The 60948-nt window shown below is 43.7% G+C and overlaps 1 protein-coding gene across 1 annotated transcript; it reads left to right on the forward strand.

Annotated features, from left to right (window-relative positions):
* Positions 1-9881: 9881 nt before the first annotated feature.
* LOC309568074 (indolethylamine N-methyltransferase-like) lies at positions 9882-60384 on the forward strand (the record flags this gene model as incomplete). Its single annotated transcript, XM_082273644.1, has 3 exons — positions 9882-10032; positions 13381-13588; positions 59852-60384. 3 exons carry the CDS (start codon positions 9882-9884, stop codon positions 60273-60275), a joined length of 783 nt encoding a protein of 260 aa, XP_082129770.1. The 3' UTR covers positions 60276-60384.
* Between the last annotated feature and the right edge of the window lie 564 nt (positions 60385-60948).

The following is a 60948-nucleotide window of genomic DNA, read 5'->3' on the forward strand; positions in this document are numbered from 1 at the left end:
CAGCCCCCTGTCCCATCATTCTCCTTTTTTTCCTCATACCTTCCTGACTGGTGAAGAATAAGCAGTATGTCCATACCTCTGCCTCCAGGCAGCTTTCCGCCGGGTTCAGCCTCTCCTGTGCGCAGTCCCGGTTCTTGGGTCGCTCAAAGCACTAATAAGGCCGGGAACCCCCTTCTGTGGATCTTTGGGGGTACAAATTGCAGTGTTTCCTCATAGGAACGCATACTGCTACTGTCTCTTTAAAAATCTTTAAATGTTTGGCTTTGCAGGGTTTTGCACAAGGACCGTCTTCTTTTTTTTTTTTTTTTTCCCCCCCTCTTTTCAGCTTGGATTCCCCTTTAGGTTTCCCAGTACTTATTTGCGTGTTTGTTTGTGTTCGTTTTCATTGTCATCTTCCCCTTCTCTTTCCCTCTTTTTCTTTCCCTTCTTGCCTTTTGTCTTACCTTTTCAGCCTGTTCCTTTAAGTTTTCTATGAAAACATCCGATCCTGTGTACATGGCTCCCAGTCCTGGGATTCCCCCTGCAGCGCCATGCAAATCGAGGCCGCCCCTTGCTCCACAGAGTCTCGGCGTCTCTGCGGACCACCTCGTAGGGCGGGGAGTAGGGCCGTGCACGAGGAACGCTCTGCGCATGCGCGGGCGCATGCGCAGTGCGGTTGAGGCTCGGGCGCCATCTTGGATGTGGGAACCAGGTGTAATTTTGCCCTGAGTTCCCACAGAAGCTAAGGGGAGGGGTTTTGTGCTCTCTTAGGCTGCTCTGCCTATTAAAGGGCCATTCCACCTGCTGTCCACCCGAAAGACAGCATCTTTCCCTGCTCCTACCGACTTGTTAAAGCCCTTGGTAGGTAGCATTTTGTAATACTTTTTTTTTTTTTTTTTTTCCTCCGTCATCATTCCCATTTATTCAGTTGTTATTTGTCTTCAATAAAACTTTTTTTTTTTTTCTCCCATTCTTTTTTTTTTTGCCCTTTTCTTCTCCCTTTTTCTGTTTTCCTTCTTGCGTTTTTTTCTCACAGCCGGTCCTTCTGCAACGCCCTACGATGAGCCACTCATCACGTAACCAAGATCCTCACAATAGGTATGGGACCACCTTTCTGTAAGTATTGAAGTAAGAAGGAAAAGAGTGCTTGTATGGACTAACAAGTGTCCTTTGTTCCAGCCCAACACACTCCAAAAGATCCGGGAAGTCTTCGAGGCACCGCGACCATGACAGTCCAGATCGCAGATCAAGATCTTCCCACTATAGATCCTCAGAAAGATCTAGGTCAAGATACCGTCGCTCTCCTTCTCCGCCATCACATTCATCAAGGAAGAAGTGCTGGGCTTGTGGCGCAGTACCCTTACCTAGAAAACTAGTCTGCCAGGACTGTTTTCGGGACTACGCAGCCAACCGGGAGTTGGAAAACCAACAAGTGGTGGATCTGCTAAAGCAGACAATGAAAGATTCCCTTTCGGAGTTGACAACTCTAGTACCCGCACAGGCGGCTCCCTCTGCAGCTCAAGTTCCAGACAGGGATGATAGCGCTCCAGGCCCCTCTGGGCTAAACCCTTCACGCGCTGCGGCTCCATTACTTGGAGAGGCATCTTCAGGTCACCTTTCAGAAGAATCCATAGAGGAGTCGGACCCGTCAGGCTTTAACTATGCCTTAATCCCACCTTTTATTCAGGCAGTTAAAACAGCAATTGCCTGGGAGGATCCTGAAGAACCCACTCCTAAGTCAAAAACGTATTTTCCCTTCCTTAAGAGGAAACAAGTATTCTTTCCTCTTATGGGCGAGATAAGAGAAATTATCGAAGAGGAATGGAAGAAGACGGATAAAAAGTTTTCATTGGGCCGTCTTAATAAACTCTACCCTCTAGCCGAGGCTGAAGCGCAATCATTAAATTCCATGCCGGTGGTGGATGCTGCAGTCATTCGGCTCGCCAAAAACGTGACACTACCTATGGAAGATGCAGCTTCATTCAAAGATCCGCTAGATCGGAAAATAGATCTGGACCTAAAAAGGAGCTACCTGGCCTCGGGCGCAGCCTGTAAACCGGCTATTGCCCTTACATCTGTCTCCAATGCCATCAGGGCTTGGACGGAAAATGTTGAGACAGCGCTACGCCAAAATGTCCCTAGAGAAGACATTGTCAAGGCACTGGAGGAACTGAAAATTTCGGCCGATTTCATCGGAGAGGCCGCCATCGATACCATACGTTGTTCCGCACAATCAATGCTCCACACAGTAATGGCCAAAAGGGCCCTCTGGCTAAAACCATGGACAGCTGACCTTGCGTCCAAACAGAGTTGGTGTAAGATTCCGTTCGACGGCAAAACCCTCTTCGGAGAAAAAATGGACAAGGCTATTTCCAGGGTAACTGGAGGCAAGTCTGGTCTCCTGCCACAAGACAGGAAAGTCAAGAGAACAAGAGTCTATTCGTCTAGATTCCGGCCCTCAAATTCCAGAGATTTTAGGCAAACCAGACAGAACAGGGATAACAGAAGACCCTGGAGAGGCACCCAGGCCTCTTTTTTGAACACACGCAAAACCAAGGCTTTCACCGCTCCCCAGGAGGCAACGAAGCCTTTTTGACGCCAGAAGATCGCAACCCCTCCCAGTCGGAGCCAGGCTACAGGCTTTTCTCCCAATTTGGGCTTCGCGTTGTCAGGACCCCTGGGTTCTGTCAACAATCCATCAGGGTCACCGGTGGGTGTTTGCTCATCCTCCTCCTCATGCATCGTTTCAGGAGTCAAGAATACCAGCCTCGCCATCAAAAGCATTGGCATTATCCCAATTCCTGACAGATCTTCAGCTTCAAGGTGCAGCCATACCGGTTCCATTGGCGGAGCGTTACACCGGTTTCTATTCTCCACTCTTCTTAGTGCCAAAAAGGACGGGAGGTTGGAGGCCGGTGATAGACCTCAAGAGGCTCAACCGATATATAGAACTCGAGAGCTTCAAAATGGAATCCCTGCAAACTATCATTCAGGTCATTCAGCCAGGAGATTGGTTGATATCTCTCGATCTACAAGATGCTTACCTGCACATCCCAATCTTCCCAACTTATCAGAGATTTCTGAGGTTCGCTGTAGGCGAGATACACCTTCAGTTCAAGGCCCTGCCATTCGGGCTCTGCACGTCTCCGCGAGTGTTCACCAAGACCTTGATAACTGTCCTAGCCCCCCTCAGGGAGAGGGGGTTGAGAGTGTAGCACTATCTAGACGACATTCTCCTGTTGGCAAGCAATCCAGATCAACTCAGATCCCACAGGGAAATTCTCCTTCAGACTTTACAGGAGTTCGGCTGGCTCATAAATTTTCAAAAAAGCAACTTGTCTCCGACACAACAGATGGTTTACCTGGGAGCCATGTTCAATACCCAAGCGGGGACAGTGTCCTTACCCAGCCAGAAGATGGATATTATCATACGGAGGATGTTCACTGTAATTCAGAGTACTCATCTGACGGCCTCTCAGTGTCTGAGTCTAGTCGGCACAATGTCCTCTTGTATTCCCATGGTGCCATGGTCCCACTGGCACCTGAGGTTTTTCCAAACAGGTTTTCTGTCACAATGGAGGAAACAACACCTCTCCCAGAAAATCCAAGTGACCGCCTTAATGCGCAGAAGCTTGTTTTGGTGGACGAAGAAGGAAAATCTTGCCAACCCCCGTCACCTAGGCTCATTCAACTGGACCATCCTTACGTCCGATGCGAGTGGGCACGGATGGGGCGCCCATTGCGGGGAGGTCAAGCTTCAGGGAAGATGGTACCACTCAACCAAAGGGGTGGTATCCAATGTACTGGAACTAAGAGCGGCATTTCTAGCTCTGATTTCCTTGGCACCCCTCCTCCAAGGCCACAGAGTCCTCCTGAGATTAGACAACAAGACAGCAGTGGCATACCTGCTGAGACAAGGAGGTACTCGCAGCAGGACCCTCCTCCGAGAGGTCGAACCCATCATGCTGTGGGCAGAGAGGAACCTACGAGATCTCAGGGCCGTTTACATTCCGGGCCGGCTGAACACAGTGGCAGACGCTTTATCCAGGAGGTTCGCAGACAACAACGAGTGGTCCCTACATCCACAAGTTTTTCTCCAAATCACCAACCTCTGGTACCCTCCTCAAGTGGACATGTTTGCCACTCCGGACAACTCGAAACTGCCCAGATTCTACTCTCGTCTCCCCTGCTCTCAGTCGGAAGCAGTCGATGCCCTGACATGCCCGTGGAATTTCCTCCCCGCCCACTGATTCTGAAGTTTCTCCGGAGACTTCTCACAGAATCAGTACAAGTCCTGGCGATACTCCCTTTTTGGCCGAAGAGACCATGGTTCCCTCTAGCCATCCATCTCAGTGTGGAACCCCCCATCAGGATTCCACTTTTTCCCAACCTACTGTCCTAGCAGGGACTATATCATCCGAACCCGCAGAGATTAGATCTGCGGGTTTGGAAACTGAAAGGCAAAGGTTTCAGGCCTTAGGGTGTACTCCTGAAGTCAAGTTGCGCTAATGTGATCTATGGAGGTATAAAGTCCACAAAGTCCCAATATTGATGACAGATGGAAAATATCTTGGGTAAGATCCTGAACTCGACTCCCTTAAGAGTGTACGCTTACCAGATTGAGGTAAGAATAAAGCGGATATGCTTAATCTTGTCACTTTGATAGATGATCCAGGCCCGTGTGAGCAGTGAACTCGGAGGTCATTTGATCATGTAAAAAATACAAACAAACGCAATAGCGTAAAACCCAACAAAAAAATATAATATCACCTTGAGTGTGACTTAAAATGGAGATTGGGAAACGTGTAAAAAGCTGCCACCAAGATAGCAGAGTGAAACAAAAAAAAAAAAATTTTATAAAAATTTAAAAAATTTTTGGGGTGAATAACCCTAACAAAACAGATGCAGGATAAGGTGCAAAAAATATTCCAGTTGGAGTTGCCTCTTACCAGACAAAATTAACTTATAAGCCCAAGTGAAAGATAAAGTGTTGAAGATATGTGTTTGGACCATCACCAACTAGATCAGCCTCTTACCAAAAACAAGTTTAAAGCAAGTGTGTAGAAATCAATCCAAGTGACACAGGATGCAATATCAGATAAGCACCAGTAGGGGTCGCCTCTTACCAGATGTTACACTCAGTCAAGCTTGTATGGAAATCAATAATCGGGGTCCAAACATGAATTCTGGGATCCTCGCTTCAGCATTCACTATCCACCCGCCATAACTGTTTGCGTTCCAAAAGCTGCGTTCCAATGCGACACTCTCTGTCTTCCGAACGCACCCTCTCCGCCTTCCTAAGAATAGGAAGGCGGAGAGGGTGCGTTCGGAAGACAGAGAGTGTCGCATTGGAACGCAGCTTTTGGAACGCAAACAGTTATGGCGGGTGGATAGTGAATGCTGAAGCGAGGATCCCAGAATTCATGTTTGGACCCCGATTATTGATTTCCATACAAGCTTGACTGAGTGTAACATCTGGTAAGAGGCGACCCCTACTGGTGCTTATCTGGTATTGCATCCTGTGTCACTTGGATTGATTTCTACACACTTGCTTTAAACTTGTTTTTGGTAAGAGGCTGATCTAGTTGGTGATGGTCCAAACACATATCTTCAACACTTTATCTTTCACTTGGGCTTATAAGTTAATTTTGTCTGGTAAGAGGCAACTCCAACTGGAATATTTTTTGCACCTTATCCTGCATCTGTTTTGTTAGGGTTATTCACCCCAAAAATTTTTTAAATTTTTATAAAATTTTTTTTTTTTTGTTTCACTCTGCTATCTTGGTGGCAGCTTTTTACACGTTTCCCAATCTCCATTTTAAGTCACACTCAAGGTGATATTATATTTTTTTGTTGGGTTTTACGCTATTGCGTTTGTTTGTATTTTTTACATGATCAAATGACCTCCGAGTTCACTGCTCACACGGGCCTGGATCATCTATCAAAGTGACAAGATTAAGCATATCCGCTTTATTCTTACCTCAATCTGGTAAGCGTACACTCTTAACCGCTTGCCGACTGCGCACAGTATATTTACTGCGGCAGTCGGCCCCGGCCAGGCAGAGTGACGTAGGTCTACGTCGCTCGCCTGTCACCCTTCCAGAGCCAATAGCGGGCGGGCGCGCGCCCGCCGAGGCGCGCGACCGCCTCGGCTCGTTCACGGAGGAGTGCGGGAGTGTGACTGGCGGACCCGATGTCCGCCGGTCACACTACGATCGCCGGTACAGCGGGAGAAAGACAGAGCGGCTTGTGTAAACAAGCCACCTGTCAGTTCTCCCTGTGTAAAAGTGAAGATCAAACAGTTCTACTATGTAGAACTGTTGATCTTTGTTTTTACACTAGTAGACCTGTCCCACTACAGTTAGAATCACGCCCCTAGGACACACTTAACCCCTCCCTGTCCAATACTGTTAACCCCTTCCCTGCCAGTGTCATTTTTGCAGTAACAGTGCATATATATAGCACTGATTACTGCAGTAATGTCACTGGTACCCACAAAAGTGTCAAAAATGTCAGTCAAGGGTCCGATCTGTCCGCCGCAATGTCGCAGTACCGCAAAAAAAATCGCAGATCGCCGCCATTACTCGTTAAAAAAAAAAACACCAAAAATGACAAAAATCTTTCCCTTTGTTAGTAAACGCGATAACTTTTGCGCAAACCAATCAAAATACGCTTTTTGCGATTTTTTTTACCAAACATAGGTAGCGTAAAACAAATTGGCCGAAAATTTTAAAAAATTTTGATTTTTACATTTTTTTTTTGGGGGAATTTCATATAAAAAAAAGTGAAAAATATTGTTGTTTTTGCAAAAATTACGCTCTTTTTTTGTTTATAGCGCGTGATCAAAAAATCGCACAGGTGATCAAATACCACCAAAAGAAAGCTCTGTTTGTGGGAAAAAAAGGACGTGAAATTCGTTTAGGTACAGCGTCGCACGACCGCGCGATTGTCCGTTAAAGTCACGCAGTAAAAAATCGCAAAATAACCCCTGGTCTTTTAGCAGGAAAATCCTCCGGTGGTAAAGAGTCGAGTTCAGGATCTTACCCAAGATATTTTCCATCTGTCATCAATATTGGGACTTTGTGGACTTTATACCTCCATAGATCACATTAGCGCAACTTGATTTACATATATTCTTTAGGGTGTGGTCACACTTGAAGTTGCTGCTTGTTTGTTTTATTCCTTTAGCGCGGTTAATTCCCTAATTTACTGTACTCCTGAAGTCATCACGACACTTTTGAAAGCCAGGAAGCCCTCTACCAACGCGGTCTATTTCAAAGTGTGGAACAAATTCCTAGCGTTTGCCGCGGGGCAGGACTTCAACCCCGTCCTCCCCTCTACCTCTCAAGTCTTAGCCTTCTTACAGACAGGACTGGATTTAGGATTGGGACTAAGCTCCCTCAAAGTACAGGTAGCGGCAATCTCGGCTGCGACCAACAAGAGATGGGCCGAAGATCCTCTAGTGGTTACCTTTTTAAGAGGAGTGTTGAAAATTCGCCCTCCCGTTAGACGCTCTTTTCCACAGTGGGATCTCTCCCTGGTCCTGGAAGTTCTTTGTAACCCCCCATTTTCTCCAGTGGAACAGGCTTCTCTTTGGAACTTGTCATTACAAACTGCCTTCCTCTTGGCCATCACCTCCGGCAGACGAGTCTCCGAGCTACATGCCCTGGGAATAAGTGAGGATCACATCACCTTTTTTCCGGACAGGGTTGAACTTCGCCCTAGACAGGGGTTTATCCCCAAGGTCTCCTCCTCTTCCCATCTTCTAGAACCTTGGGCCCTTCCGGTTTTCCAAAACGCGGATGCAACTCAGCACGACCTAGACATCTCTAGAGTTCTTCGAGCCTATCTGGAAATCACAAGCTCATTCAGACAATCTGACAGTTTGTTTGTCATCCCCTTTGGGAAAAACAGGGGCAAAGAGTCCACCAAGAGGACTCTATCATCATGGATCATCAAACTCATCCAGAAAACCTATAAAGTCAAGGGGCTATCTCCACCTTCACAAGTAAGAGCTCATTCTACTAGGGCAGTCTCGGCTTCCTGGGCGGCAAGGGCCAACGTTTCCTTAGAGATGGTTTGCAGGGCCGCCTCATGGTCATCACGTCATACATTCTTCAAACATTATCGTATCGACCCAGGGTCGCTTACAACTGTAGAGTTCGGCAGAAGGACTATTCAGTCAGCCATGTCTTTGCCCAATTAAAGATTTGCATATTTAGCATTACCCACCCATTTGTCTTGCTAGTTATTTATCACTAGTATGCTGCCATGGAGGCACCAGGAAAACGGAAAATTGTTTCATACTTACCGTAATTTTCCCTTCCTGGTGCCCATCCATGGCAGCATATGCTCCCACCCCTGGTATTCTATATGACAGAGAATGATGGGACAGGGGGCTGGGCCTTTCTTTTATGCTACTCACTAGTCCTGAGGGAGGAGTAGAGGCGGGGTTCTATCACTAGTATGCTGCCATGGATGGGCACCAGGAAAGGAAAATTACGGTAAGTATGAAACAATTTTCCGTTTTTTTTCATTTTAGTTAGAACAAGGGAGGGTTATAACCCCATCTAATTTATTTATTTTTTGCTATCTATGTTCCATTGAGGATATTTCCCTTCACTTCCTGTCCCATAGCCAAACATCAAGGGAGAAGAAATCCCTTAAGGGAATTCCTTGGGGAACCCCAGGTCACCAGAACTAGTGTCCCTATTAGAAAATTCCCCCTCTATTACTTGACAACCCAAAATGGGGGTTTTTCTTTTACTTTCACTTTCAATGATAATGGTAAACAGGACAAATAGAGAGGGTAAATCTCTTTAAGGTCGGCACAGACTGCAATAAAAACTGCCAAGCATTCTAATCCATCTGCATTTTTTTTTTAAGTCAAAGTGTCAAAAATGTTTTTTTTCTTTTGCTTTTAAAGGTAAATGAAAGATCTTGATTCTTTTTGACCCCTGATCTCTTAATAAAGAGGACCTGTCATGCTTATTTCTATTACAAGGAATATTTACATTCCCTGTAATAGGAATAAAAGCGATAAAAAAAATAAATAAATAAAGGGACAATGCAAAAATAAAAAATAAAAAGTAAAATAGGAAAAAAAAAAATGTAGGTGCCCCATCCCTCCGTGCTCGCGCGCAGAAGGAAACACATATGTTAGTTGCACCAGCATATGTAAGCGCTGTTCACACCACGCATGTGAGGTATCGCCTCGATTGTTAGAGTGAGAGCAATCATTTTAGCACAGAGCTTCCTTTGTAACTCTAAACAGGTAACCTGTAAACATTTTGAAAGCATTGCCTATAGAGATTTTCAAGTGCCACAGTTTGTCAGCATTCCACGAGCGTGTGAAATTTTACAGCGTGACATGTTATTTATCTATTTACTCGGCATAACATCATTTTTCACATTATACAAAAAAAAATGGGATAAATTTACTGTTTTTATTTGTTTTTTTGAACTCATTAAAGTTTTTTTTTTTTTTTTTAAAAATTGCATTTGAAAGACCGCTGCGCAAATACAGTTTGATATAAAATATTGCAATGACTGCCATTTTATCCTCTGGTGTCTGTGCTAAAAAAAAAAAAAAATATATATATATATATATATATATAATGTTTGGGGGTTCTGAGTAATTTTCTAGCAAAAAATACGGGTTTTCACTTGTAAACAACTTGTGTGAGAAAAAGGCCCGGTCCTAAAATGGTTAAACATTTGCAAACTCGGGTGGCAATCAAAGCTCAGTCAGCTCTGTTACCATGGCTGCTTTGTAAATATACTTACAATTATATTGAATTAAAATATACCAACCTTCTTTCAACTGAATATAAATAGAACTCCAACATTAAAGTTTAGTTGAAAGCAGAAATCAATAAGGTGAAGTTCAGCATTGCAGGACAATGGATTCCACAACACATAAACTCTATCATGTACATGGAATGGATACCAGAAATCATCTGGATTCATATTTCTCTAATAAGGAGGACATGGTCTTCGCAGACGATTCTTTAAAATTTCCAATGGCGAATATTTACAATCAGCTCAGCAGCGGTATGTACACAATATATTGATATATTTAACAAAAAATACTAATTTTGGTAATAAATCTAAGCATATAACTCACAGTGGTGGGGGTTCCCATAGCTCTGTCTTCACAGTTTCCCATTGCTGGTAGCAGGAGAATGCTTTATTTCTGGCTCAAAAATCAAGCTATTTCTATAGAAAAAGTTATTCACGTCACTTTGAACTCTTCCACATTTTGTTGTGTTACAAGTTGCAATTTATATAGATTTTATTGAGATTTTATATATATGATGTATATTAAAATGAATGTATACATAATTGTATAAAATTAAATTCAATTTGTAATTAAATAATAACAATTAACACAAAAAATTGGGCTTCCTCTGGAGCAAACAATCGTCCTCTGATGTTGTATAATTGGTTGAATGAGGTCTACTTTTGGGTAATTAATGTTCCTGGTGTAAGCAAGTCCAGGATAAGGTTTTAGACAAGTACCAATCAAGGTTGGGTTCTAGAAATTATTTTTAAAAACTTCTCCAGTGGGCTTTTCAAAAATTTTAATTGTGAAAAGCTGTCTTGGGAGGCAAACAACAACTTCAAGATGAATCCTCTGTGCCATTTATTCCATCCAATGGCACAATGAAGGAATGGAGAACTCCAACGTGAGGTGGAGAGGTCAACAGTGGCAGGCTGATCTAAAAAATATATTTTAAAAGAGGATCATAAACTTATGGAAGAACCCTGGGACCATCATAAAAAAATTTCAAAGATTTCTGACTTTAAAAATATATTTTTTTTTTTACAGAATTCTGAGTTTGAAAGTCAGAATTCTGAGATTAAAAGTCAGAATTCTGAGATTACAAGTTTGGACCATGCTAAAATTTATTAACCACAATTCTGAGATTAAAAGTCAGAATTCTGAGATTAAAAGTCAGAATTCTGAGTTTAAAAAGTCAGAATTATGACTTTTAATCTCATGATTCTGATTTTCAAACTCAGAATTCTGTAAAAAAAAAAATATATATATATTTTCAAACTCAGAAATCTTTGACATTTTTTTATGATGGCCCCAGGGCTCTTCCATATAAACTGGTACCACATCATGATGAGACAATAACAAATGATAATGTATTTCCTATGACATTTTTTTTTTTTTAACAAATATAAATTTATTGAAACACCGAAAGCGATACAGTAGAACAGAACAGTAGTTACATTTAAATATAACTAAAACACAGGTGAACAAAATAAGGCCACAAATAGTTGTTAGAGCCATATGCAAAACTAGAGAGAAAAAAGGCCTATAGGCTTACAGCAAGTAAAGGCACAGAATTACCGTATCTATATGAGGCCCATTGTGAAACTAGTCATGTTTGACTTGGCTCTTGAACATAAGAAAGTAAAGTGCTGAACATCTCTCTCTGCCCACTGTACCTTCCCTTTTCCAGCAGTTAGAACAGGATGGGTAAGATGGGGGGGGGGGGGGGGACAGTAGAAAGTAGAAGGTAGAAGGTAGAGGGGGGGGAAGGGGGGGAGAAGAGAGGGACAGTAGAAAGTAGAAGGTAGAAGGTAGAAGGGGGGGTGGGGGGAAAGAAAAGAAGATTGTCGACGATGGAGTCCAAATTCTATGACTGTTTTTTTTTTTTTTTTTTTGGTGAAGGTGTCACTCCTAGTCATTATATTATCACTTTTTATGTATTTGCTTGCAAAAGGTTAATTTACAAACATTATCATACTTGTTTTTTAACTTTAAGGCCCAGTTTACACTTGTACGAGTTGTAGTGCAACTTTGCACCCCAAAGTCACATGACAAGTTGCACCCCATGTTTTTTCAATGAGTACCGTTCATATTTGTGTGATTTAAGCCTCGTGCATACAGGGCGTTTTTTCCGGCTGCTTTTAGGAAATAGAAGAGGGCAGAAAAACACTGCTAAACGCTAACGTAATTAAATGTGGCAAAATGTGCATTAGCACCAATGCAAAACGCTACTAAAAGCGTGTTTTTACAGCTGCTTTTTCCTGGTGTCAGTACTGGTTTTGCAGCTTTTTTTTTTTTTTTTTTTTAACGTCCTTAAAGTCACAGCGACATTAAAGTAGTTCCTGCACTACTTTGATCTGACTTTCATGCGACATGAGGGCCATAAACTTCAATGTAAACCTTAAAAGTCGCATGAAAGCCGCACCTGAATTTTATATATATATATATATATATATATATGTATGTGTGACTTTGTAGAGCACACACAGTCACATGGTCAAAGCCAAAGTCGCACTTGCCCAAAGTGGCATCAAAGTCCCATTAAGTCACACTGTAAAGTCACAATGGAAATTGCACAATTTTGAAAGTGTGAATGGAGCATAACAAAAGATCATAACAAATGTAGAGCAAAGTGACTGTGTCCCCAGACCTCTTTATACTCCCCTTACCTGCACTACATCTCAGCACCTTGCTCATCTGGCAAGGTAATGTGATATATATGGAAGATAATTTGACATATAACGGAAGATAATGTGACATATAATGGAAGATAATGTGACATGTAACAGAAGATAATGTGACATATAATGAAAGATAATGTGACATATAATGGAAGATAATTTGACATATAATGAAAGATAATGTGACATGTAACAGAAGATAATGTGACATATAATGAAAGATAATGTGACATATAATGGAAGATAATGTGACATGTAACGGAAGATAATGTGACATATAATGAAAGATAATGTGACATATAATGAAAGATAATGTGACATGTAACAGAAGATAATGTGACATATAATGAAAGATAATGTGACATGTATCAGAAGATAATGTGACATATAATGAAAGATAATGTGACATATAATGAAAGATAATGTGACATATAATGGAAGATAATGTGTGACATATAATGGAAGATAATGTGACATATAATGAAAGATAATGTGACATATAATGGAAGATAATGTGTGACATATAATGGAAGATAATGTGACATATAATGAAAGATAATGTGACATATAATGAAAGATAATGTGACATATAATGGAAGATAATGTGACATGTAACAGAAGATAATGTGACATATAATGAAAGATAATGTGACATATTATGGAAGATAATGTGACATATAATGAAAGATAATGTGACATATAATGAAAGATAATGTGACATGTAACGGAAGATAATGTGACACATATGGAAGATAATGTGACATATAATGGTGGCTGGGCTTAGCAGGGCATGACCATATCAAATATTGGTGGGGAACAAGTTTTTAAAGCGATATTCACCTAGCAGTGTCATTAAATGCCAATTGTTATGAAATCTCTTTATTGGCAGTAAAATGTTTTGGGAAAATAACATCTGAATCTGTATTATCCCTGCAGGTCATGTTAAGGGTACATTTATGATTGACATCAGCGTTGGTTCCATCATTCACCATCTTTATGCCTGCTCCGGTTTCTTCAAAAAAATAGTTGTATTAAAATTCCAAGAGAAATGTATCATGGAACTGACAAGATGGCTACATGACCGTACCGGAGCATATGATTGGTCGCATACATCAGCAGCTGCAGCTGAGTTAGAAGGAACGAGGTGGCTTGTCCCATAATCATTCCTCACTTTCTGATTTTTGCATTTTAGGTTGCAGAAGATTGTTTCTTTAAAAGACACTTTTATTGGTTTTGAGTAGATTTCATTTATTAAGTTGTTTAACCACTTCTGGACTGGAAGAATTTCCCACTTAATAAGCAGGCCATTTTTTGCGATTGGGCACTGCGTTACTTTAACTGATAATTGCGCGGTCGTGCGACGCTGTACCCAAATAAAATTGATGTCCTTTTTCCCCACAAACAGAGCTTTCTTTTGGTGGTATTTGATCACCTCTGCAATTTAAATTTTTTTGCGCTATAAACAAAAAAGAGCGACAATTCTGAAAAAGAAAAAAAAACAATATTTTTTACTTTTTGCTATATAACATTCCCAATGAAATAAAAAAATTAAAATTTCATAATTTTAGACCAATTTGTATTCTGCTACAAATTTTTGTTAAAAAAAAATTGCAATAAGCGTATTTTGATTGGTTTGCGCAAAAGTTATCGCGTCTACAAACTAGGGGAAAGATTTATGTTATTTTTATTTATTTTTTTACTAGTAATGATGGTGATCAGCGATTTTTAGCGGGACTGCGACATTGCGGCAGACAGACCAGACACCTAACTGACATTTTTGACACTTTTGCACTGTTACTGTACTAATGACACTGGCAGGGAAGGAGTTAACACCAGGTGTGATCAAAGGGTTAAATGTGCTTTCTAACTGTGTGGGGGATGGGCTTGCTGCATGAACACAGAGACCTGTGTTCCTAAATAGGAGGAACACAGGACCCCCGTGTTCATAACTGACAGAACAGCGGTCTGCCAGGTTTACAACGGCAGACCGCACTCAGGAAATGTAAGGTGAAAACAATCAAAACTCCTTTATTCTTCTTCGGTACAGCAGACAGACAGTACAATGCACATAACAGACGTGTCGGGTTGACGCGTTTCACGATAAAGATCGCTTACTCATAACCACACACTGTGGAACCGTGAAAGCCGACATACATTTGTAGGTAAACCAAAAAAGAGGGAGGTGACCAAAGAATGTAATTGCTTGCACCTTGAATTGATTGATTGATAAGAAACAGATGTAGGTTCAGAAAGTCCACAGTTCCACAGTGAAAGACAATTAGATACAAAACTCCTTCACCATGTAGGGGAATGGAGATATACATACGAACAATATAAAACCATATGTGTGACTGATACAAAGATATAAAGATATAAAACAATGGCTGAAAAAATAGGAACCAATAAATGAATGAATCATGCATGAGTAAATAGAAAACCTCATCATTGAATGCTTTAGACTCTGGTGGCGAGGACATAATAAATAAAAGACAAATATATGTAGAAAGTGGTCGTCCAATGTACGGAAAGGATCTCTCAAATGTAGTTAGTGGCTATGTAAAAAATCGTGTATATAAAAAAGATAGTTTATTGGAATAACATACCAGATGTTGCACTGAAATTAATCCGGAAAAAGAGAAGATAACTCCCATGCATATAAAGAATATTATGTGTGAAAAATGTGAAAATATAAGAAATTAAAAAAAAAAAAAATAAAAAAAAAAAAAAATAATAAAAAAAAAAAAATGTGAAAAAAGAAAAAAGACTTGTGAAAAGAAAAACCACATTTTTGACAATAGTTGAAGAGACATAAAATCAATATGAATAAAAATAGATGGTGATAGTGAAAGATGTGGCAGTAAATATACTACCGGATGTAGAATGTGAGAGAAATAATAAAAATAGGAAAATAATTATTCTTCTTCCAAAAAAGTGTGAAGAAGGGTGATAAGGTGAAAAAATATATAATAATGAATGTGATATGATAAAAAGTAACAATCCGTCAAGTGTGTAGCATAATCAATGAACATTAATCAATATATAAAGAAAACGCAAAACACGGGATGAAACTGAAAGTAATGTGCAACTAGTGTGCGTGATGGTGAGATGTAGTAAAAGTATAGGTTAACATATCAATAAAGACGACTCATATAGAAAATATAAAACATGAATTGTCATGCCACCAGAGGATAAGCACCGAAAAAAGCCTATAGGTTCCCATTTTTACAGATGTATCTAGACTGACACCAAAGTCGCCATGTATAAATTCACTAATTAAGTATATAAATGATTGATCGACCAAATACATGGTTCAAAGAAGACACTCAAAAACAGAAGCGCATGCATACAAAATATATAGAAAAACCATTTCATAGAAGCATATTCCATTTGTTTGAGTGTGCCCTAGGGGTTTTCTCTACCAAAGATACTGAAAAATTAGTCCCCATTTCTCCCGTCATGCCCATATTCCACCATCTCCCCAAGGTCCACAAAGGTTTAGACCCAATTTTGGGAAGACCTATTGTTTCAGGTATTGGGTCCCTCTGTGAGAGACTTGGGGAGTGGTTGGATGGGCAACTACAAGGTCTAGTACATAGTCTTCCAGGTTTCCTAAAAGACACCACACACCTATTAAATATCATGGAAGATTTTGTCTGGAAGGATCACTATGTATGGATCACCTGTGATGTCACTAGCCTCTATTCCTCAATACCCCATGATCTGGCTCTATTAGCTATAAAAACTATGTTGTTACATAACACAAACCTACCTGCTGATCTACAATTATATATTCTTGAAGTCCTTCAATTTTTGTTAACACACAATTACTTTACCTTTGATGGGGATTTCTACCTCCAAAGATGTGGGGCAGCGATGGGAGCCAAGTTCTCCCCCTCTCTCGCCAACCTATACATGGGTTGGTGGGAGAGACCCCACATCTTTGGAGGTGGAAATCCCTTCAGAGATCAGATCGCTCTGTTCTTTAGATACATTGACGATCTGATCTTTGTTTGCCACCATGATGTTGATTTGAATGCATTCTTGGAGTACCTCAACAACAATTCGGTTAATCTAAAATTCACGGGACACAGGAGCCCAGATAGAATTGAATTTTTAGATGTTACCTTGAGTCATTTGGGCGACAAAGTTGTCTCCAATTTATATAGGAAACCACTGTCAGGCAACAGCCTGTTACATGCGGAATCTAGCCACCCTATGCATACACTGAAAGGTATACCCATTGGGCAGTTTTTGAGATTGCGCAGAATATGCAGTAATATTGCGGATTTCAAAAAAGAATCACTTTCTTTACGATCTAGATTCCTTGCTAGAGGATATCCGCAATGGATGATCAACAGAGCATATGTCCTGGCCCTTAATAGAGATCGGACTGATCTCCTGGATAAACAACGATGTTCCAACACCAATAACACTCTAACTAAATTTATTAACCAAAAATCTAAAGCCAGCAATAAATATAGACATAACCGCACTCCACTTACCCACATGAAAAACTCTAAACCCATGCCCTCTATTACGTTGTCTCTCCCGTATAGTTTAGAATTCCACAAGGTCAAAACAATTATTCAGAAACATCTACCGCTTCTTAATACTGACGACATATGTGCTAACATTCTAAACGTGGGAGTCAATATAGTTGCCAAAAGAGCTGTTACCCTGGGCAACGTCTTATCACCTAGCCTTTATCTTTCTAAAAAACCTAAACAATCCCCTACTTGGCTATACTGTAGAGGCAATTACAAATGTGGCATGACTGATTGTGTCACTTGCCCCCACATCCTTCATGGAAACACCTTTAAGTCTTCGGTGAGTGAAAAGGCTTTTCATCTGGAAAAGTTTTTTAACTGTAACTCAGAATATGTCATATATCTTATAACCTGCAAGGCCTGTTTGATACAATATGTAGGTAGAACCACTCGCAGGCTTAAGGATAGGTTCAGGGAACATCTAAGTGACATTAGACTATCAAAATCAACCAATGTGGCACGCCACTTCAATCACAACCATGGAGGTGACTTGTCCCTAGTACAGGTTCAGGTCATAGAGCGCATCACTAAACCAATTAGAGGCGGGGATATTTTCCATATATTATGCAAAAAAGAGGTCTCTTGGATTTTTAGGCTTCAAACTCGCATTCCACAGGGATTGAATTTTGAGTGGGACATCACTCATTTTTATGAGTAAGTTTTCCTCTCCCCTCTTTTTTCTTTTCTTTTTTCATTTAATGCCATGCTCTACACATCCTTCCCCTTTTTTGTTTTTTTGGTTTTTGGTTTTCAGTTTTTGGTTTTTCAATTTTTAATTTTTATTAACTTTTATTATTTATATATATATATATATATATATATATATATATATATATATATTTGGCTTTTTGATTTTTTTGATTTTTTGGCTTTTTGATTTTTATTTAAATTTTTATGTATCTCGCTGGTTTTGGCTTTCAGCCACGAACCCCGTGGTCATTCATGGTTATATGTCAGGAGTCATTTGCTTCTGTTTTTTGATCGCCATCCGGTAATGGTTTGAAGGATTCTGCTATGTAGCTCCATATAGCTTTGAGATTTTTCTTTTTCTGTTTCTTCTCTTTACCTCACTTCCCTTTTTTCTAAATAATAAGGTCTGTTTTTAGGCCCTTAGTCTCATGTCAGGTCATGGCTATTTCCCTGTCTTGAGGCTCCATTTGAGGCTCGTTCCGAGCTTCTTCGAGCCCTTCTTTTCTTGATATATACTATGCACCAGTCACTTTATTTCTATTGTCATATTTTGCTACTATCAATATGCATTCATTTAAGGTCAACAAGCTGTCTGAGTGTCAACAATGGTTACTAGTTAAAATTAAAATTTCTATATTTTTCCAATGACTTTTTGATTAATAAAGTCACCATTGGAAGAGGGGGTCTTCCTTTTCCTTGACACCATGACCGCCATATCGCATATATTTCTCCATTCCAGTTCATATCTTATTATATTCACTACATATAGTGATTTTCTATGTTAAATCAATGTTTACTGGTTCTTCACTATATTTACATGTCCCATTACATTCACGGACACACTCAAACAAATGGAATATGCTTCTATGAAATGGTTTTTCTATATATTTTGTATGCATGCGCTTCTGTTTTTGAGTGTCTTCTTTGAACCATGTATTTGGTCGATCAATCATTTACATACTTAATTAGTGAATTTATACATGGCGACTTTGGTGTCAGTCTAGATACATCTGTAAAAATGGGAACCTATAGGCTTTTTTCGGTGCTTATCCTCTGGTGGCATGACAATTCATGTTTTATATTTTCTATATGAGTCGTCTTTATTGATATGTTAACCTATACTTTTACTACATCTCACCATCACGCACACTAGTTGCACATTACTTTCAGTTTCATCCCGTGTTTTGCGTTTTCTTTATATATTGATTAATGTTCATTGATTATGCTACACACTTGACGGATTGTTACTTTTTATCATATCACATTCATTATTATATATTTTTTCACCTTATCACCCTTCTTCACACTTTTTTGGAAGAAGAATAATTATTTTCCTATTTTTATTATTTCTCTCACATTCTACATCCGGTAGTATATTTACTGCCACATCTTTCACTATCACCATCTATTTTTATTCATATTGATTTTATGTCTCTTCAACTATTGTCAAAAATGTGGTTTTTCTTTTCACGAGTCTTTTTTCTTTTTTCACATTTTTTTATTTATTTTTTTTTTTAATTTTTTTTTTTTTTTTTAATTTCTTATATTTTCACATTTTTCACACATAATATTCTTTATATGCATGGGAGTTATCTTCTCTTTTTCAGGATTAATATCAGTGCAACATCTGGTATGTTATTCCAATAAACTATCTTTTTTATATACACGATTTTTTACATAGCCACTAACTACATTTGAGAGATCCTTTCCATACATTGGACGACCACTTTCTACATATATTTGTCTTTTATTTATTATGTCCTCGCCACCAGAGTCTAAAGCATTCAATTATGAGGTTTTCTATTTACTCATGCATGATTCATTCATTTATTGGTTCCTATTTTTTCAGCCATTGTTTTATATCTTTATATCTTTGTATCAGTCACACATATGGTTTTATATTGTTCGTATGTATATCTCCATTCCCCTACGTGGTGAAGGAGTTTTGTATCTAATTGTCTTTCACTGTGGAACTGTGGACTTGCTGAACCTACATCTGTTTCTTATCAATCAATCAATTCAAGGTGCAAGCAATTACATTCTTTGGTCACCTCCCTCTTTTTTGGTTTACCTACAAATGTATGTCGGCTTCCACGGTTCCACAGTGTGTGGTTATGAGTAAGCGATCTTTATCGTGAAACGCGTCAACCTGACACGTCTGTTATGTGCATTGTACTGTCTGTCTGCTGTACCGAAGAAGAATAAAGGAGTTTTGATTGTTTTCACCTTACATTTCCTGAGTGCGGTCTACTTTCTTGGATTTTCTATTGCTTGGACGGCGGATCTGACCAGCACCAGCCATTGAACTGACACCTGAGCGGCTCTGCTCTTTGTTGTTATTTACAACGGCAGACCGCCATTCCACGGGGAGCGATCACGGGTTCCCGGCGGCAATCGCGGCATCTGGACCCGCTGATTGGCTCTCTCTGTGGCCAATTGGCGCCCCCCTACTAGCGGTCCCAGGAAACGACGTACATGTGCGTCGTTTCACGGGACAGAGCAGACCGGCCGGCGGCTGGTCCGCAAGTGGTTAAATACAAACTTTTTTCATGTTTTTAGTCAGGTAACTTTGAAATATTGTATTTGAAAAGTTCAAATCTGTTTCCATCCATCCGATGGAGCTCTCAGCTCTTTATAATTGTTTTTATTCAAGCTCTCCTTATCTACTGTGCTGAAAAAGCAAATTCACATTGTTTAACCACTTCTGGGCTGGAAGGTTTTACCCCCTTAATGACCAGGCCATTTTTTTGCAATTCTGCACTGCGTTTTTTTAATGGACAATCGCGCGGTTGTGCGACACTGTGCCTAAAGAAATTGATGTCCTTTTTTTCCCTACAATTAGATCTCGCTTTTGGTGGTATTTATTCACCTGTGCAATTTTTTATTTTTTGTGCTATAAACAAAAAAAGAGCGACAATTCTGAAAAAAAAAAAGCAATATTTTTCACATTTTGCTATATAACATTCCCAATGAAATAAAAAAATTAAAAATCAATTTTTTTCATCATTTTAGGCCAATTTGTATTCTGCTGCATATTTTTGGTAAAAAAAACCCCCAATAAGTGTATTTTGATTGGTTTGCGCAAAAGTTATCACATCTACAAGTGACAGACAACAGAGGGTTGTAGTCAATGGAGAACATTCAGAACAAGGTCATGTTACCAGTGGGGTACCTCAGGGATCTGTACTGGGACCAATTTTGTTTAATATCTTCATAAGTGATATTGCAAAAGGCCTCGATGGTAAGGTTTGTCTTTTTGCTGATGACACAAAGATATGTAACAGGGTTGATGTTCCTGGAGGGAAACGCCAAATGGAAAAGGATTTAGGAAAACTAGAAGAATGGTCAGAACTCTGACAACTGAAATTTAATGTGGATAAGTGCAAGATAATGCACCTGGGGCGTAAAAACCCAAGGGCAGAATATAGAATATTTGACACAGTCCTGACCTCAGTATCTGAGGAAAGGGATTTAGGAGTAATTATTTCAGAAGACTTAAAGGTGGGAGGACAATGTAATAGAGCAGCACGAAATGCCAGCAGAATGCTTGGATGTATAGGGAGAGGTATAAGCAGTAGAAAGAGAGAAGTGCTTATGCCGCTGTACAGAACACTGGTGAGACTTCACTTGGAGTATTGTGCGCAGTACTGGAGGCCATATCTCCAGAAGGATATAGATACTCTAGAGAGAGTTCAGAGAAGAGCTACTAAACTAGTACATGGATTGCAGGAAAAAACTTACCAGGAAAGGTTAAAGGACCTTAACATGTATAGCTTGGAAGAAAGAAGAGACAGAGGGGATATGATAGAAACTTTAAAGCGTAGTTCCAGCCATTTACTCACCTGTCCAACGGTCCAGCGATGCGGCCGCCGGAAGCCTCGATCCTCTCCCTCGGCGCCGGCATCACTGCTGTGGGCACCCGGCTGTTACAGTTTGCGGCTTCACAGCCGGGTACCCACTGCGCATGCGCGAGTCGCGCTGCGCGCCGTGATTGGCCGGCAATCTTCTGGGACCTCTGACGTGTCCCAGAAGATTGCAGGGAGGGAGGGGAAGAGGAGAACTTCCGTTTAGGGCGCCGCGGCGCTCCGAGCAGAAGTGGGAGCGGGTACCTGTCAAAATAGGTACCCGCTCCCCCCCCCCAAAAAATGACATGCCAAATGTGGCATGTCGGGGGGTCAGGACTCCCTAAAGCGGAAGTTCCACTTTTGGGTGGAACTCCGCTTTAAATACATAAAGGGAATCAACTCGGTAAAGGAGGAGAGCATATTTAAAAGAAGAAAAACTACCACAAGAGGACACAGTTTTAAATTAGAGGGGCAAAGGTTTAAAAGTAATATGAGGAAGTATTACTTTACTGAGAGAGTAGTGGATGCATGGAATAACCTTCCTGCAGAAGTGGTAGCTGCAAATACAGTGAAGGAGTTTAAGCATGCCTGGGATAGGCATAAGGCTATCCTTCATATAAGATAGGGCCAGGGACTATTCATAGGATTCAGATATATTGGGCAGACTAGATGGGCCAAATGGTTCTTATCTGCCGACACATTCTATGTTTCTATGTTTCTATGTTACAAACTAGGGGAAAGATTTATGTCAGTTTTATTTATTTATTTATTTATTTACAAGTAATGGCGGCTATCAGTGATTTTTAGTGGGACTTCGGCATTGCAGCGGAAAGATCGGACCTCTAACTGACATTTTTTACTTTTTTGGGGGGACCAGTGACATTACTACAGTAATCAGTGCTAAAAATATGCACTGTTACTGTAATAATGACACTGGCAGGGAAGGGGTTAACCCAGGGGTGATCAAAGGGTTAAATGTATGCGTAGGGGGTGTTTTCTAACTGTGAGGGGGTGGGCTTGAGGAATCAACACAGAGACCTGTAATCCTAAATAGGAGGATCATAGGCGCTCTGTACTGATTCTTGAGAGAATAACAATCTGCAGTGTTTACAACAGCAGACCGCTGTTCTCTCTTTACAACCCCTTTATTTAACCACATTACCTATATATGTAAAAAAAATAAGGTGAATATATAAGCAGATAAAAAGGGAAAGATAATGATAATTTTCTATAACGAGATGTATTATATATATATATATATATATATATATTAAAACTGAATTGCAATGATAAGGGAAAAGATATCCCATCAGTTCAAGAAAGAGAAATAGGATTCCTTCAAAACAGTAAAGAGAATTTCTATGGGCATATATTCCATAAGGAGAAATTGCCAACATAATATTGGTTGCTATAAAGATAAAATATAAAATAGGAATGCCATTTACCCTGGTGGTCCAGTTTAGTACACATCCAAATCCTAAAGTTTTGTGTAACAATCCTGTAGGAATTTGTTTAATTCAGAAGAATCTTTAGATGGTCTGCTCCAATGCAAAGCTGCATGAGAAACAAAACAGAATAAGCAAAGAGGAGAAGGGTTTGAATCGCCATGTTGGAATCATCAAGAAATGGATAGGAGGCCAAAGAAAAAGAAATTCCATTACCGCATGTGTCTCCAAACGAACGTCATGTTCCCCGGTGGTCTAGTGGAATACTGACCATCTGCGCCGGCATTTATACATCTCCTCCACTCCCTCGGCGTCTGACGTCACCGAGGGAGTGAGAGCGAAGCACACCCAGCCGGCCAATCGGAGCCCGATATGGAAGTGCGTCAATAAGACGCGACGGCGTCACATGGTCAGACCGGAAACCGGAAGTCGAGGACAATAACATCCGGTCCGGTCGCCATGTTCAAAGCTGTCAGCAAGAGAGTGAAGAAGGAGGAGCAAAGGCTGAATAGAGGAAAAACCATTCCTCCAAACAGCACAAAAGGTCCCTGAGAGATAGAATCAACATATTAAGGGGGAATAGCTATACAAAATAGATGCCAGAGAATATAATCTAGCACGAATACATACAGTAAACACTGTGATGGATTTAATAGGAACTACGTCACATACAGAAATCCAAAACAAAATATTCTGAATAGAAAAGAGATTGATTAATTTAGTGTATTAGCCAAATAATAATATGGTGTATTGGGCTGCCCATGGATGAGCTGGCTGAATTAAAAAAAAATTGACTCCCTATCCACACATTCAAGGTGGATGAAGGAATCCTCCCTGCTGTGTCATTGCCTTCCTGCAGCACTGATAGAGCGTGGAGAATTCAACAGGGTGGTTGTACAGAAGTCAATCGGTAGATCGACTTCTGTACAACCACAGTGTCCATACGTAGGTCGAAATTCTGTCAGTCCCTGCTAAATTAGTATAATTTTGATCAATATGTAGCTAGCTTTAGAAAGTACAAAGTAGATACTGAAATATAAAATATTGAAAGACACATACAAATCAGAAAACTGTATACTTACCTTTGCTCATTGTCCTTTCTTAGCACATACAGTATGTATGGCATCATACTGAAAGGATATAACAATCTAAAAACAGGGTAAAAATAACCTATAGAGTTTAATTTTTAATATTGAAAGTAGAAGAGAGAACCACAGATCTCCATGTCCAAGTCTATGGTGGTAAGGGCAGCAGGACTGACCCTGTCATGTGTCAAGGAGGTAGCGTAAGACGGCCATATTGCTGCCTTAAAAATCTCCAATGTAGTGATTCCTCTGCATGTTGGTATAGACCAATGGTCTCCAATTTTTATAAACAAAGGGCCAGTTTATTGTCCTTCAGACTTTAGGAGGGCAGGACTGTGGACATTGGGAGTAGAGATGGTCCCGACATCAGTGGGAAAAACAATGCCCCTATCTTTGATGTCAGTGGGAGGAGTTGTGCCCCATCGTTGCTGTAATCAGGCCCCCATCGTTGGTGTCATAAGACCCCATTATCGGTGTGATTGGGAGAAATTGTGCCTCACTGTTGGTGTGATTGGGAGAAATTGTGCCCCATCATTGGTGTCCTTTGGGAGCAATCGTGCCCCCTCATTGGTGTCAGTGGAAGGAATTATGCCCCATTCTTGGTATCAGTGGGTGGAAGAGTACCCAAAGCAGGCAAAAGGCTGCATCTGGCCCTCAGGACTATCGAGGAGAGTATCACCTACCTTTCATACACATTTCATCAGATCAGGATTCAAAACATTTCTACCATTAGCCTTTAGTCCTCATTCACACAATGGTGCAGAGATGTCAGGTTTTATGCAACATTTTCATTTTTTTTTTTATTGTTTCACTTATTTATTTTAGTCCCTATTTATTTTTTTAACCTGTGTATGCATGCCTCCAAAATGTCTATAAATTCTCATTATTGCTACATTACACGTGACATTCTTGACTGTGGTTGCATTTCAGGGGCTTAGACTCATATGCTATTCAGTGCACAGGCTAACCACTTGGGCTGGGTAAGGTGTGCGGTGACTGGGCTATCTTTTCCTAGATACCTAACATGTCACACTTTAAAATTTGCATACGCGCTTGGAATGGCGCCTAACTACAGCACTTAAAATTCTCCAAAGTTTAGAGTTACACAGGAGGTCTGGAACAAGAATTATTGCTCTTGTGCTGACATTTGCTATGATACCTCACAAGTGTGGTGTGATCATCGTTTACATATGCGGCAGGAGCTATGTATGTGTTCGTATTTGCATGTAAGCACGGGGGAACAGGGACATTTTTTTTTATTACCTTCATTGCTATCACAAGGGATGAACAACATACCTCGTGACAGCTTGAGCCGTAACAGGTCGCCTTTATGGAGAGATCTGGGGTCTATTAGATCTCAAATCTCTCCTCAGGCCTCCAATGCAGCCATTCAGACATAGATCAGCTTGGCCTCTTTCCTGGCCACTAACGGGCAGGCAAACGAAAAGCCAAAACCGGAAGTGATGAAATCCTTCACAGAGAGGGAGTAACAACAGCAGTTCCTCTTTCTCTGTTAAGTGCAGCTTTCATCACTGGCCACAGCGACCCACTCCAGCTGCCCTCAGAAGTGATCCATTGGCCGCTCAGCCACTTAAATCACTTCTGCTTAAGTAAGAATCGCCGGCTGCAAGTTTTGATGCCAGGATGATGCCTGTAGCTGCAGGCATCATCCTGGTATAACCACTTCAACTCAAGGACATCCATGAATGTCCTAAGGGTGGAAAGTGGTTTTTAAGTGCAATTAAGATGTTACCTCAGGAAAACAAAAAAGGAAAATAAGTGCAGCGCTAAAAAATTGGAGGAAGGCATTAACATGATAATACCAACTTGTGATAACATGGTGAAAAAAAAACAAATAATGATTTAAATAAGTCCCATGTCAAAAAAATTTCCATACAGAAAGAAAAATAGTCCCATGAGTGTGATGAATCTTGACGCTGAACACAATATATCTTTAAAATGAAAGAAGATATCCCATCACCAGATAGAACCAAATGAATTGGGTGCTCACCAGATCAAATGGGTCTACATTACCATATAACAAGCAGACCAAATGGGCTTTTAAAGATGATCCAGATTCCTCCTAAGATACGACCATGGATGTAATTTCAGGCTCATGAAGTGGTTTGTAGAGGGATGTAGATCTCTCATAGCCAGGTTACATAAAAGCCAGAAAGAAGAGTGCATATAGCGTAATATTGCTAAAAAAACCTTTTAATAAAAAAAGACTTGCACTTACAATGTTCGCATGGTAACAGGCAATAAAACATGTAGATAGAAGTTCTTATGGTGAGCTCCTGACACGTATCGTCCGCATAGACATCATCAGAGGATATTGCTCGAGCAATATCCTCTGATGATGTCTATGCGGACGATACTAGTGTTGAGCGAACACGGACTGTATTATTCGTGTTCGTACCGAATAATTGGATTTTTGTTACCCGAACACGGACCCGAAAACTTTACTGTATGTTCGGGTTTAAAATCCGTGTTCGGTCATTTTATTTCCGTATTTGTATGTAATGGCGCGCTTTTAATGGAGGGCTTTCAACAGCCAATCAACAAGCGTTTAACTGGTGTGCCGTAAGCCATCCCAGCCATGCCTACTAATGTATTAGTAGCTGTGATTGGCCATCTGAAGCATGTGACCATGTTTTTATAAGTTCGAGAGCCCCAGCGCGCTGCGGTCATTCTGCTGTAGATTAGGGAGAGAGCACACATCATACGTGCTGGCTGCTGATTAGGGACAGACAGTGAAAAATTGTATTGTGTCCGAAAAGAATGCAGGGTCAGGTCGGAGTGCAGGCAGGGCGAGTTATTAGGGCATTTTAGGGCGAGGCTGGAGAATAGGCAGGGTCGGTGTGCTACATCGATTTTGCTGTGTGGGGGGTTGGTTGTGCAGTGCCAGTGAACGATCTTATCGACAATATTAGGGCGAGGCTGGATAATAGGCAGGGTCAGTGTTCTACATCGATTTTGCTGTGTGTGGGGTGGTGCAGTGAACACAATCTTTTTGCCCGCTGAGGAGGAGGGAGAAAAAAATCTATTTTTATCAGTCAATTGTGTGCAGCGTTTTTGCTTCAGTGCTGACTGTGATAAGACACTGCTGTGTTCACATGTGCTATTATTGACTGATTTTAAATTTTATACACTTTTTTCTATTCCACTATTCAATATACACCGTTTTGGGTTAAAAAAATTAAATTGTGGCATAGTCTGTACTAATCTATTTTAAAATTTCAAACTTAAAGGGGAATTTCCTTTTTTTTTCCCCTTCATAGCCTGCAGCAGAGCTGACTGACATAAGACACTGCTGTGTTCACATGTGCTAGTGATTTTCAATATTATACACTTTTTTCTATTCCACTATTCAATATACACCCTTTTGGGTTAAAAAAAATAAAATTGTGGCATAGTCTGTACTAAGCTATTTAAAAATTACAATACTTAAAGGGGAATTTTCCTTTTTTTTCCCTTCATAGTCTGCAGCAGAGCTGACTGACATAAGACACTGCTGTGTTCCCATGTGCTATTGAAAAATCACCAATTTTATATCATATTTTCTATTCCGCTATTCAATCTACACCCTTTGGGGTAAAAATAATTAAATTGCGGGATAGTCTGTATCGGTACGTGTGAGATACACCTTTCCAAATTTTGGGGCACATCTTATACTGCCGAGGATTGCAGGGTGCTTCAGTTTGCCTCCTGCCTGTTCCAAACTCCTCCTACTCCTCATCCTGCCTTTAGGGTACAACAAATAGTAATCAGGGCCTAGTCTGGGTCTGTACGTGTGAGATAGATACACCTTTTAATATCATATTTTCTATTCCGCTATTCAATCTACACCCTTGGGGTAAAAAGAATTAAATTGCGGGATAGTCTGTATCGGTACGTGTGAGATACACCTTTCCAATTTTTGGGGCGCATCTTATACCACCGAGGATTTCAGGGTGCTTCAGTTTGCCTCCTGCCTGTTTCGAACTCCTCCTACTCCTCATCCTGCCTTTAGGGTACAAAAAATAGTAATCAGGGCCTAGTCTGGGTCTGTACGTGTGAGATAGATACACCTTTTGATATCATATTTTCTATTCCGCTATTCAATCTACACCCTTGGAGTAAAAAGAATTAAATTGCGGGATAGTCTGTATCGGTACGTGTGAGATACAGCTTTCCAATTTTTGGGGCGCATCTTATACCGCCGAGGATTGCAGGGTGCTTCAGTTTGCCTCCTGCCTGTTCCGAACTCCTCCTACTCCTCATCCTGCCTTTAGGGTACAAAAAATAGTAATCAGGGCCTAGTCTGGGTCTGTACGTGTGAGATAGATACACCTTTTGATATCATATTTTCTATTCCGCTATTCAATCTACACCCTTGGGGTAAAAAGAATTAAATTGCGGGATAGTCTGTATCGGTACGTGTGAGATACACCTTTCCAATTTTTGGGGCGCATCTTATACCACCGAGGATTGCAGGGTGCTTCAGTTTGCCTCCTGCCGTTTCCAAACTCCTCCTACTCCTCATCCTGCCTTTAGGGTACAAAAAATAGTAATCAGGGCCTAGTCTGGGTCTGTACGTGTGAGATAGATACACCTTTTGATATCATATTTTCTATTCCGCTATTCAATCTACACCCTTGGGGTAAAAATAATTAAATTGCGGCATAGTCTGTATTGGTACGTGTGAGATACACCTTTCCAATTTTTGGGGCGCATCTTATACCGCCGAGGATTGCAGGGTGCTTCAGTTTGCCTCCTGCCTGTTCCGAACTCCTCCTACTCCTCATCCTGCCTTTGGGGTACAAAAAATAGTAATCAGGGCCTAGTCTGGGTCCGTACGTGCGAGATAGATACACCTTTTGATATCATATTTTCTATTCCGCTATTCAATCTACACCCTTGGGGTAAAAATAATTAAATTGCGGGATAGTCTGTATCGGTATGTGTGAGATACACCTTTCCAATTTTTAGGGTGCATCTTATACCGCCGAGGATTGCAGGGTGCTTCAGTTTGCCTCCTGCCTGTTCCGAACCCCTCCTACTCCTCATCCTGCCTTTAGGGTACAAAAAATAGTAATCAGGGCCTAGTCTGAGTCTGTACGTGTGAGATAGATACACCTTTTGATATCATATTTTCTATTCCGCTATTCAATCTACACCCTTGGGGTAAAAAGAATTAAATTGCGGGATAGTCTGTATCGGTACGTGTGAGATACACCTTTCCAATTTTTAGGGCGCATCTTATACCGCCGAGGATTGCAGGGTGCTTCAGTTTGCCTCCTGCCTGTTCCGAACTCCTCCTACTCCTCATCCTGCCTTTAGGGTACAAAAAATAGTAATCAGGGCCTAGTCTGGGTCTGTACGTGTGAGATATTGTCACGTACCTGGTCCTGAAGCCGAAATGCTGAGAGGGCTCTCCTTGCGGCTAGGTGCTCAGTGTCCCTGAAGGTGAAAACAGGGAACACAAAGCCTAAAGAAGCAGGGATTGCCGGCTGTGCCACGGATGAGAGATGCAGGTGTGGAGATCTCTCCGCAGGTGGATACCAGATGAGGTGAGCAGTAGGACCCAGTGGAGCTGATGATGGTGCAGACTGCACACAGCAGGAAACAGATTGTAGTGGCTCCAGTAAGCTGGATATGGCAAATAGGTATTGCAGGCTGGAGCAACAGGTAAGTACTGCAGGTGGGTACAGCAGGCTGGGTACTGCAGGTAGGCACCAAGGTGGATCACAGCAGACAGGGTGAAGCAGGAAACGTAGTCAGAGATGGATGCCAAGGTCAGTAAGCCAGTAGTCAGCAGACAGAAGAGCAGGGACATAGTCAGGCAAGCCGAACTCATACACAGGACAAGAGACAAGAGCAGATCCGTGGGCTATCCGAGGTCAGAGCTGGGGGAATGACAAGAGGTATCCAAAGGCAGGCCGGGTCGGTAACAGATGATCAGAAGCATAAGCACACACACAAGAACAGGAAGCAGGAAGCTGAAGATCAGTCAGCAATGTCCATGTGCTGCAGTCCCTCTTTTAAAGGCCAGAGGGCGCCAAGATCTGACAAGCATTGTGTGAGCCAGCACACACACGTCTTTGCCGTAGTGAACGTGCGTTCGCAATACGTGTGCGTGCATTTGTGCGAGTGCGGCCATATTGGAAATTGGCCACCATGCCAGGCCTCCGGCAACTCTCCTCTGGCTAGTCTCCTGACAGTGCCCCCCCCCCCCTACGGGCAGCCTCCGGATGCCCAAACGCGATACCTTTTCAGGGTTTCTGTTGAAGAACTCCAGCAACAATCTGGGAGCATGAATATTCCCTTCGGGCTCCCAAGAATTCTCTTCAGGGGGGTAACCTTTCTATCTGACAAGATATTGAGTTTGCCTTCCTCTCTTCCTGCAATCAAGAATTGTTTCTACCTCAAATTCAGTATATTCGCCCACTGTAACCGGTGGTGGTGGTGGGTCTTCTCTTCCCGGAAAACGGTCTGAAGAGGCAGGTTTCAGAAGAGACACATGAAAAATCGGGTGGATTTTATAAGATTGTGGAAGTGTCAGTTCAAAGGCCACAGGGTTTATCACTCTCCTTATCTCAAATGGCCCAATGAACCTTGGACCCAGCTTTCGTGAAGGGCAAGGGAGTTTCAAATTAGCCGTAGATAGCCAGACCCTGTCTCCAACTTTCAAAACTGGATTCCCCCTCCTCTTCTTATCATAGTACCTTTTATAATCCTCCTGAGCTTTTGAAATGGCTTCCTGAAGAACCTGATTGTTGGTTACGATGGAGGTTAATCTGTCTTGAACTGCGGGCACAGGACTTTCAGGCAACACGTCAGGTAGAAAGGATGGATGGTACCCATAGTTGGCCCAGAATGGAGTCTGGTTGGTGGCAGCATGAACTGAGTTATTATAGGAAAATTCGGCACAGGGTAACAGAGATACCCAATTATCTTGTGAGAAAGTGGAAAAGCATCGAAGGTACTGTTCCAAGGTTTGGTTGGTTCTTTCCGTCTGGCTGTTGCTTTGGGGGTGGTAGGCCGAGGATAGGCAGACGTCAATGTCTAAGGCTCTACAAAGAGTTCTCCAGAATCTGGAGGTAAATTGTACTCCTCTGTCAGAGACTATGTTTCTGGGCAGACCATGGAGCCTTACTATTTCCTTTATAAAGGCATGGGCGGTGTCTGCGGCAGAGGGAGTGCCCACCATCGGTACAAAATGTGACATTTTAGACAATCAGTCTACTATTACAAAAATGGAAGTGAATCCCTCAGAAGGGGGTAGATCCACAATGAAGTCCATGGACAGCATTTTGCAGGGAAAGTCCGGGACCGGTAATGGTCTTAACAGGCCCCAGGCTTTAGTGTTACTCCCTTTGCTGCGAAGACAAGTTGTGCAGGAACCAACATAATCTTTGCAGTCCTGGCTCAAGCCTGGCCACCAGAAGGAACATTGGACAAGTTTGATGGTCTTGTGTACCCCAAAATGACCGGCTAGCTGATGATCATGGCATGCTTTAAGGACTAAAGTCCTGGTCTCTTGTGGTACAAAAATTTTATCGTTATGCCAGAAGAATCCATCTTGCTTCCTTAAAGCTGAAACTTCAGTTACCAGGCATTGGGCAGATGCTAGCTGTATGGCTGACTTTAGATTAGGTAGTATTAGTAAAAAATTTTGGGAGGACAGGATTGTGCTGGAAGATGCTACTTTAGGAGTTTCCGGGAACATTCGAGAGAGAGCGTCAGCTTTGCTATTCTTGGACCCCGGCCGATAAGTAATGTGAAAGTTAAAACGGGAGAAAAACAGGGCCCACCGTGCTTGCCGGGGTCTAAGCCGTTTGGCAGTCCTGAGGTATTCCAAATTTTTGTGATCGGTAAAGATCATCACAGGGTGGGCTGCACCCTTCAGCAGGTATCGCCACTCTTCTAAAGCCGCCTTGATGGCCAACAGCTCCCGGTCACCGACATCATAATTCTTTTCTGCTTGACTTAATTTTCTTGAAAAGAAGGCTACTGGGTGGAGCAAAGCTTTAGGCCCTTGGCGCTGTGATAAGATTGCTCCAGTAGCTACTTCCGAGGCGTCTACCTCCAGGACGTAGGGTAGAGTGTGTTCTGGGTGCTGTAATACTGGAGCAGAAGTGAACAGGGCTTTAAGTTTATCAAAGGCTTCCTGGGCCTCCTGAGACCACTGAAATCGAGAGTGTTGTCGTGTCAATTGAGTGATGGGGGCGATGATGGCTGAGAACCCTCTGATGAACCTTCTGTAAAAATTAGCGAATCCTACAAATCTTTGGATTCCTTTTTTATCCACTGGAGCAGGCCACTCAAGAATAGAAGACACCTTCTGGGGGTCCATGGCGATTCCATTGGTGGATATTACCAACCCCAGGAATTGGATGGCTTGTTTCTCGAACTCACATTTCTCTGCTTTAGCATAGAGTCCATGTTTTCTAAGTGTAGATAAGACTTTCTTCACATGTACACGGTGTAGTTCGAGTGATGCAGAGAAAATAAGAATATCGTCAAGATAAACAATCAGAAAGTGATCCAGGTATTCTCTAAAGATGTCATTTACAAAATGCTGGAAAGTTGCCGGGGCATTACACAATCCAAAGGGCATGACAAGATACTCAAATTGTCCGAAACGGGTTCGGAAAGCTGTCTTCCACTCATCCCCCTCTCTAATCCGGACTAAATTATAAGCACCCCGGAGATCTAGTTTTGTGAAAACTTGGGCAGTCCTAAATCTTTGAAAAAGTTCTGGTACTAGGGGAAGTGGATATCGATTTTTAATAGTAATTTTATTTAATTCTCTGTAGTCCACACAGGGCCTAAGTGTGTGGTCCTTCTTTTCAACAAAGAAGATCCCCGCGCCTGCTGGGGAAGAGGATGGACGAATAAATCCTTTGTTTAGATTTTCGTCAATGTAGAGACGTAGAGCTTCCAATTCCACCTTGGATAACGGGAATATCCGGCCAAAGGGAATTTCTGCACCTGGCAGCAATTCTATGGGACAATCATAGGGCCGATGCGGTGGCAAGACATCGGCTCTCCTCTTATCAAACACGTCTAGAAAGTTGTGGTAGCTGGATGGGACAAGCTGGCTGTTATCAGATACTGATTGGATGGTCATACAACTGGAAGAGCTCAGGGACTCAGGTACAAAACAATGTTGGCGGCAGTAGGCAGAGGAAAATATGATCTCCCCCTTAGACCAGTCAATCCTGGGGTTATGGGCTCGCAGCCAGGGGATGCCCAATATCACAGGAAATATGGGGGAGCGAAGGTCATCGAAGCACAGGAATTCCTGATGTTCAGAGTCAGTTATAGTCATAACTAGGGTTGAGCGGACACCTAGATGTCCGTGTTCGACGGGTTCGGCCGAACTTTAAAAAAAAGTCCGGGTCCGTGTCCCGGACTTTTACCGAACTTTTCCCGGACACCGAACCCCATTGAAGTCAATGGGGACCCGAACTTTAAGGCACTAAAATGGCTCTAAAACACCAAAGGAAAGGGCTAGAGTGCTGCAAATGGCAGCAAAACGTAATTAAGAGCATGGCAAGTGCTCTGCAAACAAATGTGGATAGGGAAATAACTTAAAACAACAAAAAAAAACAGAAAAATAAAACAATGTTCTTCTTCATCTCTGAAGGACGAGGCCCATATGGAGTAGGAGGGAGGTTGAGGTGGTGGTGGATGTGGCGGTGACATAGGCGTGCGCACAGGGTGTGCTGGGTGTGCCTGGGCACACCCTAATCACCTAGGGCACATAGCATTGCCAGTGAGGAGATGGGAAAGATCTCCCTGGGACCTGCTCTGCTCTATTTCTCCTTGCCTACAGGTACATGGCCCCGATACATTACTCTCCCTGCTGGCAAACACATGCATGTGTATTTCAACTTTGGGGTGCACACCTTAATGCAATAGGCTGCGCACACCTATGGGCGGTGTAGGTGGAAGCGGCGGTGGAGGAGGACCAGGGCCGGATTAACAGCATCATGGGCTTGGTGCTGAGGATTTTGAAGGGCCTTAAGGGCCGTGCCTTGCCATGCACCCAGAGGAGGAAGGGTGCAGCCATGCATGCCTAATTCAACATGGGATGCTGTCTCTGAAGCCCATAAACACATCCATGCATCGCCAACTGTCCCTCCTTGTCCGGCCTTCACGCTGTGTGGGGAGGTTCTGAGGGTGCTGCCTGGGGAAGCGAGCATAGAAGCCAGACTTCTGTGTTTACAAGTGACAGAAGAGCGGTAACAGTGAATATGGCCAACCCGGGGCCTATATAAAAGGTAGGGGCCTGGAGCTGCAGCTCCAATAGCCCCTACATTAATCTGGCCCTGAGGAGGAGGACGAGGTAGCCAACACTGCTTCTTTTCAAAAATTTTAAATGAGGGTACACCCCAAAAGAGTGAGAAAGAGCAAAAATGGAACAATGGGTGGGTAAGGTCGGTATCCATTGCTATTCTGCATAAGGTACGGAAAAGTCCCGTGGGATCCATGCCTGGTTCATTTTAATGAACGTGAGCTTGTCCACATTGTCTCTGGACAGGCGGCTGCGCTTGTCTGTTATAACGCCCCCAGCCGTGCTAAATACCCGTTCAGATAATACACTGGCTGCAGGGCACGCCAGCACCTCCAAGGCGTAAAGGGCAAGCTCAGGCCATGTGCCCAATTTGGAGACCCAGAAGTTGAAGGGGGCAGACCCGTCATTCACTACATGTAGGCGTGTGCACACATACTGCTCCACCATGTTGGTAAAATGCTGCCTCCTGCTAAGACGTTCCATCTGAGCTGCTGGTGCTGCTGTTTGTTGTGGCGTGCTGACAAAGCTTTTCCACATTTCGGCCATGCTAACCCTGCCTTCTGAGGTGCTGGCGGTGCCCTGGTTGCGTTGGCGACCTCCTCCTCCTCCTCCTCTGCCTTGTGCTTCCACTGTGGCCCCGCTGTCAGATGGGAATGCCAGCAGCATGGCGTCTACCAGCGTGCGCTTGTACTCGCGCATCTTGCGATCGCGCTCCAGTGAGTGAATTAAGGACGGTACGTTGTCCTTGTAACGGGGATCCAGCAGCGTGGCCACCCAGTAATCAGCACAAGTTAGAATGTGGGCAACTCGGCGGTCGTTGTGGAGACACTGCAGCATGTAATCGCTCATGTGTGCCAGGCTGCCCAGAGGCGACGAAAGGCTGTCCTCTGTGGGAGGTGTATCGTCCGTGTCCTCTGTATCCCCCCAGCCACGCACCAGTGATGGCCATGAGCTGGCCTGGGTGCCACCCTGCTGTGAACATGGTTCCATCTCCTCCTCCAGCTCCTCCTCCTCCTCATCCTCCTCATCCTCCAGAACTGTGCCCCTGCTGGACAATTGCGTCCCTGGCGTTTGCGTGTGCAGGAACCCACCCTCGGAGCCCCTTGCGAATGACTGCCCTGAAAGCCTTGGAAATGTTACCTCTTCATCCTCCTCCTCCTCCTCATCCTGTGCCACATCCTCTTCCATCATCGCCCGAATTGTTTTTTCAAGGAGGCATAGAAGTGGGATAGTTAAGCTGAGAACGGCGTCATTGCCACTGGCCATGTTGGTGGAGTACTCAAAACAGCGCAACAAGGCACACAGGTCTCGCATGGAGGCCCAGTTATTGGTGGTGAAGTGGTGCTGTTCCGCAGAGCGACTCACGCGTGCGTGCTGCAGCTGAAACTCCACTATGGCCTGCTGCTGCTCGCACAGTCTTTCCAGCATGTGCAAGGTGGAGTTCCACCTTGTGGGCACGTCACATATGAGGCGGTGAGCGGGAAGGCCGAAGTTACGCTGCAGCGCTGCCAGGCGAGCAGCAGCAGGGTGAGAACGCCGAAAGTGCGCACAAACGGCCCGCACTTTCTGCAGCAGCTCTGACATATCGGGGTAGTTTTTAAGGAACCTCTGCACCACCAAATTCAGCACATGCGCCAGGCAAGGGATGTGCGTCAAACCGGCTAGGCCCAGAGCTGCTATGAGATTTCGCCCGTTATCGCACACCACCAGGCCGGGCTTGAGGCTCGCTGGCAGCAACCACTCATTTGTCTGCTGTTCCATGCTCCTCCACAACTCCTGCGCGGTGTGTGGTTTGTCCCCCAAACAGGCAAGTTGTAAAACTGCCTGCTGTCGTTTACCCCTGGCCGTGCTGAAGTTGGTGGTGAAGGTGTTACGCTGTCCGGATGAGGAGGCGGTAGAGGATGAGGAAGCGGAGTAGGAGGAGTTAGGAACAGGAGGCAAACTGAAGCGCCCTGCAATCCTCGGTGGTGGAAGGACATGCGCCAAATTGCTATCCGCCTCAGGCCCATCCGCCACTGCATTTACCCAGTGTGCCGTTAGGGAGATATAACGCCCCTGACCGTGCTTACTGGTCCACGTATCCGTAGTTAGGTGGACCTTGGCACAGATGGCGTTGCGCAGTGCACACCTGATATTTTCCCCCACTTGGTTGTGCAGGGAAGGGATGGCTTGCCTGGAAAAGTAGTGGCGGCTGGGCACGACGTACTGTGGGACAGCCACCGACATAAGGTTTTTAAAACTGTGCGTCTCCACCAGACGGAATGACAGCATTTCAAAGGCCAATAATTTTGAAATGCTGGCATTCAGGGCCAGGGATCGCGGGTGGGTAGGGGGGTACTTCCTCTTCCTCTCAAGTGTTTGGGAGATGGAAAGCTGAACGCTTCCACGGGACATTGTGGAGATGGTTGTTGGTGACCCAGGTGGTGGTGTTGCTGACAGATCGTCTGTTTGCGGGGTGGCAGGTGCCGGTATCACTACAGATGTGGCTGGAGCGGCCGAGACTGCAGCAGAAGAGGAAGCAGGATGAGCCAGAGACGTTTCTTGGTTTTGAAGGTGTGTACTCCACTGCAGCTCGTGCTTTGCACTTAGATGCCTGATCATGCAGGTTGTGCTCAGGTTGAGAAGGTTTATGCCTCGCTTCAAGCTCTGGTTGCACAGGGTGCAAACCACTCGTGTCCTGTCATCAGCACATTTTCTAAAGAACTTCCACGCTAGAGAACTCCTTTGAGCTGACTTTGGTGCGCTCGTTCCCTTGCTGCGTTGGGCAGTAGCGGGCGTAGTGTCTAGGGCACGGCCGCTCCGCTTCTGCACCCTGCTCCCTCTTCTGCTGTGCTGGTGGCTCTGTGCGACCACCGCCTCTTCCTCCAAACTACTCAGGTCACCTGCATGACGTTCATTCCATGTGGGGTCGAGGACCTCATCGTCCTCCACATCATCTTCCACCCAGTCTTCACCCCTGCCCTCCTTGTCGGTCTCCACAATGCTGAACGCCGCAGCAGTTGGCACCTGCGTTTCGTCATCATCGGAGACGTGCTGCGATGATCCTTGCATGTACTCATCTTGAGAAATAAGTGGTTGGGCATCGCTGCACTCAATCTCTTCCACTTCTGGGGCAGGGCTAGGTGGATGGCCCTGGGAAACCCTGCTGACAGAGTCCTCAAAAAGAATAAGAGACTGCTGTATGGCTTGGGGCTCAGACTGCTGGCCTGATTTGCAAGGGGGTGAGGTGAAAGACGGTTGGACATTGGCTGCAGGTGCCAACTCTGACCTTTCTGCAGTAGACTGGGTGGGAGACAATGTGAAGGAACTGGAGGCACTGTCAGCAGCAAACCAATCTACTATCGCCTCAACTTGTTCTGGCCTCATCACTTCTAGGGGCGTTTGATGCCCTACCAAATACTGATGCAGGTTCTGTCGCCTACTCACACTTGAGGAAGGTGTTTCACTTGTGCGTGTAGCTGGCACAGATCGACCACGTCCTCTCCTTGCAACAGGAGCTCTACCAGCAGCACCACGACCCAGGCCACGGCCCTTATTTGACGGTCTCCTCATATTTCTGTAATTTAAGATCTTGCCCTAGAAAGGTTTTTATTGAATAGCGGAATAGGAAATATGATCCAAAAAAGTGTATGTATCTCGCACGTACAAAACCACACTAGGCCCCAATTACTATTGTTTCTACCCCTAAAAGGATGGATGAGGAGTAGGAGGAGTATGGAACAGACAGCACCCTCAAATCTTCAGAAGTATGAGATGAACCCCAAAAACTTGGAAAGGTGGATCTCACACGTACCGACACAGACTATCCCGCAATTCAATTGATCCTCAAAGGTTTTTATTGAATAGCGGAATAGGAAATATGATCAAAAAAAGTGTATGTATCTCGCACGTACACAACCACACTAGGCCCCAATTACTATTGTTTGTACCCCTAAAAGGATGGATGAGGAGTAGGAGGAGGAGTATGGAACAGGCAGCACCCTCAAATCTTCAGAAGTATGAGATGAACCCCAAAAACTTGGAAAGGTGGATCTCACACGTACCGACACAGACTATCCCGCAATTCAATTGATCCTCAAAGGTTTTTATTGAATAGCGGAATAGGAAATATGATCAAAAAAAGTGTATGTATCTCGCACGTACACAACCACACTAGGCCCCAATTACTATTGTTTGTACCCCTAAAAGGATGGATGAGGAGTAGGAGGAGGAGTATGGAACAGGCAGCACCCTCAAATCTTCAGAAGTATGAGATGAACCCCAAAAACTTGGAAAGGTGGATCTCACACGTACCGACACAGACTATCCCGCAATTCAATTGATCCTCAAAGGTTTTTATTGAATAGCGGAATAGGAAATATGATCAAAAAAAGTGTATGTATCTCGCACGTACACAACCACACTAGGCCCCAATTACTATTGTTTGTACCCCTAAAAGGATGGTTGAGCAGTAGGAGCAGGAGTATGGAACAGGCAACACCCTCAAATCTTCAGAAGTATGAGATGAACCCCAAAAACTTGGAAAGGTGGATCTCTCTCACACGTACCAACACAGACTATCCCCCAATTTAACTGATCCCCAAAGGTTTTTGATTAAATAGCGGAATAGAAAATATGATCCAAAAAAAGTGTATGTATATCACACGTACACAACCACACTAGGCCCCAATTACTATTGTTTGTACCCCTAAAAGGCTAGATGAGGAGTAGGGGGGGTATGGAACAGGCAGCACCCTCAAATCTTCAGAAGTATGAGATGAACCCCAAAAACTTGGAAAGGTGGATCTCTCTCACACGTACCAACACAGACTATCCCCCAATTTAACTGATCCCCAAAGGTTTTTGATTAAATAGCGGAATAGAAAATATGATCCAAAAAAAGTGTATGTATATCACACGTACACAACCACACTAGGCCCCAATTACTATTGTTTGTACCCCTAAAAGGCTAGATGAGGAGTAGGGGGGGTATGGAACAGGCAGCACCCTCAAATCTTCAGAAGTATGAGATGAACCCCAAAAACTTGGAAAGGTGGATCTCTCTCACACGTACCAACACAGACTATCCCCCAATTTAACTGATCCCCAAAGGTTTTTGATTAAATAGCGGAATAGAAAATATGATCCAAAAAAAGTGTATGTATATCACACGTACACAACCACACTAGGCCCCAATTACTATTGTTTGTACCCCTAAAAGGCTAGATGAGGAGTAGGGGGGGTATGGAACAGGCAGCACCCTCAAATCTTCAGAAGTATGAGATGAACCCCAAAAACTTGGAAAGGTGGATCTCTCTCACACGTACCAACACAGACTATCCCCCAATTTAACTGATCCCCAAAGGTTTTTGATTAAATAGCGGAATAGAAAATATGATCCAAAAAAAGTGTATGTATATCACACGTACACAACCACACTAGGCCCCAATTACTATTGTTTGTACCCCTAAAAGGCTAGATGAGGAGTAGGGGGGGTATGGAACAGGCAGCACCCTCAAACCTTCAGAAGTATGAGATGAACCCCAACAACTTGGAAAGGTGGATCTCTCTCACACGTACCAACACAGACTATCCCCCAATTTAACTGATCCCCAAAGGTTTTTGATTAAATAGCGGAATAGAAAATATGATCCAAAAAAAGTGTATGTATATCACACGTACACAACCACACTAGGCCCCAATTACTATTGTTTGTACCCCTAAAAGGCTAGGAGTAGGGGGAGTATGGAACAGGCAGCACCCTCAAACCTTCAGAAGTATGAGATGAACCCCAACAACTTGGAAAGGTGGATCTCTCTCACACGTACCAACACAGACTATCCCCCAATTTAACTGATCCCCAAAGGTTTTTGATTAAATAGCGGAATAGAAAATATGATCCAAAAAAAGTGTATGTATATCACACGTACACAACCACACTAGGCCCCAATTACTATTGTTTGTACCCCTAAAAGGCTAGATGAGGAGTAGGGGGGGTATGGAACAGGCAGCACCCTCAAACCTTCAGAAGTATGAGATGAACCCCAACAACTTGGAAAGGTGGATCTCTCTCACACGTACCAACACAGACTATCCCCCAATTTAACTGATCCCCAAAGGTTTTTGATTAAATAGCGGAATAGAAAATATGATCCAAAAAAAGTGTATGTATATCACACGTACACAACCACACTAGGCCCCAATTACTATTGTTTGTACCCCTAAAAGGCTAGGAGTAGGGGGAGTATGGAACAGGCAGCACCCTCAAACCTTCAGAAGTATGAGATGAACCCCAACAACTTGGAAAGGTGGATCTCTCTCACACGTACCAACACAGACTATCCCCCAATTTAACTGATCCCCAAAGGTTTTTGATTAAATAGCGGAATAGAAAATATGATCCAAAAAAAGTGTATGTATATCACACGTACACAACCACACTAGGCCCCAATTACTATTGTTTGTACCCCTAAAAGGCTAGATGAGGAGTAGGGGGAGTATGGAACAGGCAGCACCCTCAAACCTTCAGAAGTATGAGATGAACCCCAACAACTTGGAAAGGTGGATCTCTCTCACACGTACCAACACAGACTATCCCCCAATTTAACTGATCCCCAAAGGTTTTTGATTAAATAGCGGAATAGAAAATATGATCCAAAAAAAGTGTATGTATATCACACGTACACAACCACACTAGGCCCCAATTACTATTGTTTGTACCCCTAAAAGGCTAGATGAGGAGTAGGGGGGGTATGGAACAGGCAGCACCCTCAAACCTTCAGAAGTATGAGATGAACCCCAACAACTTGGAAAGGTGGATCTCTCTCACACGTACCAACACAGACTATCCCCCAATTTAACTGATCCCCAAAGGTTTTTGATTAAATAGCGGAATAGAAAATATGATCCAAAAAAAGTGTATGTATATCACACGTACACAACCACACTGGGCCCCAATTACTATTGTTTGTACCCCTAAAAGGCTAGATGAGGAGTAGGGGGAGTATGGAACAGGCAGCACCCTCAAACCTTCAGAAGTATGAGATGAACCCCAACAACTTGGAAAGGTGGATCTCTCTCACACGTACCAACACAGACTATCCCCCAATTTAACTGATCCCCAAAGGTTTTTGATTAAATAGCGGAATAGAAAATATGATCCAAAAAAAGTGTATGTATATCACACGTACACAACCACACTAGGCCCCAATTACTATTGTTTGTACCCCTAAAAGGCTAGATGAGGAGTAGGGGGAGTATGGAACAGGCAGCACCCTCAAACCTTCAGAAGTATGAGATGAACCCCAACAACTTGGAAAGGTGGATCTCTCTCACACGTACCAACACAGACTATCCCCCAATTTAACTGATCCCCAAAGGTTTTTGATTAAATAGCGGAATAGAAAATATGATCCAAAAAAAGTGTATGTATATCACACGTACACAACCACACTAGGCCCCAATTACTATTGTTTGTACCCCTAAAAGGCTAGATGAGGAGTAGGGGGAGTATGGAACAGGCAGCACCCTCAAACCTTCAGAAGTATGAGATGAACCCCAACAACTTGGAAAGGTGGATCTCTCTCACACGTACCAACACAGACTATCCCCCAATTTAACTGATCCCCAAAGGTTTTTGATTAAATAGCGGAATAGAAAATATGATCCAAAAAAAGTGTATGTATATCACACGTACACAACCACACTAGGCCCCAATTACTATTGTTTGTACCCCTAAAAGGCTAGATGAGGAGTAGGGGGGGTATGGAACAGGCAGCACCCTCAAACCTTCAGAAGTATGAGATGAACCCCAACAACTTGGAAAGGTGGATCTCTCTCACACGTACCAACACAGACTATCCCCCAATTTAACTGATCCCCAAAGGTTTTTGATTAAATAGCGGAATAGAAAATATGATCCAAAAAAAGTGTATGTATATCACACGTACACAACCACACTGGGCCCCAATTACTATTGTTTGTACCCCTAAAAGGCTAGATGAGGAGTAGGGGGAGTATGGAACAGGCAGCACCCTCAAACCTTCAGAAGTATGAGATGAACCCCAACAACTTGGAAAGGTGGATCTCTCTCACACGTACCAACACAGACTATCCCCCAATTTAACTGATCCCCAAAGGTTTTTGATTAAATAGCGGAATAGAAAATATGATCCAAAAAAAGTGTATGTATATCACACGTACACAACCACACTAGGCCCCAATTACTATTGTTTGTACCCCTAAAAGGCTAGATGAGGAGTAGGGGGGGTATGGAACAGGCAGCACCCTCAAACCTTCAGAAGTATGAGATGAACCCCAACAACTTGGAAAGGTGGATCTCTCTCACATGTACCAACACAGACTATCCCCCAATTTAACTGATCCCCAAAGGTTTTTGATTAAATAGCGGAATAGAAAATATGATCCAAAAAAAGTGTATGTATATCACACGTACACAACCACACTAGGCCCCAATTACTATTGTTTGTACCCCTAAAAGGCTAGATGAGGAGTAGGGGGGGTATGGAACAGGCAGCACCCTCAAACCTTCAGAAGTATGAGATGAACCCCAACAACTTGGAAAGGTGGATCTCTCTCACACGTACCAACACAGACTATCCCCCAATTTAACTGATCCCCAAAGGTTTTTGATTAAATAGCGGAATAGAAAATATGATCCAAAAAAAGTGTATGTATATCACACGTACACAACCACACTAGGCCCCAATTACTATTGTTTGTACCCCTAAAAGGCTAGATGAGGAGTAGGGGGGGTATGGAACAGGCAGCACCCTCAAACCTTCAGAAGTATGAGATGAACCCCAACAACTTGGAAAGGTGGATCTCTCTCACACGTACCAACACAGACTATCCCCCAATTTAACTGATCCCCAAAGGTTTTTGATTAAATAGCGGAATAGAAAATATGATCCAAAAAAAGTGTATGTATATCACACGTACACAACCACACTAGGCCCCAATTACTATTGTTTGTACCCCTAAAAGGCTAGGAGTAGGGGGAGTATGGAACAGGCAGCACCCTCAAACCTTCAGAAGTATGAGATGAACCCCAACAACTTGGAAAGGTGGATCTCTCTCACACGTACCAACACAGACTATCCCCCAATTTAACTGATCCCCAAAGGTTTTTGATTAAATAGCGGAATAGAAAATATGATCCAAAAAAAGTGTATGTATATCACACGTACACAACCACACTAGGCCCCAATTACTATTGTTTGTACCCCTAAAAGGCTAGATGAGGAGTAGGGGGAGTATGGAACAGGCAGCACCCTCAAATCTTCAGAAGTATGAGATTGTGTTCACTGTACCCCACAAAGATTGAGTTCACTGCACCCCACAATGATTGTGTTCACTGCACCCCACAAAGATTGTGTTCACTGCACCTCACAAAGATTGTGTTCACTGTACCCCCCAAAGATTGTGTTCACTGCACCCCACAAAGATTCTGTTCACTGTACCCCACAAAGATTGTGTTCACTGCACCCTAAAAGGATGTTGTTCACTGCACCCCACAAAGATTGTGTTCACTGCACCCTAAAAGGATGTTGTTCACTGCACCCCAAAAAGATTGTGTTCACTGTACCCCCCCAAAGATTGTGTTCACTGCACCCCACAAAGATTGTGTTCACTGCACCCCAAAAAGATTGTGTTCACTGTACCCCCCAAAGATTGTGTTCACTGCACCCCAAAAAGATTGTGTTCACTGTACCCCCCAAAGATTGTGTTCACTGCACCCCACAAAGATTCTGTTCACTGTACCCCACAAAGATTGTGTTCACTGCACCCCAAAAAGATTGTGTTCACTGTACCCCCCCAAAGATTGTGTTCACTGCACCCCACAAAGATTCTGTTCACTGCACCCCACAAAGGATTTTGTTCACTGCACCCCAAAAAGATTGTGTTCACTGCACCCCAAAAAGGATTTTGATCACTGCACCCCAAAAAGGATGTTGTTCACTGCACCCCAAAAATGATTTTGTTCACTCCACCCCAAAAAGATTGTGTTCACTGCACCCCACAAAGATTGTGTTCACTGCACCCCAAAAAGATTGTGTTCACTGTACCCCCCAAAGATTGTGTTCACTGCACCCCACAAAGATTCTGTTCACTGTACCCCACAAAGATTGTGTTCACTGCACCCCAAAAAGATTGTGTTCACTGCACCCCAAAAAGGATGTTGTTCACTGCACCCCAAAAAGGATGTTGTTCACTCCACCCCAAAAAGATTGTGTTCACTGCACCCCACAAAGATTGTGTTCACTGCACCCCAAAAAGATTGTGTTCACTGCACCCCAAAAATGATTTTGTTCACTGCACCCCAAAAAGGATTTTGTTCACTGCACCCCAAAAAGGATGTTGTTCACTCCACCCCAAAAAGATTGTGTTCACTGCACCCCAAAAAGATTGTGTTCACTGCACCCCACAAAGGATTTTGTTCACTGCACCCCAAAAAGATTGTGTTCACTGCACCCCAAAAAGGATGTTGTTCACTGCACCCCAAAAAGGATTTTGTTCACTGCACCCCAAAAAGATTGTGTTCACTGCACCCCACAAAGGATTTTGTTCACTGCACCCCACAAAGATTGTGTTCACTGCACACCAAAAAGGATTGTGTTCACTGCACCCCAAAAAGATTTTGTTCACTGCACCCCAAAAAGATTGTGTTCACTGCAGCCCAAAAAGATTGTGTTCACTGCAGCCCAAAAAGATTGTGTTCACTGCAGCCCAAAAAGATTGTGTTCACTGCAGCTCACACACAGAAAAATGGATGTGGATCACTGACACCTGCCTATCTCCAATCCCACACCACACAGCAATATCGATTGTAGTTTGTAGAACACAGTTTCCCTAAAATTCAGCAGACTCTGTCCCTAACAGGATTGAGAAGAGATCGTAGATCAGGATTGAGTGCAGATTCACCCCACCCCCCACACAGCAATATCGATTGTAGTTTGTAGAAGACACTGACCCTATAATTCAGCAGACTCTATCCCTAAAATGCCTACAACTCGCCCTCCCTAAACACTCCGACCTGTCCCTCAATTCTATCCGGACACAAATGTTTTTTTCCTGCCTATCTTTCCCTAATCAGCAGCCAGCACGTTGATGTGTGCTCTGTCCCTGATATAAGCAGCATAATGACGCCGCTGCGGCTGCCTCGAACTTATAAAGACTTGGTCACATGCTTCAGACGGCCAATCACAGCTACTAAGACATTTGCAGGCATGGCTGGGATGGCTTAAGGCACACCAGTTAAACGATTGTTGATTGGCTGTTGAAAGCCCGCCATGAAAAGAGCGCCAAAGCATGCAAAACCCGGAAATAAAACGACCGAACACGGATTTTTACCCGAACATACAGTAAAGTGTCCGTGTCCGTGTTCGGGTACAAAAAATCCAATTATTCGGTACGAACACGAATAATACAGTCCGTGTTCGCTCAACACTAGTCATAACAGGTTCAGTCTCTTGGGTGACGGGCCCCGATGTGGGGATGGTGCCATCTGCCAGGTGAACAGTAAGGCTAAGTCTTTTAGGTCTAAGCGGAATGCTAAACTTCTTGGCTAGAGCAAGGTCTAGGAAGCAACTGCAAGCACCGGAGTCAATTATGGCCTGAAACTTGATTTCCCTATCCGCCACCTGTAGTGAGATGGGTAGAAGTAGGTGAGCTGGGTGAATCCCGGAGACTGGAGAGTAGGCAGGGCCAGGAAGCCGGGGCTTACTGGGTCTCACAGGGCAATTACAAAGAAAATGTCCAGCCCCTCCACAGTAGAGGCAAAGGTTGGCTTGCCGACGGCATGTCCTTTCTTCGGGAGTTAGGGCAGAATGCATCAGTCCAATCTGGATTGGTTCTCCCTCTAGGGGTGTTGAGGAAGAAGAGGTAATAGGCGTAGAGTGGATTGCTGGGGGAACTCTGGGTAGCATCCAGGTAGGTCTGGAGGACTGAATTCGTTCGGATCGTCTCTCCCGCAGTCGGCGATCAAGCTGGATGGACAGTTTGATAAGGTGTTCCAGAGTGGCAGGGGTGTCGACTCGAGCCAGCTCGTCTTTAAGTGCTTCAGATAGGCCGAGCCGAAACTGGTACTTTAATGCGGCCTCATTCCAGCCAGTGTCTGCTGACCATTTGTAGAATTCAGCTGTATAGTCCTCAACAGGCCGGCACCCTTGTTGAAGTGTGTGTAGGGCTGCCTCGGCCGTGGCCATTCGCTGGGGGTCGTCGTAAAGTTGCGACATAGTTTCGAAGAAAGCCGAGACTGAGTTGAGGACCGGGTTCTTTTGCTCCAAAAGATAATGGGCCCAGGATTGTGGTTCATCTGTGAGCAGAGAAATGACAAAGCCAACCTTAATGGTTTCAAGAGAAAAAGTCTGTGGTTGCAGAGCTAGATACAACTGGCAAGCGTTTTTAAAAGCCCTGAACTTTCTTCGGTCCCCAGAGAAACGTTCAGGTATGGGGACCCTTGGTTCAGGTGGAGATACCACTATCGTTGGTGCGACAGCTGTGCGTTTATAGGAAGCAGAAGCTGAGGCTGGGGCTGTATTTTTCGGGTTCTGGTCGGTAGGAAAAGGAGTAGTGTATAGACTCTGCAGACGACCTTCCAATTGATCATAGTCTTCTTGCAGATTTGTTATGGCTTGCGTGATGGCTGCGACTTGTTGGCACAGAGCTTCTAATGGAGACGCACCTCTGTCGGCTTCAGACATCTTTTGGCTGACTGATACTGTCACGTACCTGGTCCTGAAGCCAAAATGCTGAGAGGGCTCTCCTTGCGGCTAGGTGCTCGGTGTCCCTGAAGGTGGAAACAGGGAACACAAAGCCCAAAGAAGCAGGGATTTCCGGCTGTGCCACGGATGAGAGATGCAGGTGTGGAGATCTCTCCGCAGGTGGATACCAGATGAGGTGAGCAGTAGGACCCAGTGGAGCTGATGATGGTGCAGACTGCACACAGCAAGAAACAGATTGTAGTGGCTCCAGTAAGCTGGATATGGCAAATAGGTATTGCAGGCTGGAGCAACAGGTAAGTACTGCAGGTGGGTACAGCAGGCTGGGTACTGCAGGTAGGCATCAAGGTGGATCACAGCAGACAGGGTGAAGCAGGAAACGTAGTCAGAGATGGATGCCAAGGTCAGTAAGCCAGTAGTCAGCAGACAGAAGAGCAGGGACGTAGTCAGGCAAGCCGAACTCATACACAGGACAAGAGACAAGAGCAGATCCATGGGCTATCCGAGGTCAGAGCTGGGGGAATGACAAGAGGTATCCAAAGGCAGGCCGGGTCGGTAACAGATGATCAGAAGCATAAGCACACACACAAGAACAGGAAGCAGGAAGCTGAAGATCAGTCAGCAATGTCCATGTGCTGCAGTCCCTCTTTTAAAGGCCAGAGGGCGCCAAGATCTAACAAGCATTGTGTGAGCCAGCACACACACGTCTTTGCCGTAGTGAACATGCGTTCGCAATACGTGTGCGTGCATTTGTGCGAGTGCGGCCATATTGGAAATTGGCCACCATGCCAGTGTGAGATAGATACACCTTTTGATATCATATTTTCTGTTCCGCTATTCAATCTACACCCTTGGGGTAAAAAGAATTAGATTGCGGCATAGTCAGTATCGGTACGTGTGAGATACACCTTCCAATCTTTTGGGGCGCATCTTCCACCGACGAGGATTGCAGGGTGCTTCAGTTTGCCTCCTGTTCCGAAACTCCTCCTACTCCTCATCCTCATCCTCATCCTGCCTTTAGGGTACAAAAAATTGTAATCGGGGCCTAGTCTGTGTTTGTACGTTTGAGATACACCGTTTTATACAATTTTTTCTATTCCGCTATTCAATATACACCCTTTTTGAGTGTAAAAAATGAAATTACGGCATAGTCTGTATCGGTACATGTGAGATACACCTTTTTAAATTTGTTTGGCGCATCTCCTTACACCGCCGAGGATTGCAGGGCGCTTCAGTTTGCCTCCTGTTCCGAACTCCTCCTACTCCTCATCCTCATCCTGCCTTTAGGGTACAAAAAATTGTAATCGGGGCCTAGTCTGTGTTTGTACGTGTGAGATACACCGTTTTATAAAATTTTTTCTATTCCGCTATTAGTTTATACACCCTGTTTGAGTGTAAAAAATTAAATTACGGCATAGTCTGTATCGGTACGTGTGAGATACACCTTTTAAATTTGTTTGGCGCATCTCCTTCCACCGCCAAGGATTGCAGGGCGCTTCAGTTTGCCTTCTGTTCCGAACTTCTCCTACTCCTCTTCCTCATCCTCCCTTTAGGGTACAAAAAATTGTAATTGGGGCCTAGTCTGTGTTTGTACGTGTGAGATACACCGTTTTATATCCTTTTTTCTATTCCGCTATTCAATATACACCCTTTTGGGGTGAAAAAAATTAAATTTGCGTCATACTTTGCATATTTGACTGTGAGATACACCCGTTGTATTTGTATACTGTTTTTCTATTCCGCTATTTAATAAACACCCTTTTGGGGTAAAAAAAATTAAATTGCGGCATAGTTTGCATATTTGACTGTGAGATACACCCGTGCGATACTGTTGTTGTTTTGTTCCGCTATTCAATAAACACCTTTCTAGGGCAAGATCATAAATTACAGAAATATGAGGAGACCGTCAAATAGGGGCCGTGGCCTGGGTCGTGGTGCTGCTGGTAGAGCTCCTGTTACAAGGAGAGGACGTGGTCGATCTGTGCCAGCTACACGCACAAGTGAAACACCTTCCTCAAGTGTGAGTAGGCGACAGAAACTGCAGCAGTATTTGGTAGGGCATCATGCGCCTCTAGAAGTGATGAGGCCAGAAGAAGTACAGGCGATAGTAGATTGGGTTGCTGACAGTGCCTCCAGTTCCTTCACATTGTCTCCCACCCAGTCTACTGCAGAAAGGTCAGAGTTGGCACATGCAGCCAATGTCCAACCGTCTTTCACCTCACCCCCTTGCAAATCAGGCAAGCAGTCTGAGCCCCAAGTCATGCAGCAGTATCTTCTTCTTTTTGATGACTCTGTCAGCAGGGTTTCCCAGGGCCATCCACCTAGCCCTGCCCCAGAAGTGGAAGAGATTGAGTGCAGCGATGCCCAACCACTTATTTCTCAAGATGAGTACATGGAAGGACTATCGCAGAACGTCTCCGATGATGACGAAACGCAGGTGCCAACTGCTGCGGCACTCAGAATTGTGGAGACCGACAAGGAGGGCAGGGGTGAAGACTGGGTGGAAGATGATGTGGAGGACGATGAGGTCCTCCACCCCACATGGAATGGAAGTCATGCAGGTGACCTGAGTAGTTTGGAGGAAGAGGCGGTGGTCGCACAGAGCCACCAGCACAGCAGAAGAGGGAGCAGGGTGCAAAAGCGGAGCGGGCGTGCCCTAGACACTACGCCTGCTACTGCCCAATAGGGATGATCGAACGGTTCGGGTCGACCATCGGTTCGGCCCGAACATTGGGTGTTCGAGGTTCGGCCGAATTTAGAACTTTTTGCCCGAAAAGTTCGGAATTCGGCAACCAGAACCGCCCAAAATGCAATGCTTCAGGAAATGGGCTTTAAAAGCCCATGATTGGACCAGAACCATTAGCAAAAGCCAATTGAGGGGGCAGGAGAATGCTAGGAATGTGATTGGAGTGACTAGGGGGTCCCTAGACCAATCATTAGTGAATACACCCCCCAGTATATAAGATCGCCCCCGTCATATTCCTAGCATTCTTATACTGGACATGGAAGAGAGTGGAAGCAGTTCTGTTAATTTTACTTTAAAAGTGTCATTTAGCTATTTATTAGTGTGAGGAAAGGGATATCTAGTGTAGTTAGAGTGCTCCTTTACACTTAAGTTAGCTTCAAAAATTCAGTTTCTATAGGGAAAGTATGAAGTGTCAGGGGACCGTAGTGTAGTGTAGGGTTAACTGACAGTGACTGCTATGGCAGGGTGACCAAACCCTTCCATAGCAGGGTGACCGCTATAGAGAAATGATCATTTCTCTGAATAGCTTCGGGACACCCTTATGGCTTCTCACCAGCCAAGCATTTTTTTATGCTGCAGGGGCTGCCACTGTCAGTGCTTTTTTGAGGACATGTTTGATGTCAGACATGACATCTGAACATGTGTATAGGGGATATATATACACATATATGTGTATATATACCCCTAGACATATATAGGTGTGATAGTAGCAGAAATAAATGCTTGCGCTAATGAAATCATTTACACAGATATATTTCTGCTACTATCACACCTATATATGTCTAGGTGTGTATATAAATATATGTATGTGTGTATATATACCACTATACACAAGTTCAGATGTTTTGCCTGCCTCAAAAGAACCAAAAAAAATGCCAAAAAAACGCTAGCGTCAAAAAAAAAAAAAATGCCCAGGTGTGTTTTTGCTGGCATTTTTTGGGGGGTTTTGGAGGCAGGCAAAACATCAGAACTTGTGTATAGTGGTGTATATACACACATACATATATTTATATACACACCTAGACATATATAGGTGTGATAGTAGCAGAAATATATGCTTGCGCTAATGAAATCATTTACAGTAATATATTTCTGCTACTATCACACCTATATATGGCTAGGTGTCTATATACATATAATTATGTGTGTATATATATATACCACTATACACAAGTTCAGATGTTTTGCTTGCCTCAAAAGAACCCCAAAAAATGCCAAAAAAACGCTAGCGTCAAAAAAAAATGCCCAGGTGTGTTTTTGCTGGCATTTTATGGGGGTTTTTGGAGGCAGACAAAACATCAGAACTTGTGCACAGTACCACTATACACAAGTTCAGATGTTTTTCCTGACTGCAAAGAACCCCAAAAAATGCCTGCTATTAAACCGGGAGAGAAGCAAACTACCTGTCCTGAAAGAAAGTGTTCTAATACAAACAATCTTTTTTTCTGGTTCTGGACATGCTACAGAGCTGAAACTTCACATGCACACCTTTTAGACCCCCCAGATACGAAATCCAAAGTAAAAGTCAAAAAATCTCTTTTTTTTTTTTCAATAATTGGCTTTTTTTTAATCAAAAATGACAATTTTTAAGAACTTTTTTTGTGTGATTTTGTGTCCGGGGGGTCTAAAAGGTGTACCTGTGAAGTTTCAGCTCTGTAGCATGTCCAGAACCAGAAAAAAAAGATCATATAGGTGTTAAAGGAGGGTCCCACATCCCTGTTCTACTGAAAAATTATCTTTTTTTTTTCATGGTTCTGGACATGCTACAGAGCTGAAACTTCACATGCACACCTTTTAAACCCCCCAGATACTAAATCCAAAGTCAAAATCAAAAAATCTCTTTTTTTTTTTTTTCTTTTTTTTTTAAATTTTTTCAATAATTGGCTTTTTTATCAAAAATGACAATTTTTAAGAACTTTTTTTTGTGTGATTAATAGTTAATGGGGCATGACCCAGAACCCTGGGCACTTTTTAGGGGCGTTTATTGGGTTTTAGGGCTTAAAAATTGTGTTTTTTGATTACCGAAGTTCGGGTCCCATTGATTTCACTGGGGTTCTGAAATTCGGGCCGAACTTTCGGGAAGTTCGGATGTTCTGGCCGAACCAAACTTTTCAAAAGTTCGATCATCCTTACTGCCCAACGCAGCAAGGGACCGAGCGCACCAAAGCCAGCTCAAAGGAGTTCTCTAGCGTGGAAGTTCTTCAGAAAATGTGCTGATGACAGGACACGAGTGGTTTGTACCCTGTGCAATCAGAGCCTGAAGCGAGGCATAAACCTTCTCAACCTGAGCACAACCTGCATGATCAGGCATCTAAGTGCAAAGCACGAGCTGCAGTGGAGTAGACACCTTCAAAACCAAGAAAGGTCTCTGGCTCCTCCTGCTTCCTCTTCTGCTGCAGTCTCTGCCTCTTCATCCACCTCTGTAGTGATACCGGCACCTGCCACCCCGCAAACAGACGATCTGTCAGCAACACCACCACCTGGGTCACCAACCATCTCCACAATGTCCCGTGGAAGCGTTCAGCTTTCCATCTCCCAAACACTTCAGAGGGAGAGGAAGTACCCCCCTACCCACCCGCGATCCCTGGCCCTGAATGCCAGCATTTCAAAATTCTTGGCCTGTGAAATGCTGTCATTCCGTCTGGTGGAGACGCACAGTTTTAAAAGCCTTATGTCGGTGGCTGTCCCACAGTACGTCATGCCCAGCCGCCACTACTTTTCCAGGCAAGCCATCCCTTCCCTGCACAACCAAGTGGGGGAAAAAAATCAGGTGTGCACTGCGCAACGCCATCTGTGGCAAGGTCCACCTAACTACGATACGTGGACCAGTAAGCACGGTCAGGGGCGTTATATCTCCCTAACGGCACGCTGGGTAAATGCAGTGGCGGATGGGCCTGAGGCGGATAGCAATTTGGCGCATGTCCTTCCACCACTGAGGATTGCAGGGCGCTTCAGTTTGCCTCCTGTTCCTAACTCCTCCTACTCCGCTTCCTCATCCTCTACAGCCTCCTCATCCGGTCAGTGTAACACCTTCACCACCAACGTCAGCACAGCCAGGGGTAAACGACAGCAGGCAGTTTTAAAACTTGCCTGTTTGGGAGAAAAACCACACACCGCGCAGGATTTGTGGAGGAGCATGGAACAGCAGACAAATGAGTGGTTGCTGCCAGCGAGCCTCAAGCCCGGCCTGGTGGTGTGCGATAACAGGCGAAATCTCATAGCAGCTCTGGGCCTAGCCGGCTTGATGCACATCCCTTGCCTGGCGCATGTGCTGAATTTGGTGGTGCAGAGGTTCCTTAAAAATTACCCCCGATATGTCAGAGCTGCTGCAGAAAGTGCGGGCCGTCTGTGCGCACTTTCGGAGTTCTCACCCTGCTGCTGCTCGCCTGTCAGCGCTGCAGCGTATTTTCGGCCTTCCCGCTCACCGCCTCATATGTGACGTGCCCACAAGGTGGAACTCCACCTTGCACATGCTGGAAAGACTGTGCGAGCAGCAGCAGGCCATAGTGGAGTTTCAGCTGCAGCACGCACGCGTGAGTCGCTCTGCGGAACAGCACCACTTCACCACCAATAACTGGGCCTCCATGCGAGACCTGTGTGCCTTGTTGTGCTGTTTTGAGTACTCCACCAACATGGCCAGTACCGATGACGCCGTTGTCAGCTTAACTATCCCACTTCTATGCCTCCTTCAAAAAACGATTCAGGCGATGATGGAAGAGGATGTGGCACAGGATGAGGAGGAGGAGGAGGAGTATGAAGAGATAACATTTCCAAGGCTTTCAGGGCAGTCATTCGCAAGTGGCTCCGAGGGTGGGTTCCTGCACACACAAACGCCAGGGACACAATTGTCCAGCAGGGGCACAGTTCTGGAGGATGAGGAGAAGGAGATGGAGGAGGAGGAACCATGTTCACAGCAGGGTGGCACCCAGACCATCTCATGGCCATCACTGTTGCGTGGCTGGGGGGATACAGAGGACACAGACCATACACCTCCCACAGAGGACAGCTTTTCGTTGCTTCTGGGCAGCCTGGCATACATGAACGATTGCATGTTGCAGTTTCTCCTTAATGACCGCTGAGTTTCCCACATTATAACTTGTGCTGATTACTGGGTGGCCACGCTGCTCGATCCTCGTTACAAGGACAATGTACCGTCCTTAATTCCCTCACTGGAGTGTGATCGTAAGATGCGCGAGTACAAGCGTACGCTGGTAGACGTACTGCTGGTGGCATTCCCACCTGACAGCGGGGGCACATTGGAAGCACAAGGCAAAGGCAGAGAAGGAGGAAGAGGTAGCCAACGCAGCCGGGGCACCGCCAGCACCTCAGAAGGCAGGGCTAACATGGCCGAAATGTGGAAAAGCTTTGTCAACATGCCACAACAACCAGCACCACCAGCTGATATGGAACGTCTTAGCAGGAGGCAGCATTTCACCAACATGGTGGAGCAGTATGTGTGCACACGCCTAGACGTACTGAATGACGGGTCTGCCCCCTTCAACTTCTGGGTCTCCAAATTGGGCACATGGCCTGAGCTTGCCCTTTACGCCTTGGAGGTGCTGGCCTGCAGCCAGTGTATTATCTGAACGTATTTTTAGCACGGCGGGGGACGTTATCACAGACAAGCGCAGCCGCCTGTCCAGAGCCTATGTGGACAAGCTCACATTCATTAAAATTAACCAGGCATGGATCCCACAGGACTTGTCTGTACCTTGTGCAGAATAAACATGTATACCGGTCTTACCCAGCCATTGTTGTATTTTTGATCTTTCTCACTCTTTTGGGGTGTACCCTAATGGAATAGTAGACAGGACTCCCTGGATTATTAATATATAACAGATAATAAATTAACAATAATGAGACACCACACAACATGTGGTTGGAAAATTTTTAAGGCTGCGGCCCTTTTTTTATTTGTTTATTTAAACAAACGTGATAAAAGATTTTCAACAATATTGTAAAACACTGAAAACAACCTGGTCACTATGACCCAGGTTGTAAGAATAAACAAATTCAACTTAACCACTTTACCGCTGAGTACCGTAGTACTACTGCGGCAAAGTGGCACGATCCCGTCTGACGACGTAGACCTACGTCGCCAGACTCCTCCCCCTGTAGGCGGCGCTCGCGTGCCGCCGGAGGCGCGCTCCCGCTGTTTTCATTCACAGCGGGAGTCGGGCCAGGGGAGGAGCAGCGGCGATCGCCGCTGCTCTGCCCCGATCGTCGGGAAATCCAGTTTGGAGATCCGCCCGCCTGTGTAAACAGAGCGGGCGGATCTCCTCAGTGACAGGGAGTGACAGATCGGAGTGTTCAGCATAGCTGGACATCCTATCTGTCCCTGTCTCACACAGTAACCCCCCCCCCCCCCACACACGTCAGTAAGCACCAGGCATACATTAACCCCTCCCTCTCCAATAAAATTAACCCCTTCCCTGCCAGTGTCATTTTTACAGTAACAGTGCATATTTATAGCACTGATTACTGCAGTAATGTCACTGGTACCCCCAAAAGTGTCAAAAATGTCAGTCAAGGGTCCGATCTGTTTGCCGCAATGTCGCAGTCCCGCAAAAAAAAAAAAATCGCAGATCGCCGCCATTACTCGTTAGTAAACGCAATAACATTTGCGCAAACCAATCAAAATATGCTTATTGCAATTTTTTTTTACCAAACATGGGTAGCAGAAAACAAATTGGCCAAAAATTTAAAAAAAAATTGGTTTTTACATCTTTTTTGGGGGGAATTTTATATAAAAGAATGTTAAAAATATTGTTATTTTTTCAAAATAAACGCTTTTTTTTGTTTATAGCGCAAAAAGTAAAAATCGCACAGGTGATTGAATACCACCAACAGAAAGCTCAGTTTGTGAGAAAAAAAGGACGTAAATTTCGTTTGGGTACGGCGCCGCATGACCGCGCATTTGTCAGTTAAAGTCGCACAGCGCCGAATCGCAAAAAGTGGCCCAGACGTAAGACAGCAAAATGCTTTAGTGGTAAAGTGGTTAATAAAATTATCCAGAACAACATTAATACACAGAACAAATCGTATATATATATATATACAGTATATATATATACATTGTTCCCCTTTGCAAAACACAAAGGTGAAATTTGAGCGGGAACAGCGGCTGAATAACCCCAGGTCATAAAGGTCAACTAAACTTTTCCCAGCCACAATTTTACCTCACCCTGTGACTGCTAATAACTAGCCTACACCAAGTTATAATCCCTGTCCCCATCCCATGAGGAAAAGGGGGCACAAAATGATGCCCCTTTTCCTTTCATTTAGAAAAAAATAAAATTAAAAACAAAAACCAGTGTTGGCTACCTTGTCCTCCTCCACCGCCACTTCCACCTACACCACCACATCCACCGCCACCTCAACCTCCTACTCCATATGGACCTCATCCTCCTAGATCAAGATTATTATTTTTTATTTTCATGTATTTTATGTTATTTTAAGTTGTTTCCCTATCCACATTTGTTTGCAGAGCCCTTGCCATGCTCTTAAAAACATTTTGCTGCCATTTGCAGCCCTCTAGCCCTTTCCATGACTTTTTTAGAGCCATTTTAGTGCTCAAAAGTTTGGGTCCCCATTGACTGGGGTTCGGGGTCAAGTTCGGGTTAAGTTCGGGTCCCGAACTCGAACTTTTTTGCGACGTTCGGCCGAACCCGTCGAACATCCAGTTGTCCGCTCAACTCTACTTACTTTAAAACCCCAACCCCTGTCAGACCATAGCCCACCTCCTCATCTGGCCAAAACAGCAGTGTTAGATGACTGGGCTTAGCCAATCGTGTGGAACTATCGCAACAACACCAACCATTATTGAGGCTTGGGGACAGAGAAGGAGGAAATAAAAGCATGGAACATGTGTCCTGTGCTTCAATGATATAACACCACAGTACTCTGTTACCCCCAAGACCACCAGAATAGGGTTCCTCATGAGGGACGCCTTTAGCACCTGTGGTATGAGGAATTCAGGGAGGAGAGTTTCAGAGAACTTGCCTGAAAAAGACCAAAGGAAGCAGACAGGTAAGGGTAAAAATAGTACAAAAATGTATTTCATTAGTAATTAATTTCTTGATAGGGACAGTAGCTGCATCCTATTGACCTTGGGGATAAAAAATAAGAATTCTGGTGCTAGGTAGAGTTTTTCATTTATATAGTAGTCAGTCTTGTAGCCCTGTAAGGATTGCCCTCAGTAAGCTGCCATACCATGCACAGGAAAGTACTATTAGGCAGGTTAAACTTAACAGGTGCTGACCAAAGAAACAAACTGTGTGTGATAAAGAGACAGCTAGGGCCATTTACTGTGTTTGGATGTATTGTACTCTAGTGGTAAGAAATATCAAATAACACTAAAATAAAAGCACATATTGTATTGCTTCTTTGTTTTTTAAGAATGCTAATATTTTAGAGTTAATTTCCTAAAGACAAACAGACATTGCAAGGGAAGTTGTACTTTGCAAGGGAATTTTACCCCACACTTAATGAATAAAGTTAAGGTCTGCTGGCTTCCATCGTCCAATCATATGCAAGTAAAAATGTTTTTTTTTATTTTCTTTGTGTGTGATTGGGTATTCTTTGCAAATTGAAATATCACCTCATTCACTAAGCCCTGGGGAAAATGCCCTTGCAAAGTGCAACTTCATTTGAAAAGCCAACAGACTATTTGCCTTTAGTAAACCAACCCTTATTGTCTTACCAGTTCAAGGAACAACAAGCAAACACATTTCAGTGACAATAGCTTGTCCAGCAGTCCTCCAGAGGACCTAACTTAAACGTAAAAATGTTTCTAGAATGTTGGAAAATGAATGAAGATAGTGGGTGGAAGCTAGGAGAGGTTTCCTTGATTATTTAGGGGCCCTTAGCCAATCCCCAGGTTGGGGGCCTGGCAGGGAACTAAGAAGCCTATAAATAGACATGAGCCATGCCAGCGGGGGAGCTGGGTGGAACATGGAGAAGCAGTGTTGAAGAGAGTTTGTCAGTGGCCCTTGAGGGACCGCTTCCAGGGAGGGGCTGGGGAGGCTGGTCTGGAAGGATCCCACCACAGCAGGAATTTGGAGGCACCCTAACCAGAGAGGCAGTGGAGAGAGCAAGGGGAAACAGTGAGTAGTTCCACCCGCTCGGACCGGAAGTGACGTGGTGCATGAGAGTAACGGCTTGACGCATTTTGCTCTGCCAATCAGAGCATTCTCAAAAGGATTCTGATTGCTTTTGAGAATGCTCTGATTGGCAGAGTGAAACGCGTCAAGCCGTTACTCTCACGCACCACGTCACTTCCGGTCCGAGCGAGTGGAACGCATAGGAAAGTTTGGTGTCCCCGAGATAGGAGCCGATACCGCATATTTGATTTGTAACGCTGTAAGTGCAATCTTAATTAATCTTTAATAAAGTTAGTAATACTGCACAATGAGGTCTCTCTCCATTTGACTTTTATGGTGGATTTATTCCTGGATGGTACAAATTGGAAACTGCTGCGATCTGAGTGTGAGGAGATATTGATCTGAGGTGCTGCTAACCTGGTGCTTTCCTGGGTTCCTGGCCGTTGTTTATGCTAATATGGCTTGATTTCTCTTACAGTCCGGTGAGTAGGAGACTGAGAGGGGAGCACCCGGACGCATGAGCACTGAGCACTTTGATCATCCCAATATTTGGTGTAAGACAGCAGACAAGCACTGAGCACTGAGCACTTTTTGTATGAATTTGGAAAATTAATTTATTAATATTTATTGTCACCGAGCACTGGACACTTTAACATTGGAATAACTATATGTTTACACTAATGAGTTTAATAGCATCAATATTTATTTATAATTCATTATATTCGTGGATATTTTTTGGATAAGTTTTGGATTTATGTATCTATGATAATGAGTTTTACATCACTTAGCACTTTATAATACATCTCACATGGTATGGTATTTATTTAAAAGATATGTGTAAGATGCTGTTCACTCCACATTGCTACTTTACCAAGGGACTTCAAGTTCCTAGCCTGTAATGGGCTGTTGCTGAACTAACTAGAGACTGTTAGTTCCCCCAGGAGTGAACCAGTAGGAGCTGTATAAGGGAACCAGGTTTGTGCAGATGGAAGGAAGAAGTGGAATCTTTAAATAGTGAGGAAGATGTTCCTGGTTTTGATTGTTGGCCTTTTTTAAGTTGGGTATCCTGTAATCCCTTACCCCATCCAAGTTATCATCCCCTAATAAAACAACAACAAAAAAAAACAAGCCAAAGTTCTGATCACTGTGTCTGGATACAAGAAGGAAATGCTGTGTGACTGGCTGTGCACACCCTGACATCAGCAACTCCTATGGGGGAAGTGTTATACTAGTATGACAATTTTATTTTTAACTTACCAAATTACAGTCTAACCGAATTTTGGCAGCATCGCTCATCATGCCATATCACTGTATATTGAAATCTTTACTGTATTGTGTATATTAAAACGGAGTTCCACCTAAAACAAAAGAAAATACATAAAAATACCCCCGGGACAGTCAGAGCTAGTGCATTCCACAATGGATAGCCTCTGAACTGTCTTGGGTTGCACTTACCTTTTAGAAGAAATACTTACCTTGAAAATGTATTGTCTAGCGCTGCCATCTCAGGTGTGGGCAGCTGAAGCCAGCGCGATCCTCTTCTGCGTCCTTTTCCGTCCTCTTCGGTCCCACGATGCACTGCACCGGCCCCGCCGTCACTTCCGGGGGGCTACAGCGTCATCCCTGCACAGCTTCTGGGCATGCTCAGAAGCTGTTTAGCAAGGTATGACGTTCCTGCACCGGAACTGACGTCGGGGTCGGTGCAGGCGCATTGATTCCTGGGAGCGATGACTTTCAGCTCCCAGGAATCATTGCAAGCCAGGAATGACGACTCGCCGTGGACGCCGAGGGAGTAAGAGGAAGTAAGGTAAGTATATTATCTTCTAAACAAGGTAAGTGAAAAAAAAAATTGCGATTATCCAATCGTTTTTCAGGTGACCCGGAGCAAGAAGATAGACCGAAGTTAAATTTTACTTTAAGTTTTTTTTCTTTTCTTTCAGAGATCAAATTCAGGAAACAGAAATGCGCCTAAGGTCATCCATCTCGCAGATTTTGAAATGTAATTATGAACAGGACAACATAACCTCCCCGGTGCTATTACCACTTGCTGACTGCATTATCAGTGCTTGGATACTGGAATTCATCAGTAAAAATGAAGATGAATACATTAAGAATCTGGAGAAGACATTAAAGCTGCTACAGCCCGGAGGCCAGCTGATACTTATTGCAGGATTAGATGCAACTTACTGGATTGTTGCAGGAAAACGGTTCCATTGTTTAAAATATAATGAGGAGTTTGTGAAAAATGCCTTTGGTAAGGTGGGTTTGGTCGTTGATTACTGTGCAGTGCAGAAGAGAAGCAATGTCAGCGATCTCACTGATTATAAAGCTGTGATGTTCATTGTAGGACGCAAAGGGGAATAGATGATTGGAGCCAATAGCATTAATGTCAGTGTGGAAATCTTACAAGGAATCTACAGGCAACAAATAGAATTAATCATTGACCCAATAATAGCAGTCAGAAATCACAGCAGCTGTGCTAAAGTCAGAAAAGTCATTTTGCATTAATCTGTGTTAAATTGTGTTAACAAATGTCACTATCTTAATAAAGATCATTCAGAATATAAATGTGTGTTGAGTTGTCTTGGAACGATATTGTAAACCTTTTATGTATACAACATATCTTTTTATCTATTTATTGGTAACCAACGCATTTCAGGACATTTTACGGTGATGCTCTCATCAGAATATGGATAAAGATTATACAAAAATACAATATCAGATGCAGTGTATGGATAATATATTAGAAAACAGAAAAAAATAACATTATCAGGTTCAGTACCTAAACATTAATAGTTTATGAGGAGATAAAATATAGAAGAGATTCAATTAATAAGTGTTGTACAGGATGGCAGGGATGGGCCCTGGATGGCAGCTACATTTCCCCACTATTTGGGTTGTTTTCCCTAAACTGCTTGCCTTCCGGGCACCTTTACCCCCTTCCTGCCCAGGCCAACTTTCAGCTTTTAGCGCTGTTACACTTTGAATGATAATTGCGCAGTCATGCAACACTGTACCCACATTAATTTTTTTTAAT

The sequence above is a fragment of the Pelophylax lessonae genome, assembly GCF_965119305.1.
Source record: "Pelophylax lessonae genome assembly, chromosome: 12".
In the NCBI taxonomy this organism is placed as follows: domain Eukaryota; kingdom Metazoa; phylum Chordata; class Amphibia; order Anura; family Ranidae; genus Pelophylax; species Pelophylax lessonae.